Here is a 72089-nt window from a genome sequence, read left to right as displayed (position 1 = left end):
TATGAAGCTTGGTTTAGAGACTTTTAGCTTGAATATGATGATTAACTACTTGGGTTTGCTAGTATTGATTTGAAGATTGTGTTTAAACCTTGTTGATATGAAGATTGTATTGATTTTAAGCTTGGGTTTCACAATAACAACTTGTTAAGCTTCAATTTGCTATTTAAAAAGATGTCTTCATGTTTGTTTATTAAAGATTGAGCCTTAGGTATACTGATCTTGTTTATTTTGCCTTGATACCAAGATTGTTGGGTTTAGCTTGAATTTTTAGCAAAAAACCTTAGTAACACCATAGTTTAATAGCATGAAAAAAATTCTTTGTTTAATAGATTTCAAACTAAACCAGTTTCTTGGATTAGATTAATAAACAAGAATCATAAACCTTAAAATGTATAGAAAATAGTTGCAGAAATCAATTTTCATTCTAATGTTCTTATTATTACTTTTTATTAGATATGGCAAATACATATGTAGTGTATGTTGGATATATACTAGACATCTATACCACTTGGCTAGAAACTTAAAGACAAGTTTATAGTTATAAAAGAGCTATCGATGAATTATTTTCTAGTAAAGTCTAGGCTAAACAAATTTTTTATGTAATTTTGAGAAATGGATAATTATCACAGTGGAGAAATACTAATTGCTAAGGATGTAAGCCACCCAGAAAAGTAGCTAAATGATTAAAGTGAAAATGTTATTCAATATCGATATCTCATTTTTTATTAGTGGCACTTAGTAGTTGTATTTTGTTGGTATTTTTTTTACCATAATTTGTGTAAGTTATGGAAAATAGTTTAATTATAGTTAGAAGTTATATATGTTGTTATTTGAAACAATTTGAACCTTTGTTTAATTTCATGTCATGCTATCTATATGTATGTTTTTATTATATGATATCCAAACTGTCTACTAATGTCTGACTTGTTATTAGTAGTGAAATAACTAAATTATCATAATCTTTTCATGTTAATGAAAGGATATTTTGAAGAACAAATTGTAATGATGGTGATTGATTTTGCTTTTGCTATAAAAATTTATACTCTTATTTTGATGATTAATGTTTTTAGAAGGTTATTATCAAATGTTGAGGAATGATAAAAAGTATAAAAGGTACAATGATAATAGTTATAAGAGACATGTCATTAGGTAATTGAAATTTAGAAGGATATTATTTAATTCTAATTTGACATGAATTGAAAATACTAGAATGGATAGGCCAAGCATTTTGTAAATTATGTAATATGCTTTAAAGCATTGGTAAGTTTGCATCAACTAAAAATATAAATGTTGAAGAAATGGTGGATATATTTTTGTTCATCATTTCTCATCATACAAAGTATAGGATCATAAAAGGAGAATTTGTTATGAGTATTAAGATAATGAGTAAGCAATTTTCTGTGATTTTAAATTATGTGTTGAGATTGTAAACAATTATGTTAAAGAGGTCAGAGCTTGTACTTAATGATTCAACTGATTTTAAATGAAAATAGTTTAAGGTAAGCTATAAACATTTATAAGTCTATAATTAAATATAAAAAATATATAAATTCAACTAAAAACTGATTTTTTTTGTCACTTTTCTATTGGAAACAATAAAATTGTTTTGGTGTTTTAGATTGGATTTATATTAAAGTTAATGTGTTGGACATTGATAAGCTTAGATATAGGACAAGGAAGAATGAAATTGTAACAAATGTCTTAAGGGTCTATTTACAAGATATACAATTCATATAAATCTTGCCTAGCTATGAAGGTTCAGTTATATATTCTAAGGTTATTGGAGATGTAATATTTAGAAGAAATGAATTGAAGGTCCTTAAGGTGTAAAATTATTAACTACATGGTGATTAACATTATATTATAAGCTAAATCTAAAAACTTTTTTTTTTTTTTTGCTATAGGTTTTTACTACTTATGTGATGCTAGGATGCCTCAGTAAACCAATGGAAAAGGATTCTTAACTTCATATAAAGGGCAAAGTATCATTTGAATGAATGAAGACAAAATCACACTCCTCGAACAAAATAAAAGTTGTTTAATTATAGACACTCCAGTGCTAGGAATGTTATAGAGATATTTTGAATTTTTGAATATGAGATGGGCTATACCTAAGGAGAAACTTTAGTATCTAATGAAAACAACATGCATGATTATTTTTGTTTGTGCATTGTTACACAATCACATAAATAGGGAAACGTCTGTTAATCCGTTTGAGATTGAGATGTCATAAGGATTTCTTGATCTGAAGCCCTGTAAATGTAGACATTTTTTGCATACATTACCTAAAGAGATAACTTAGCACAAAAAATGTGAAATGATTGGCTCATTTTTAGAAATGAAAATTAATTTATGTAATTTCTTTTAAATGTGTCTGTGTGCATTATCATATACCTTAAACTCAAAGTTTGATGAATTTAAACTATATTGTTTGTATTATATTGTTTAATTTGTAATGTTATTGTGTATTAATTTTCTTATACATTGTTAGATTATTATATTTTCTTCTATTATTACATTATGTTAACATTTAGATAGAGGGTGAATCATTTCAAAGAATAGGCAAAAGAAGCAAAAGATCCACTCTTTAATGGACCACTACTGAAGATACTGTTTTAATTAATCATAGCATGAAATTTGTCAACTAATGAGGTTGGAATAAAAACAATGGCACCTTTAAGGTAAGTTACTTATAATAGCTAAAAAATGGATGGCTGAATAGATCCCATGTTACCAAATTAAGGGCATTCCACACATCAACTCCAGAATGAGATTATTGAAGTCCCAATATCAAGAAGTGGTTGAGATTTTATGTCATGCAGCCTCTAATTTTTGGTGGGATGATGTCAAGAAATTTTTGACATGTGCCATTGATGTTTGGAATAAATGGGTTAAAGTAATATTGTTATTGAAACTAATTCATTTAATTTTTAATTGATATTTAAAGGTATTTGTCTTGTGTTTTTATGTTATATGTATGCATTTGGAATGTAGAGTCACCAAGTTACTATAGGTTTTAAAAACAAGCCTTTTTTTCATCTTGAAAAATTGGCCATTATCTTTGGAAAGGATAAGGTTATTGGACAATAAGCAGAATCACTTACTGATGCTGTCGAGAACATAAACACAAAGGATGCTGAAACTACATTCAATGCTCTCTCACTTTGATGATGATGAACTTAATCTGGACACCATCCAAAAGTCCATGTCCTGCACTAAAACAAGTAATAGCGAATCATCCACTGGAACTAAAAGACATGCAATGCCAAGTTAGTCTCATGTAGTTACAAAAAGATCTAAAACCAAGAAATGTAAGGGATCAAATGTTGATAACGCTCATGATAAATTCTTTACCAACATGGAAAAACTTGGTGAGATCTATGAAGGTGCTAAAGAAGAGGTTGCTAAGTTGGCCAACAATGTTCAATACATTGTTAATGATGCTATTAGGAAAATGAAAGTGTATGATGTGATATATGGATTGGGAACTATAGATTTGGCTAATAAAAAGCTAGTTAGGGTTGCTTCATTATCTCTAGTGATAATGGAAAAACTAATTACCTTTTCTCAATTCCAGATCATATGAAGAATATTTATGTTAAAGTTTTACTTGGTAGTTCTATTAGAAGCGTTTGGATAATTTGCTAAATTTAAGATTTTATCTTGGATATTTTGGTAGAACATCTTGCTTTAAATTTTATGCTATTATGGTTTGCAAGATTTATTATTATTATTATTATGGATGTAAGATATTATTATTGGTATTTTGATAGAACATCTGCTTTGAATCATCAAAGGAACATAGAAAATTCTAATGTATTTTGATTGAACATCCTGCATCTTGATAGAACACATAATTGTGTTCAAAATAGTATTTTGCCACTGCTTTTCTTGGCATTGATTTGAAAAGATTATGTTATTGTTGTTATATTGACGGTGTTGCATAATATTCAAGGTGTGATAGAAACATCTAGTTGCAGAAAAAAGTATAAGGAAATTGATGGTAATGTTTAATATTTTGATAAAAAAAATTTATTATATTTAAAATTATACAAATTATTGAATTATCATTTAAATATAAATATTATAATTGTAGACACCCAATTGGGTCCGGGCCTAGATCAATTGGGCCTGGCCCAAAGGGGTAAGGCCCATTTCAATCTTGTATTTTTTTTTCTTTTCTTTTTCTTCTTTTGTATTTTATGTATTTTATTATTATTATTATTATGTATATCTTTGTGTATTTATTTTTATTTAGATTAGATTTATATGTATTGTATGTATATAGTTATATATTTATTATTATTATTATTATTATTATTATTTTTGTAATATATTTTTGGGTTTATCTTATGTTATTTTTTTTATTATCTGTTAATTTTATCTGATTTTTTTTTCTGAATTATCTGATATTATTTTTTTATTTTTATACTATCATATCTTTTGATTATCTAGTATTTTTATTTATTTATTTTGATTTTAATTCTGGATGGCTAAGATTCAAAGTTGAAGAATCCCACTCTGGAGGGGAATTCAATCAGAAGAGTCCAGTTGGATTCAAAGACTGAATTCCCGTCCAAGGAGGAATTGGGATTGATCAGGAACTCCTGATCAACCCCTATAAAAGGGATCCCCCTGGAACAGAGAAAAACACAGAAAACAGTGAGCCTGAGCTACTGATTTGAGGGGAAAAGGCGAATAGAAGAGTGTAGAAGGCTAAGAAAAGGTTTAAGAGAGTTCTAGGAATCATCGGGAATTTTTTGGGAATTTTTCGAATTTTTTTTTTCTGGGAATTTCTGGAAATTCCAGATTCCGGTTAATTTTTCCGGCCAAGTTTGAATTTTCCGGCGACAATTCCGGCCAAATTTGAAGTTTCCGGCCACCTGCCCAGTTTCCGGCGAGGAATCCCAGAAACCGGCGAATATTCCCAGAAACCGGCCGACTTCCGGCGAAATTTCCAGATTCCGGCGACTTTCCCAGAATTCGGCACCGGTGTTCTTCATTTTCTAGAGAGAAGGGAGAGAAAAAAAGAAGAAGAGAGAGAGAGGGAGAAGCGTTCTGCCGAAAAAACGAAGGGGATTGCCTTTTATACCCTCCCAAAACGACGTCGTTTTGGCTTTAAGTTAATCAGAGGATCCGCGCGTTTTGCCGTAACCCGACCCGACCCGGGCGTCGACCCGCTTTCTGACCCGCGCGTGCCAGCCCACTCCGAGCCGAGCCGAGCCGAGCCAAGCCGCCAAGCCGCTCCCCCGAGCCGTTTTCTCTTCCTTGAGCCGAGCCGAGCAGAGCCGAGCCGAGCCGCGATCCGAGCCGCTCCAGGTTTTTTTTTTTTTTTTTTTTTATTTCTTTGTTTATTTGTTTATTTTATTTTTTATTTTTTATTTATTAGATTAGGTTTATGTAATATTCTTTTTATTTATTTTTTATTATTTTATTTTCTTTAAATAAAAATAAAAAAAATTCTAAAAAAATATATTTTTAGGGAAAAGTTGAAAGTATCAATTTTCCTTAAAAGAAAAATAAATTTCCAAAAAATATTTTTGGGGAAAAGTTGAAAGTATCAATTTTCCTCAGAAAAAAATTTCAAAAAAATTATTTTTAGGGGAAAGTTGAAAGTATCAATTTTCCTTAAGAATAAATTTCCAAAATATATTTTTAGGGAAAAATTGAAAGTATCAATTTTCCTTAGAAATAAATTTCCAAAAAAAAAATATTTTTGGGGAAAAGTTGAAAGTATCAATTTTCCTTAGAAATAAATTTCCAAAAAAAAATATTTTTAGGGAAAAGTTGAAAGTATCAATTTTCCTTAAAAGAAAAATAAATTTCCAAAAAAAAAGTATTTTTGGGAAAAAGTTGAAAGTATCAATTTTCCTTGAAAATCAAAATTTCAAAAAAAAAAATATTTTTGGGGAAAAGTTGAAAGTATCAATTTTCCTTGAAAATCAAAATTTCCAAAAAATATTTTTGGGGAAAAGTTGAAAGTATCAATTTTCCCTAAAAAAAAATCATTCTTTCCTTCCTTTCTATCTTAATTTTGATTTTGTTTTTTTCTTTAAATAATCCGACGACGGAGCCTCTGTAAGTGAAACAGTAGTTTTTCTTGCATACTCTTGAGGTGAGGGAATTTTCTCAATTTTCTGCTAAAAGTATTAGAGTCAATTGAGAATAATTTTCAATAATTAATTACTTGATAAAATTTTAAGGCTTTTGGATAACACAAATTTAAGCTGGTACCATCTTTTGATGGGCGTTGTGAGGGTGCTATAATCTTCCTTACACGTAACCGAACTCCCGAACCCTGTTCTGGTTAGTAGACCTGAACCTATTCTTTTAGGGGCCCTTAAACTTAGGTGTTCCCTTGAAGGACAGATTACATAGGTGGCCAATCGCACCTAGATAAAAAAGATTGGTGGCGACTTCCTAAAAATCAATGTCTAGCGATAGATCCCCGGATCTAGACGTTACGACAATAATATAAATATTATTATCAAAGTTACTATTTTGGATAAATAACTTGTTTTGATACAAAAAGGCAATTTGAGAAATTTACACTACATTCCCAGTAATGTGATAGTTTACCAAACATTGTAATGTTATATTCCTTACATTTTAATCAGCATTTTACTATGTATGCTAAACGCTGCAATGTTATTTTTCCAGCATTTAATTTCCTACAATCACCTTCCCTGCGTTCACATTCATTGCAATTTAATTAATGATAAAGTATCAAATGCTATCTTAAAGTTACACTATAACAACCTGTTTATACCAATTTTATAATTTAAAAAAATAAAAAAGAATTCAAATTCAATTTTTCATATATATATATATATATATGTATATATATGTTCATGTGATTATCAATGAACCAAAGTTTTAAAATTATATATAAACAAATGTGACTATCAATGAGCCAAAGTTTTAAAATTTTAATAAATATTACTAGAAATGTATAATGATTATTAGCAAGGAGTTTGTTTTTTAATTATACATCAATTGTGAAAATTTTAAATTTTAAATTTTATTAGTAGGGTTAGAATAATTGATATGAGTTCATTTATTAATTAATTAATTTTTTATTATACATAAATAAACCTTATTAAGACACTTGTCAACCTTTTAAGTCTGTAGTCTACCCCATGAGATAATTTTCCATTAGAAAAATCTTAATTTGACATAAGAAAACTATAATAGTAGAAATGTAGAATCCTCCTTTTATAATCAAGTTTTTGTAGCCATCTCTTGGCTTAATCAATAAGATTTCATTTTTAGCATTAAAAAAATACATTTTTGTTTGTACTTAAATTATTTTATCTGTCTATTGGGAGCTGTATTTTCATACCATAGAGACTAATGTATTTTCATAAATGAAATCAAAAGTGCTTCAGACTAAATTAAATCCTTTAATGAAATTTAATCAGAATTTAATTATACATATGTAACAATTTGTTAAATTTGCTAATGAAATTAAAAAATTTTATCATTGATATATGGAGTAATTTTATTTTAATTGGCATAATTAACATCTTCACAATAAGTTGGTGTTAAAAAATTAAGGTTAAAAGGTTAATTCCTAAGCTATAATTAAAAAATCATTTAAGTTTATTTTTTATTATAATTAATCAATCCTGTCAATATTTATTTGCATCCAATTAAATTTTTATTATGATTAAAAAGTTAATATTGTTAATTTTTTGTCAATTAAAATAAAATTTTATGTGAAATCGATAAAATATATTAAAGTATATCATATGGTGTAATTAATATATATATGAAAATTAAATAAAATAAATTTTTTTATCTATTTCGTTTCTTCTCTTTTTAAGCTCCCTTTAAAAGTTTAATTAACTATAATTTAAAAATTAATTAATTAAATTTTATCATGTGAGTAGATTTCATTCATTTAAAAACTTAATTGAATTATAATAAAATATTAAAAATTTTATTAATTATAATAAAAATTTTAATTTTTAATTTTTAAATAATTATTAAATTATAATTTAAATACATTTTTTACCCTTTAACTAAAAATTAACGACTCAGTTCAGGAGCAATTGTCGACATGAAAGGTCAATCGGTTATTAAGCATGTGCTTTGGCCATCTCTTTCCATAATTAAAGTTGAATAATTTAATTTGACCTCAATCATCCATTGCTTCTTAAAATTAAATAATTGCAATTCAGGAAAAAATATATTTTATATATTTATTATGTATAAAATAATAGTAAATGATAATTTTTATATTCATATTATATTTTATACGAATATAATAATTTATATATTTATATTATATAAAATAATAATAAATAATAATTTTTATATTTATATTATATTTTATATAAAAATTAAATATTATAATTTATATCAATATAAAAATATAAATATTTTTTTTTATTTTATTAAGGTTATATATAAAATTTTTATTAAAATTTTAAATTATATTATTTTTATATTTTTTAATATTATTTTTATATTATATTATCGTATAGTATGTTTGATTGTTTGCCCTTTATTAATTTTAAGCCATTGTCTAAACAGTTAAGAGCTTTTCTTACCGGTCACTTCTTTCATCAAGTAATTGGACCTTTCACATTTCTCCCTACCACCGATTAAGGGGCCATTTAAATCATATGAAAACATGAGGGAGATGAGATTTGATCATTTTGTTTTAGGTGTAAACGCAAATGCACGTATAAAATTTCATTACAAATGTGCATATAAATTTTAAAGATTTGAATGTAATTTAAAAAAATTAATTTTGTATGTATATTTTTATATTAAATTAATAAAATTATTTCGTGCATAATTCAAGTCATAATTTAGTGTATATATAAAATAATTTTTTTTGTAATAATAAAAAGAAATGAGAAAAAAGTTTTAAAATTAGTGATTAAAATAATTAATTAAGATGTATAAAATTTTTTTGTATAAATTTATTTTATTTACACATTATCTTTGTTTTTGTCTCTCCTGTTCGGATTTTAAATTATTTTTTTAGCATATAGCATAAGCATAACCCATTAAAAAGAGAAGAGTTTTAGTTTGAAACCAAATCCTCAATTTACTTTTAAAAGCCCCTTGGAGTTGAGGACAGAATTTTGAATAATTAGCTTAAGAATACAGATAAAGAAAACAAATAATATATACTCAATTGTAGGAACAAATTACGGGAAAAAAGACAGCAATAGGCTGCAAAATGTTCACCCCAACAAAGCTGAGGAAAGACAAAGGCAGCAATAGGTTGATGTTGGCCGCAAACGATGTTAGTAGTAGATATTATACATATAAAAAGTGGCAGATCAAATCTTATGTCCTCTGTCGCCCCCCCCCCCCCCCCCCCCCCCAAAAAAAAAAAAAAAAAACTAATTATTTGTGATAAATATTTTTGAATATATAAAGATCATATTTTGTTGTATTCCTAAAATTCTTAATTCATAAATGAAAAATATAAATTGATTTAAAAACAAATCGCATGAATTGAATTTCATTCGTTATAAATTTTCTAATTTCACTGTACTAACTAAAAGAAAAGAATGAGCATTGAACTTTCTCTTGACAATCGAGGAAGTGAAGTTATGAACTGCATTTTGTCAAGGTAATGATGGGAATTCTATCCAAACACTTGGCGAAAGTGCTGACACAAGGGAGGGTTCATGATAAAACGATACGCATGCTAGAGGTTTGCAATAAACTTAAACCCAAAAAATGGAATCTGAAAATGATATGATAAAAAAGTCAAAAGTCTCATTCAAAACAACTTCGAATCAAAATCTGGCCCAACCAGAATAAACTCAAACTCGAACACTTAATATCCTTAGAAGTAGATCAATTGGTATTAAACTCAATGACTAAGGCAAAAACTTTACTGTAAGAAAGCACAACATAGTCCTCATTGGATAAATATAAAAGCATGTGCAAAACTAGACGCACAATATTTAACTTTGGGCAAATGGGGATAAGCCCCCTAAAACAAGTAGGAGTCAGTGATAGAAGCAGAACCCTGGTACCTAGTCCTGTGGGAGGTACAACATTAGTTGCTTATCAATCCCCAGAACATTTTAGCCCAAGAATCTCATATTCATAGTTGCTGCAGAAAACCTGCCCACAAAGGAAAACTAAGACCCCTCCACAGTCATCACCAGGCAATACTTCCGAAGACCTGGAAAATTAGGGAATATAATTGATTGTCAACAGCAGTATATTATAAGATTCAGAACACCTTCCTGGATAACATAAATTGACCTCTCCTGCAAGAGGAATAACATTGTAGAGAAAAATTCAACATTGTTGACTCTCCTGCATTAGACAATCTATTATGCAACTAATTCTTTTACTCCAAAATTCAACATTTATCTACAACCTTTAGCAAAAAAAAAAAAAAGAAAGAAATCCAATCATTGGGTATAAAAACTGATGTGCAGCAAACTTTTCCATAAAAGAAATATAAACAAAAAAAAATTCAAGAAAAGAAATACAAAAGGACATAAAAGATTGCATCTAATGTCAAGGAAGAAAGATTACCACACGCAGTGTTTCCAAAGAATAATCAAGCAATTCTCAATTTCAACAAAAGCTTCAATTATTGATACAAAATTAAGCCAATCATTCAGGAGGTTGCTCAATAAGAACTAAAGAAACTCAAGCTCACAGTTGTTAATCCAAAACCAGGCAGTGCACATAGAACAAGAAACAAAACAAAACCAGGATATAAACAAGGCTTTCCCGGAAGCATCTAGGAAATCAACAAAATTTGACAATGTTTCAGAAATATGAATGGCAAAGTATAAGATAAATAAAGAACCAATGTAATGCACCTTTAGTTGTCTAACGCCTTTGAGTTTTTCCAATGGAGCGTTTCCCAGAAAATAAATGTTTTGGTTTCAATGTAGGAATAACTCTATCAGCCTCTCCACGACGAGCATCTTTGTTCCTCTTCTTAACAGATTTCTTTGCCAGTTTATGTGCCTTTACCTTTTGAGCAGAGTCCTTGAAGCCCTCTCCTGGTACAACTTCACTTGGAGGCCGCGATCGTGACCTTGACCTTGACATTGACAGGGACCTAGACCTCACACGTAGCATCTTATTTGGTCGGTCAACATCCATATCCATAGCCTCACCACCATCATCTCCTCTATCAAATGACCTCTCCCTTTTCCAGCCTCTTGACCTGCTGCGAACACGGTTAATTGCCATAGATGGATCCAGCCCCATATTTGACAGCTGTCTGCCCATTCTCTCTGTTGTAAACTCCCTGTACTTGTCAAACTTTCTTGGTACAGTGGGTCGACTCTCTGCAGTGCTTTTCTTGATCCTATGTTGTTGAATGAGCAAACTTTTCTTTTTACGGATTGCAGCCAGTGCTTCTTGCTCTTCAGGGGACAATTCATTACCATCCATTTCAAATTCAGTATCTTCTTCTTCTGCTTGCCGAAGACCCTCTTCTCTTTCCAAATCTTCAAGCCTTAATAAGATATCAGGATCAATGAAGTCATACACATTATGACCATCAAGAATTTCAGGCAATATATCTTCCTTCCATTCATTATTGGCCAAAATATAGTTCTTCCTCAAATTAGAAGAGTAAACACCAGCACCTCCATTTTCATCCTCCAAATCCTTTTCTGTCTTTCTCTTCTCCTGCTCTGCTGCTTGCTTAGCTTTAGCTTCCAAAACTGCCTGAGGTATGCAAGGTGGCCTCTCCTTCTGGTCACGTGGCTTTGGGATAGCAACATGAAACCTATTGAGGCAGTCATTAATCTTTTTTGATTTCATCTTCAATTCCACCCTCTGATTCAATAACCTCTCACAAGCTGCATTCTTCACAGCAATCACTCCATCCTCAGTCAAAGTGCTCATTGTCAACAGTACTCCCTCTTCATTTGAAGGCTCTCCTCCTTGACCCATCACAGTCTTAATGGCTTCAGCTTTCATTTCCATTACAAGCTTCATGTCTTCCTCAGATAACCTATCAAGAGGCTGCAAATCAGTCTTGTTGCAGACAATGATCAATGGTTTATTCATAAAAAGAGACTTGATGCTGTGAAAAAGAGCAGCCTGTTGGGCAATGCTATAGCCACATGAGCCTGAGATGTCCAAGAAGAACAACACTGCAGCTCGTAGGTGGGCTAGAGCGGTAATACTACACATCTCAATAATGTTACGATCTTCAAACGGCCTGTCCAAAATCCCCGGTGTATCAATCACCTGGTACCTGAGGTACTTATAATCTGTATGACCCACAAAAAGTGACTTCGTGGTGAATGCATAAGGTTGGACATCCACATCCGCCCTGGTGATCTTGTTCATAAATGAGCTTTTACCAACATTAGGATAGCCACAAATCAAGATTGTCCGAGTATTTGGGTCAATTGAAGGCAGCCTTGCCATGTGTTGTCTGATCTGCTCTAGATAAGCCAAACTTGGACCAATCCTTTTTATCACGGTACACATGCGACCTAAAGCAGCAACCTTCAAAGACTTACACCGATATAATGAGTCACCATACTTCAACAGCTTCACATAATCTTTAGCAATCTTACTAATAAGGTTCCTAGCTGTATTTATTTGGCCAAGAGCAAGCTTGTAATGGTCCTTGTTGTACAGCACATGAAGAAGGTCCCCGTAGAAAGGGTGGATATCATCCAGACGAGGGAACTCATCAATAATGGCTGTGAGCTTCTCGTGAAAATTCTGCTGTGTGTACTTCACTTTACGCATATAAAACTGGCGGAGACGGGAAATGGCATAGCCCTTGTGGACAACAGTTGGTGTTTGCCTTTGGGTGCGAGACAGAATGATATCAATAAAATCCTTCCCATTTGGTACAACAGTTATCTTCTTAAAGCTATATTGCACCATCTCTCTATATCACTCTGCAAAAAAAAACAAATATGGATTCAGCTAAATTCCAACTAACAAACAGCTAAAATTTTCAACAGATTTTCATTCTCAAAAATTCTGTCAGGTCATATTCTTCTGAAACATATGCCAAACATCCCGTCCATTTTATTTCGAATGAATCAATATAAAGAGAACGAAAAAATTCTTCAGAGTAACAAAATTTTTTCAATTAAACAGTGGAAAATACGAAGAGGGATTTAAATTAAAAAAAAAATCGAAAAGCAACTTTAGTAAACAATTTGACTCCAAAGAAATTTGTTCAGTCACAGATGACAGGGAACCCTAACTAAGCTAATCTCAAGTTGTATAGAAAATAATAAAATGAAAAACATTAATTCAAAAAAAATTGAAAACTCACAAAGGATTATAGTACATAATTCTCTAGCTACAAAAGGGAAAAGCTTAAGGAATCAAAACCTGGAAATTATGATTAACATGAATCCAGACTCGAAAATGAAAATGAAAATAAAAGAAATATACGATTCATTATAATCATAAAAGAATTTAAAAGTTCTCGATGATTTATCAAAATTATTAAGAATTAGAGCAATAATAATTTAATTTGAAGTATAGGGGCGTACCTTCGATATTTTGGCACAGAGAAGATAAATGGCAGAGGAGCTGCTAGGGTTTGGGGGCTTATAATTTTAACAGAGCTAAGGATTTCGGGTCGGATTTATTGTGGATCGGTTTAAGCTCCAACCGGATAACTTCAGTTGGGTTCGGTTACCCTAACCATTGTACTCGTGCTTTATTTTAGGTGCTGTTTTAAAAATTGAATAAATAGAAAATTAATAAAATTTAAGTATTAAATTTTTAATTTGAAAATTTTAAGTATTAAAATTATGATATAAAAATTGTTTAGTATGCTACTAAAATTAAATGATTAATAGAATTTTTATTAATTTTATATAAAAGATATAATTTTATAATTATCTTGAATTAATAAAAGTTAAAAGATAATAATAAATAATTAAAAGGAAAAAATATGAAACTAAATGACTGATATAATTAGATAACATTCTTTTTTAAAATAAAATTGACTTAATATATTAAGTAGGTTTTAACTACTTAGCATTTTAATTTTTTATTAAAAACCTATCACTAAGTGGTTTTTAAAAATAATTTATCAAACGCATTAAAAATATTAAATCAATGAAATTTTTAATTTTTAATGATTTAAAATTTTTCAATAATTTATCAAACATATTTTGAAGACATTTGCATTTATTTTTAAAGTATAATAATTATAAATGATATTTTTTTAATTTTATATTTTAAAAATATTATTATTTTTTATTATATTTAAATACATTTTTAATTTTTAATTTGAGTCATTTTAAGTTTGAGTTGGGATTATATCTTAAAATCAAACACGAAACTTCATTTGTTGTATATATAATCTGTGATTTGTTATAAAAAAGAAATTATAATTTATAATAATTGTGTTTTGCTCATATGAACAATGCCAACGATGCATTGAGATTGAAAGCCAAACATCATCATGAGACCATGATATGTAAGTGTTAGGTTTGATTTAATTATTTTAATTAATGTATAATATTATAAATTTAAAATTTTGATTTAAAATTAAATTTTTAAAAAAAAAATTAATTTAATTTAAATTTTTTAAATTTTTTGGTATTATTTAATATAATTTTTAATATATTTAAATAAATTTAAATATAAAATAATTATTTTTGTTAGCATTGAATTGATTTTTATTTTGAAATGATAAAATATTAAACTAAATAAGCTTGATTAAGATTTGAAAAAGATTTATTTAGCATATATTAGTAAGTTCTATATTTTGATATTAAATAAATAATATGATTTTTATGATTTAAATAAATATTTTTTTATATTTTCTTATTTCTCAAATTAAAACTATCTTTAAATATTATTTATTTGAGTCTAAATGAAAGTCTAATTATTGTTTTTAGAGTGAACTTATTCATTTTAGACTTAATATAATTTTGATAATATTAGTTTTGAAAATAAATTAACTTAAAAAAAGTTATTTTATAAGAATAAAATTTTTTAACCTATATTAATTCACAAAGCTTTAATATTTGAATTTTATATGGTTGAAAAGCTTTTTGAGTCTACTTTATAATGGATCAAACAAAATTCAAATCCAAATTTTTTTAAAAAAGATTTTGAATTTTTACTAGACATTTTATAATTGTCTAAAAATTATACAAAATGTAGTTTTGAAAATTCACTATAATTCGTGTACAATGAATTAAGTGATGAATTTTATATGGATGAAAGCCCTTTAAGTCTAGTTTCTAAATCTTTAAACAATTTTTTATTTGGATTTGTATAACTCAAGATATGATCAAATTAGTAAGTAGAATGCAAAATAAGAGACAACCATCTAACTTTGACAACATTAATCCCCTCAACAAAAGGATCGATTGATTTTTTACCTAGCATATTTGTGCCTTTGGTTAAAGAAGGGATCAATCATCCTATGTAGGGGATTGATCACCCCCTTGAACCAATCAATCCCCTCACGGAAGGGATCGATTGGGTCGTGCATTTTCAAGCTGAGAAATGATTTCAAAACTTGAAACAATCGATCTCCTCATGGAAGGGATCGATCGGGAATAAATTGAAACAACTTCAACAGCTACTTTATCAAGCTTCAATGGCTATTTTCTTCTCCCATGCATTTTCAATGGCCATTTCCTTAATTCTTCTATAAATTGGATACTTTAACACACCAAGGAGATTGATAAATCAAGAGAGCAAAATTCAACAAGTTATATTTTCATTATCTCAAATAATCAAGAGTTGTTAGAACTTAAAATTCATATCTTTTTTATTTATTGTATCCAAGCTATATTGTTGTTCATTCATCAAATTTCTTAAAAAGACTAAGGATAAAAAAAAACTCTATATTGGTGGAACTAAAGGCTTCAAGAGCTAGCTGAAACAGGGTTTTTTTTTTTTTTTGTAGGAGAATAATAGAAAGAAAGTAGGAGATAAGTCTACCTTAACAAATGCAAAGTTATGCTATTTATAAAGGGACTAACCCGTGTTAGGTTAATTATACAGCATTGTTTAACTAGGGCTATTTGTTACTGTTGTTTGCTTTTATTTGCTACAATGGCTATTTTTGTCTACTATAGTGACTGCTACAATGGTCACTGTCGGTTGATAAGACAGATGTCTGGTGAATGTTGGGCTTACCAGCAGTTTTGTTTTTTTTATTGGTAAGTGTTATAGGCTTATTCCTGATTAGAATAACTTATCCTTCTTGGATGTTATCCAGATTAAATGCTTCTTCATATTCTGGATTAAAAGACTATGGAGTATTTATTCTGAATTTATTCCATATTTGCCATCGTTCTTGATATTGATATAAAAAATGTTGAGGATGGTCAATTGTTTCCATTTCAAAGAGCTGTTGGATTAAACTGAATGCTTCAGGTTTTGTTGGAACGGATTGTAAATCATTCTCTGAATATAATAATCTTGTCCAAATTTTTCTGCCTGTTGGGCTAAAAGCCTCCAATCCAATCACACCAGCGGAAGCGAAATCAAACAATAAATCAAACACACAAGAGACAACAATTTAACGTGGTTCGGTCCAACTGACCTACATCCACAGATGAGAAATAAGATCCACTAGTTGTAGAGAATTACAAACATGCATCATATCATCAACCTCACTCAGCAATCAATACTCATAAGACACTCTCATTCTCCTCTAGTCCTATGGAGTATTCTCAACCCAAACAAATACAAACTCAAACCCTTGTGCACCCTTTCAACACAACCAAACACATACACATATGTTCTCATACATCATACCTATGTGGACCCTCTCAGTCTCCTCTAGTCCACTCACAAACAAACATACAAACCCATAAAATGTAGAGCCTCAATACTCCTATGGGGTGTCTATCCCACAAAACCCTACAACTCTCTTACATCTTTTTCTCATACCTAACCCTGTAGAGACTTCACCTATTTATAACCATACAAACTTGCCCATTAAGAATCTCTCTCCTCTTAGAATTCTTTTCTTGTAAGTCAAACTTACCTATTAAGAATCTTCTTTCTCTTAGAATTCTTATTTTGTAAGTCTTCTTGTCCATCAAGCAATATTTGAAAAATCTCAAACAAATCTCTTATGGGATTTGAGTCAATATTCCCAACACTGCCATCTATTTGAAGAGAATATTTTGGGAAAGAGGGGCAAATGTTTTTTGCAGAATATTTTTATAGTATTCCATAACATTTATTTCTATTTGGAAGTGGTATGAAGAAGTATTGGAATACTTTTGAATGGCTTGGTTTAAGAGGTCGGAATTTTCTATGGCATCCACTAGTTGTTCAGTAGGAAGGCCTGAAACAAATTTCTCAACTTTCTAAATTTGATAAGATTGATAGAATATTTCTCGAATGAAAGATCCTAAGAAACTGGTTATTTTAAAATGGATATAGAAAAAGAAACGATCATTTTTTACATATCGTTGGAATTGTGATTTAATAAACGCAGGGAAGTTAAAAATATGATGGAAAGAGCAAATTTTGGACGATGATTTTTCCAACCAGTCCTAATTTAATGCTTTTTACATCAAAAGTATCATGGTCTAATTTAAATTTTATTTTTGGAAGTTTTTCTCCCAAAACTGAGGTTTCTAAATATAAAGAGAAATAATATTCAGAAAAATATTCTTGCAACAAATTTTTGAAATATTTCTTTAGGAAGTAAAATCAAAGCTTTTTCAAATAATAAAATCTTTTTTAGTTTTATTATTTGAGGGGAAGACTTATAAGAGAATTATTCAAAAAGTTTTAAAAAATGACTTATTTCTTGAACTGAGTATTGTTTTTCAATAGCAAATAAGTCATAATCTTGTTGTTTTAACATATATGAAGAACAAAGATTATTGAAAATTAATTTGTCAAATTGTTGTCTTTCTTTAGTTTGTTTAACTATGAATTCAACGAGTTTGGTCATCCCTTTTCGAAATGCAGATTTATTTTTAGAGAGATGGGATTTCTTAATATGATTGATCAATCCATATGTCCCTGGGTTAAGACCAGGATTGTAAAAGTCTTTAAGTTCAAAACTTTGTTTAAGTTCTTATGTTTGTTTCAAAATTTTAGAATAAGAAATAGGGGTCCATTGGTTTAGATATTAAGCAAATTGAGATTGAACTTGTTTTACTGGTTGTAAAGGAGCTTGAGATTGAAAGACATGGATTAGTCTTTGTGAAAGTATATGTGGTAAATATCCACAAGGAGGATTGAAAAGGTATAAATCCTGAGTTAGGATTTTGAAAAGATGATGAAGATATAAAAGAAGAAGTAACCTTTTTGGTTTGTTTCTTTTGAATTGTTCTCCATCCTTCCTACTGTTGTAAAGGTTTTTTACCTCTATCCATTTGGTATGCTTAGAAAATCTACAAGAAAATTTTTGTTACCATTAATAAATTTAATAACAAAATTATATTGGCATAAAAATTTATACCATCATATTCTTCTAGGGTTATCAGATAATTTTCTGTTTTTAAGAAAATCTCTAACAGATTGATTATCTATTCTTATTATAAAATTTTTAGGAGCAAGAAAAATATGTAATTTAGTTACTGCATTTTTTATAGCAATTAACTCTTTTTCAAAAATAATATACTTGATTTCATTTGGCTTAAACTTGCCAGAATTATAACCACAAATTAATTTATCTTTTTATGAAGATTTCTAGCTTTTAAAATACACCTCCAATGTTCATCAGAGGCATCTGTTTCTAAAATAAGTAGATCCCCTTATTTGGGTAGATAAACTTTAGGAATATGAGTAAGATCATATTTTATTTGTTTAATAATATTTGAATTAGAAGAAGACCAAGTAAATTCGATATCTTTTTTTAGTTTTTCTTATAAAATTTTCTCTATTTTTGAAAAATTTTTGAAGAATCATAATTGAGGAGTCCTAAAAATTATTGTAGATGTTTTGTATTTTTCAGTTATTCTGGAAAATCTTTAATTTTTGAAATAATATGATCTTGAAGAGTAAAACCATTGGAAGAAAGATTTAATCCTAAGAATTCTATTTCTGTTTTTTCTAACTCAATCGTTTTTGGACTGAGGATAATGCCATGTTTTATAAATTCTTGAGAAATACGATTTAGGTGTTTCCTATGATCATCTTAATTTTAAAAAAAAAAACAAGTATATCATCTATATATACACAACAATAACCTTTATGCTTAAAAAATAAAGTATCCATCCAACGTTGGAAGATTTGTGAAGCGTTACAAAAACTAAAAAGCATAACAGTCCATTGATAATGGCTTATTGGTGCACTAAAAACAGTCAATGATTTTGACTTTGTTGAAAGCATAATTTGCTAGAAACCTAATTTACAATCAAATTTAGAAAAATAATTAGCATATTTTGCTAAATTAATTAAAACATATTTTTTTGAAATAAAATATCCATCAAAAACTAGATTTTAATTTAACCACTTATATTTTATTACCATTCCAGGTTTTCCATGTTTTTTCTTTGTATGATTTCTTACCAAAAAAGTAGGACTAGAATGTGGACTAGTAGTGGGTTCTATTAGTCCTTTAGAAAGAAGATCAGAGATTTGAATTTCAAATTCATCTATATCTTGTTTAGTATAGATCATACGTTTGACTCTGATTATTTTGTTGAATCTATTTTTTTAGTTCACAAAAATGAGGACTTTTAAACCATAATTTAGTGGTTCTTCACTAAAATTTTCTTTTAGGATGGAATATAACTAATGTTTTTCATTGATTATTTTTATTTTAGCTTGATTAGCTTCGGGTTGAAAATTTTTATCGCAAATATATTTATGTCTTTTAAAAGGGGAATTTTTATAGACTCGTTGTTTATGGTTAACCAAATAATTTCTGAATATATTGAAAAAGGTAAATAATTATAAAGAAAACTGTTTCCTAAAAACTTGTCTCCATGCATATCTGGAAAACACATAATTTTTGGAATTATAAATTTAGTATTGTTAAAATAATCAGGAATATTTTTTGCTTTAAAACCAATGATGGTTTCTTTACCATAAATTCTTACAATTATTATTGGGGTTTTCATTAGTTCCCATTTATTTAATGGTAATGCATTGCTTCTACAACTAGAAATTGTTACTCCAGTATCGAGAAGTATATTTAAGGAATACAGTTTGAATTTTTGAAAATCAAATTTTCCTTCAACATAAGTATAAAATCGTTTTGATTTATTTGAAAACTTTATATATTTTGTTTTTTGTAAATAATAATTGGATAAAACATAAGAAGATTTATTTTCTTCAATTCTAGTTTTTCTAAAAGAAGTAGTGGAGTTTAAAACAAAATTAATAGAATGGTAATAAGAAGGTTGAGATTGATTATCTCCTAAAAATATAAGAATTTGATTGGGAAATTAAATATCGGTTGTACTTTGAAATCCTAAAAAGGAATTTTTATATGGAGTAGCAAATGATTGATTGCCACTTATACTTTCTATATCATCATTTTTTGGGTTAGATAATGTTGGTAAAACTAATTCTGGATTAGAATTATTAGTTGAAGTAGGATTTTTAAAATAAAGATTTTTTCCTGAAGAAAAGAATTTTAAAGGATTGACTTTACTTGTTAAAGGTCTTCCTTCAGAGCTGTTTTGTAAAAGCCTACCTATAAGGATTGACAAGTCACGTAAATCTACTAATTTAGGTTTTATTTTTTATTCAAATGCTTGTGGTTCAAAATTTTCAATAATATTAAGGTCTATTTGTTTAATAGATGTATTAGTAACATTTGTAAATTCATAAATAGCAGTCCAATTAATAGAAAGATCATGAGCTTGAAAATCAATATCAAAATCTTTGATTTTGATTATGAGCAAAGGTATTTTTCTATTAATGGATCATGAATAGAATTAAAATAATTCAATTTGACTTTAAAATAAAAATACTCCAGCAACTAAATTGGATTGGATTCCTCTAATTATAGCATTAACTAGGTTTGAAAAATGATTATCCATTAATACAACACGAATGGGCATATCCTTGCCTGTAATAAAAAGGGGTTTTATAGTTATCATAATAACTCCTAAATGGATATATTTTATTTTTGGATATTTTTTAAGAAAATATACAAATTTTTGTTTTGAAAATGAGGGAATTTCTATTGATCTTTGTTTAAAATCATTAGCTATCGTATCACCACATACTTTTTTTATATGGTGCTTATACCAAGGTTGAAAGGCTTTGAAAAAACTAGTTTCATAAACTTCATCTTTTTTGATGAGTTGAAGATTTTTCAAAATTTTTTCAGAAATGGTATGAGTTTTTCTCATAACATTTTTTAAAGAAGTAATTGGTTCTTTTGATACCTGAGTAGTAGTAGTAGAACTTTCAGATACTAAAACTGTGTTAGATACTGTATCATTCATGAAAATATAATCTATTTCACTATCAAAATTATCAGTGTCAGTTTCTAAAAATATTTCATATAAAATTTCATTATATGATAATTCATCAGTAAAACAGATTTAAAGATCCTTTTGATCAAGGGTTTTGATCAATTTGCTTGCATTTTTTCCTTTTTTATGACAATTTGATGCTACATGACCTTTTTCATCACATAAAACATTTACATTTTTACGATCTAGAAGTTTTTCTTCTAACTAAAAAGTTTTCTTTTTTAGGAATTTTGTTTTTATTAGGTTTCCATGTTTTCATAAAATACCATTTCTTTTTAAAATGATATTTAGGATTCTTAATTGTTTTGTTACAACCAAAATTGAACTCATTATCAAGTATCTTAGTTCATTATTTATGACTAAGCTTACTTTTAATTTGTTTAGATGCCTGTTTTTCAGATAATATTCTGTAACTTGAGTTTGTACATATCTTATACAACTGCCTAGTGTATTGTATAAGTTTATACTAGGATTTGCTAGGTTTGATTTTTTCAAACCTAGCTTTTGAGAGGTGTTCTAAGTTTGCATTTTTATTAAGTAATTTTGTAATCAATAGGTGAGGTATCATCTTGAATGTATGGGATTGAGAGGTTGCTAATTAGCCTAGAAGTAGAGAGTGTAAGGTTTTTATCTTAAGCCTTAGAGAGAAAAAGATAGGGTTATATTTTTAATTCAAGATTAGTAGATTAAAGCCACGGTGTGGACAACCAAGAAAAGAGAACGTAGGTGCCTTATGAAGAAGGATCGAAGCCCTATAAATCATTGTGTTTGATTTCTCTATCCCTATCTCCTTACATCTATTGTTTTTTATATTTGATTCTAGGTTTATTAATTGTTATTGCTTGCATTATATTCTCATCAAAAGTGCTTATTATTTTAATTCCTCATTTAATTACTTTGAAATTATTGTTTGGGAAGAACTTAGATCACCATCTTATCTAAAAGGCTAACAATTGGTATCAGAGCTTTGGTCTCTTTATATAGGTTTAACCATCTTGAGTAAAAATCCTATGGTTAAATTTAGATTCCAAGATGGTAAGGAGGTCCTCAAAGCTCCCATGTTCGATAAATATGAATTTTATGAATGAAAAATAAGGATAAAGGTGTTCATAATGGCTTATGATTTTAAAATTTAGAATGTGCTAAAGAAAGGGCTTGGAATTCATTTAAATGATGCAAACTATATGAGGCAAGTGATGAATGATGCAAAGGTCAAGTGTTTACTCTATGAAGCTCTTGACTCTCACAATTTTAACTTGGTCTCAAATTGTTCTACTTCAAATGAGATATGAAAGAAGTTGGATGAGCTACATAAAAGATAAATTTTCAATCAACATGTATCATGTCTCATGGCTATTAAGAAATTGAAGGTAACCTCTAACTCTTATGATTTAAATTATTGTACTTTTAATGAGTTACAAGATGCTTATAATGATTTAGTAATTGAGTTTGAAAATATGCACTTAAAATATAAGAAAATGATTTCAAAATTAAAAGTTGAAAATACATTTTTAATGAATGCAAAGAATGATTTAGAAAAACAAAAGAAAAGTTGAAAATGAATTTAGAAACCTCTCAAAGTAGAAATACATTTTTAGAAAAAAAAATTGATTTGAAAAAGAAATTTGATGAGTTGATGAATGAAAAATAAAAGTTTTCAAAGAGTTCATTAAGTACTAAAATAATTAAATGTCATTTTTGTCATTTTCATGGTCATACTATAAATACTTGTCCTATTAGAAAAAAAGTTTCATTTAGAATTAGACAAGTATGGGTTCCTAAAAAAATAAGAGACTTGACCCAAAGTAATTTGGGTACCAAAAATCAAATGAGATTATCTCTTGTATGCGTGCTAGAGTAAGGAGTTACAATATGATTTTGAGGAATGAAACTCTAGACATACAATGAAGATAGATAACCTCTAAATTTTTATTTTAAGAGTATTTGAAATTGGTTGTTTATTTTTGGTTGAATGTTGAAGTGCTTAATTGCTATATGCTTTATTAATATATCTTGATTGATTTTAAATTGTTTTGAAGAAAATATGTGCCCACATATACTACGTTGATATTGCAAATTTGATTAAAATTAATTATATGTTATAATTTGAATGACTTTGAAAAATATGAGCTTGATTGTGTATGTATTTATTTTTGCTCTTGAATGTATAACTTTAATAATTTCTCATGCTTGTTATTGTGTTTAATGCTTATTTGCTTGAGATATATCTTTAAAAGAATTCATGTATGCTTTAATAAATTTATGGAATTATATTTGAATGCTTTTGGTATTAGAATTGCATAAATGATCTTGATATTTGGATATTATTTGTGAAACTATTATTGGTGCTTGATATGATTAATTGTGTGCTAAATTACTTTTATATTTATGCATAAACTTAGGGGGAGCACTCAAAACTTAATGATTTTGAGACTTTAAGTTTTACTTTGAAAATGATTTTTGCTAAAATCAAGCTTTATAATATGAAATATTATTATAGCAAGTTTTTAATTGTAAAATGAATTTGAATATCTTGAATTCAATAATTTAAACTTGTTTAAACAAACTTGATAACTTGCAATGGTTTAAAATTTTCGTAAGTGTTACATGCAAGTTTTAAATGATTTTAGAGTTTAAAAGATCAAATCTTATTTTTGAACATTTATGGACATAAAAACCATTTGGACTTTTTCAAAGTGTGATATAAAACTTTTCTAAATGGTTTGAAGAACTTAAATATGTGTTTAAATATATTTGCCCATTTTAATAACCTTTTTCATTGAAATATGGGATTAAGAGTTGACTTTTTGATTTTCTTGTTTCTAATGCCAAATGATTACTTGAACAACTTTGTTTTGTCATTTGAAATTTGTTGGAATGGTTCAAGTTAGTTAAAAATGAGCTTGACTAGTTTTGAGATTTATTAAGGTATTTTTCAAGCAAAAAATGAGTTTTAAAGTGCAAAAATCAAAATCCTAGACATATTAAGCTTTGAATGGATTATCTTATTGTATTTTTGCATAAATATATTTGTTTGAATGATTTTAGCTTGATGAATATGTTTCATATTTTTCTTTATGCACTTTATATGGTATACATTGATTTGTGATTATTTAAAATGCCTATATGACCATGTTGTTTAAAATTTCTTAACTTGTTTATAATGCTTGGATCTTATGAAATATTTTTTTAAACTTGATTGTTATATTCTAAATTGTTATAACTCTTGATTTGTAAATTGATGAACATCTAGTGCTTAAGTGATATATATTGATTCATTGTTCATCTATGTTTTTGGTCAAGATATGTGCTCATATGATCATTAATTCAACTTGACCTTAATGCTTATGATTTGAAAATACTTAATTTTTTTTTATTTTAAAAATATTTTTAAATATACTTGCTCCTGTGCTAAATTGATTCATTAATTTTGTGAAATATTTTGAAACTTGTCTTAATTCACTTATCTTTTGGTTTGGGATTAAGTTTTGATGAACTAATTATGTTTAATGATATGTGTTGTTAGTTCATTTATTTTTGTCAAGTGTGTGCATATATGATAAATATGATTTTTCTTGGCTTGACATGGTTACAACATGACTTAAGTAAATGATTTTTTTATGATGCTTATTTTTAGCTTAAGTCATTGTTGATTATGACCTATAATTTGTATAGACATATTTATGCTTTTGTGCTAAAATTTTCTTAAATATATTTTTTATGATAAATATGCCTTCCTTGAGTTTTTAGTTTTCATATGGCCTAAAATTTATTTTGACATATTTTTTGGTGATTTTTTGAATATATATGAATATTGAATATGTCTATTTTGTGTTCATGAATGATCTAAAAAGTTTGATTTTTACACATTGCATGAGAACTTTTATTTTAGTGTCATTCTTGTGCTATTTGATGTTTAAATTGATATATGACCTCTAGCTTAAGTATATATCTCCATTGCAATTAGCATGCACATTACATGAGAACTTTTACTTTAGTGCCATTCTTATGCTATTTGATGTTTAAATTGATATATGACATCTAGCTTAAGTGTATATCTCTTTTGCAATTAGCAACTTATGCTTAGTGAATAAATTTTCTTTTACCTATAATGACTTAGAATATGGAATTTTTTTCTAACAATTGGTATAATTTTTATCAATTGATTTTTTTGATGCTTTTAATGAAAATCCTTTGTCAAGAATTTTTTTTAAGTCTATACTAGGAGAACTTGAAATGAGCATGAACAAACTAACATTTTTGGAATTTTAAGTATAGTAAGCAAAACATGTCATCCTCATCAATTAAGCCTAGTTTTGCTCAAATGAAGTGGATTGAAGAATTCAAAGCCAAATCAGTACAACAATAAGCTTGGCATGGATAGAGGTAAATGTATCAGCTTTATGATATGATATATGAGTTTGGATATATATACATGTTTGCTTTGATATGTGCAAATATATGATTTTGTGGTTGAACATATGAACACATTGTATAAATTAGTCACTAAGCTATTTGATAAAAATTGTCTTAATACTTTTTAAAGCTTGGATTGATTAATTCACCTTCATTAATATTCATGCCTAATTCTTGATTGCTTTGATTAAAAGTTATAATGCATAAATATTTGGTCAATGCATGAATTCTTGAATATGGATATGAGTTAAATTAATTGATTTCTTTGAACATGTTTATTGATTAAGAATATTGAAATAGCATATACCATATTATGTCTAAATGTTTGTATTTTTATTGGTATATTGCTATGTGATTTGAAATGTTTTTGCATATGCTTGTTGATTTTGATTGAAATATATATTTAGATATTTGCATATGTTTAGATTAAGTTCATTGCTATGCATTGAAATAATTTGAAATATATTTGGATAATTATACTTTTATTATTTTTTTGTTATAGCTTATGTGTTCATCATATTTGAAAAATGCTTGAATAATCTTTGTTATGATATAATGATAATTGAACTTTATTGCTCATTAGTATTCATGCTTTATTAAATTCATATGAGCTTTTGGTTTTTGTTTGGATATGATAGCTTATGAAATATTACTATTATCATTTATGAAATATTACTATTATCATTTATGCATTTATTGAATGAATCTTTTATATGCTTGAAGTATGTGTGCTCTATGAAAGTTGTTGAATAAAATTGCTAACAATTGGTAACAATTGGTATCAAAATTGCTAAAGAATTTTTTAACTTTCATGGATACTTTTTTATGTGCCTATCCTTGATATAGCTTATACCTTTAATGCAAATTTAAGTGTGCTTTAAATTGATTAATCCTTATTTTGAAAAGGAGAAGAAATTTTAGAATACAATTTTGTTTGATTTGTTTTGTAATAACAATTGCTATGCTTTATGATAACATATCTTTAACAATTGGTATCCATAACAATTGGTATGAGCTTGTATGTATGTGCTTGAATTTATGCTTAATTGTTATTGATGTTTTAGGTTTTAAGCACATTTTAGCCTAACATGATTTATGAGTAGATTGTATATTATTCATTATCCTTTGCTCATAAATTTCACATAGTGAATTTGATAACTTATGCTAAAATGCTAAAATTGAATACAGTTATGCTTTGTATTTGAATACATGTATTTGAACTTTATTGTGCATATTATACTTAATTACATGTATTTAAAATACTTTTGATATTATTGGTATCAAGCATCTTGTCCCATACCTTGAATTGATCTTTCTTTTTTTTAAGATGACAAAATAGGGGAGAGAGTTTAGAGATATTTCTTCTTGTATGCTTACGGTAATTGATATAGGAGCTTAAACATTTGGTATAAAGAGCATAAACAAAAAGGAGAAGAAATGTTTCATGAATATATTTGTTAATGATGTCTCTTTGTGTTTATTTGCTCATTAATATGCCCATGCCTTTTTGTTATGACAAAAAGAGGGAGAAATATCATTTGGACAATTTTGCTTATGCTTGACACGCATATGTTTGATTGTGCTTATTTAATATATTTGACTAACATATATTTATTGAGTTATATTGGATTAGGATGCATTAATTGAGGGGGAGTTTTGCCATACATTGTTTAAGGAAAAATTTTTCAAATATTTTTCAAAATCTTAAATGTCTTAAAGAATTTTTTTTATCAAGCAAATTTATCTTTAAATTTTATCATATTAAAAAAGGGGAGATTGTTAGTCTTGAATTAATCCTTATATTGAAATGACAAAACATTAAGCTAAATAAGCTTGATCAAGATTTTAAAAAAGATTTATTTAATACATGTTCTTAAGTTCTATATTTTGGTACTAAATAAATAATATGATTTTCAAAATTTGAACAAAACTTTCTTTATATTTTCTTATTTCTCAAATCAAAATTATTTTTAAACATTATTTATTTGAGTTTAAATGAAAGTTAAATTGTTGTTTTTAAAGTGAATTTATTCATTTTGGACTTAATATAATTTTGATAATATTAGTTTTGAGAATAGATTAACTTAAGAAAGTTGTTTTACAAGAACAAAGTTTTTTAACATTAAACTTGTTTTATTTTTCTGTATTAATTCATAAAACTTTAATATTTGAATTTTATATAGTTGAAAAGCTCTTTGTATCTACTTTATAATAGATCAAACAAAATTCAAATTCAAATTTTTTAAGAAAAGATTTTAAATTTTTACTAGACATTTTGTAGTTGTTTAAAAACTACACAATAGGTAGTTTTGAAAATTAACTGTAATTCATGTACAATAAATTATGTGATGAATTTTATATGAATAGAAAACCCTTTAAGTTTAATTTCTAAATCTTCAAACAATTTTTGATTTAAATTTGTATAATTCAAGATATGATCAAATTAATAAGTGTAAAATAAGATACAACTATCCAGCTTTGACAGGATCAATCGGCTCAAGGAAGGGATTGATTGATTTTTTACTCAGCATGTTTGTGCTCCTAGTTAAAGAAGGGATCGATCACCCCTTCAATCAATCGATCCTCTTATGGAAGGGATTGATCAGGATATGCACTGAAACAACTCCAACGGCTAGTTTATCAAGTTGCAAAGGTTATTTTCTTCTCCCTAGCATTTCTAATGGTCATTTCCTCAATTCCTCTATAAATTGGGCACTCCAACACATCAAAAAAATTGATGAATCAAGAGAATAAAATCTAACAAGCTATATTTTTCATTCTCTCAAAGAATCAAAAGTTGTTAACGTTTAAAATTTATATCTTTTGTATTTATTGTATCGAAGCTATATTGTTATTCATTCATCATTTTTTTTTTTGTACTTCATTAGGCAAACACTTAACCTTTGAAATGTGTTCTAAGTTTGTATTTTTATTAAGTGATTTTATAATTAAAAAATGAGGTATCATCTTAAATTTATAAGATTAAGAGGTTTTTATTTAGCCTAAAAAGTAGAGAGTATAATGTTTCTATCTTTAGCCTTAGAGAAAAAGATATGATTATATTTTCAATTCAAGATTAGTAGATTGAAGTCTTGATATGAACAACCAAGAAAAGAGTTGCCTTGTGGAGAACTGAACCTCTATATATCATTATGTTCAATTTCTCTATCCCTATCTTTTTACATATATTTTGTTTATGTTAGATTCTAAATTCATTAATTGTTATTACTTGCATTATATTTTTATTAAAAAGTATTTATTGTTTGGATTTTTCATTTAATTATTTTAAAATCATTATTTAAGAAGAATTTAGAAAAATTTAATTCATCGTCTCTTGGATTACTATCTCACTTATAAAATTAATATTTTTTATTTATAAAATTTTAAAATAGATAAAATTAATGAAATTTAAATTTAATTCTATTATAATATTTTTAACTTTTTATTTAAAAATATTTTCAAACCTAATATAAATATTTAGTATCTAAATTTAAACTGAATCACGTAAAAACCGATACAATCCTGACTGAAGCTTCATTTTCTCTATATTTTTTCTCTTATCTAATGACACATCATCCAGGAGCATTTTAACGCGCCATAGGCGAAACCGCACCTAATTGAAAACTAAAACCGCCCCAGTCCCAAGTCCCAGACTAGCAGGAAAGAGGATAAACCTCTCTCAGCGCCTCTTAAGTTAACTGCCAAACCTCACATTCCGATTTTTTTTTTTTTTTCCACTGTCAACACTCAACAGCTTGAAAGAAGAAAAAATGTCATGCTTTGCTGTTACCCAGCTCCTCTTTGGTAAATCCCTCACTCTTCCTTCTGCCAGCCCCATATTCTATTCTCTTCCTCTTCCTCTTCACTCAATTCGCTCAAATATCTCTCCTCCATTGCTTCTCCCCGTTCCCACCCTCCCTTCCCTCCATCTCTGCCGCTGCACGTCCTCCCCTTCTCCACCTCCTCACCAAGACGAATTCCAAGATTTTCTGGACGAAGAAGAAGAAGAAGAAGAAGAAGAAGAAGAAGAATCTTATGAGGATTTTGTCTTGGACGTGGACGCCCTTGAATCCGAAGCAAAGGAAGCCGTTCGCCGCTATTCCTCTTCCTTGTCTCGCCAATTAACCATTGGTAATTTCCTCTCATTACTCCTTTCTTTTTGCTCTTATTTATTCTTTCTCATTTGCTTTTTTTTTTTGTTTTTTAATTTCCAGAAGTTGCTTAAAATAAGGTTTTATGTTTGATTAAAAATAAGTCAATAGTTAAATTATAACAAGTGTTCCTACATAAGTATGTTCGACTTTTTTTTATTCAAAAAATTTTGTTTTTTTATTTTTAAAATTTTTTAATAAAAACAAGTAGAAAAAGTAACAACTAAATTCTATCTGAATAATTTAAATTTAATTTGCTCAAGTTGCATCCTCTTGGGTAGAAAAGTTTTTATCTTTATCAGCTTTTTATTCTGATCAATTTTGCTACTTGTTATAAAAAACTAAAAGCAAATGGTAGAGTTTAAAAAAAATAAAACCATAATTGATTAGAAATGAATGAATAACTAAAATGGATGGAACACTAATATTTTTTTTAAAAAAAATTGTTCTAAGTAAAATTAAAATCTAGCATTTTCTTCTCCAAAAATTATTCATATTTTTAAAATTTCAAAAATATTGTTGCTTTCTCTATACAAATTCCCTTTTTGACAGCAAAAATGGTGCCTAAATTGGTTATCTCTTATCTTGTTCCTTGATTTGGATACGAGTTTTTGTATTGGTTGTACTTAAGCAAAATGTAATAACATTATTTACTGAGGCTCGTTGTCTCAGAGGACGATACAGATGATCTTAAGAGGTTGAGCGGAAAGCAGAAGAGACGTAAAAGTGCAACTAAAATTGTAAGTAAAACATATTTTTTCAAGGTATTGTTGTCACTTAATTAATCTAATAACCAGTCTAAATAGCTTTCCTTGTTTCTTAAAGGGGTGACTTGAAAACTTTTGCAGCTGCTGACTATAAAACCATATACATAGTTGTGACTTGCAAGAGTGAATTAATTTTCTGCGCATCATTTTCTTTTTTCATTCCATTTTGTCACCTTGGATTGCTTCTTCATTTCTAATTAGTGGATTGTTTTAAAGCTTTTGGAAATTCACTGCTTAAGAGAAAAAAATCCGCAGCCTCGCAAAATTTATGTTCTAGGTCGGAATTATATTTAATGATGCTGTACATATTGTCAAGGGCTTAAGGCTAATACTGGTGCTAGAGTTCTATTGATTTGTTTCTGGTTTAACATAGTTACTGCCAAGCATGATGTTCTATTAGTATGTTGTTTTCACTTGTTTTCACAAGCCAAGATATTTCATGGGTGTTCTAAGCTGCTTTATATCATCTAAGTGCCTTATTCCAGTTTCATGTTCTTGAGTGCCATATGATGCTGTGCCTCTAAATTTTGAAATATTGGAACAATGTATGATGGAAACATATTGAAAAGTTGAGAGTGTAGGCATATGAACTTATGTTTCATTTCTGAAATGTCTGCTAAATTTGCAAATAACTTTTTGAACCAATGATTACTATGATATAGTGCAATTAATATATTTTATGATGTAAACTAGGGACTCTCTTATAAAGATATAAAAATTTCTTTGCTACTTAGTGACAATTTTAAAATCCTTTTGCAGATCCCTGACCATCTTCTTCCAAGGGTTACAATAGTTGGAAGGCCAAATGTTGGTAAATCAGCATTATTTAATCGCCTTGTGGGGGTATTTGATCACTAATTTTTTCTTTAATTCTTATGCATAATTCCAAATTTATTTTGAACATCTAGTAACCAAATGATTGACTACATGTAGCTAGATGTATGTTTTTAGATTGTCGACAATGTCAAACTTTTTCATGAAATTTGTTACAGGGCAACAGGGCCATTGTGGTGGATGAACCTGGGGTTACCCGGGATCGTTTGTATGGTAGATCCTTCTGGGGAGATCATGAATTTGTGATGGTTGATACTGGAGGGGTTCTAAATGTGTCAAAGTCACAGGCTAAAGTCATGGAAGACTTAGCTATTACAACAACTGTTGGTATGGATGGCATCTCATTACTCTCCAGAGAGGCAGCTGTTGCAAGGATGCCTTCTATGATTGAACGACAAGCTACTGCAGCTGTTGAAGAAGCATCTGTTATTATATTCCTTGTAGATGGGCAGGTATACTTCCTTCTTGCATTGGTTGTATCATTGTTTTATTTTGAAACTTTGACACAAATTAACTAAAGAAGTCAAGCAAAATGATCTAGCACATTTGAATCATGTTTCTCATTTGAAATTTGAATGATTTAGGATTTATAAAAAAAAAAAAAGATTTAGGATCTTATTTACGTTGAATAGGAAAAGAAATGATAATATTTTATTCTTAAATTTATTAAAAAGTGCAATCTAATAAAGAAATAAATGCAATAATCATTGAATGAAAATTCTAGGTTTATAGTAATTGAGTGACTATAAATAATTAATTTACAGCTTTTTAAAAGTAAACATGACAAAGAATAAACATTTAAGTTGCATCAAGTGCTGCCTTGAGTGCGTTTGGATGAGGCATTTCAAGTAGGGACTCATTTGTAGAGAGACTTTTAAAATTTTAAATAGAATTATTTTGTTTGGCAAAATAAAAATTGGAATTGTCAAAAATTTTGGAATTTGAACGAGGGATTTTGGATAGCACAAATTCTCTATTCAAATTCCTTGTTTTTATGTTAAGAAATCAACGTTTACTATGTTTTCTTTTTTATGCAACTTTTGTTTTGTTTTTGTTTTTTTTTTTTCCAATTTTAACTACAAAATCTCAGTATAAAATTTATTTTCTTAATTTTTATATTGCTAGTAATGTCTGCACATTTTTACAAATCTAATGACATTCATATTACATATATATTTTTAGTACTTTGCTTTTTCTATCTCTAATATCATTAGTTATCTATTATAATTATTTTTTTTCTCATCAAATTCCAATATTTAAAATTCCTTTCTAAAAAATAATTATGCTAACAATGCAATTACAAATTTTGTTATTTTGAATTGATGCATTTCAAATTTATAGCATTTCAAAATTCTTCAAAATTTCAAAAATTCCCATCCAAATGCACCCTAAAGGCAACTGACTTGTTGAAGACTCTCTTCCTTGGGGATTTAAAGTTTGTTAAGTATTGTTTTTCCATATCAGTTTAGAGTTTTTCCCAGCCCTGTATTCAAGTTGGGCTTTCTACTAATTGCCAATTGGTTTTAATTGGATGATTAACAAAGGCATTATTGCTTAATTTTTCCTTGCCAAATAATTGTAAACAGTTACTTGATTGCTCCATCTCTTCTGACCTAGGCAAACAACTGACATGAGTGCCTTTGACTACTTTGTTTATATATATATATATATATATATTTATATAGCAAAAACAAAAGAACATTTTGAATGAAAATTTTAAAGAAGCTATTAAGGAATCAGTCTTGAGAGTTGGCTGGTGTATACCTTAGGATTAGATGCTCTTAGAAGGGGAAAACTTGTGCATCATCAAGGTGTGAGATATTGAAGTGGAAGGAAAGTTTGTACATTACTAACATTGAAAAATTCCTATTCTCTCTCAACCAGTTCTTGGTGCTTTAAGAATCTGGTTTGAAGTTGTGAAGGATGAGATTTTTGTTGACAGGATAAGGTGAGACTTGTCCCTGGGATAATCTGCATAATTCTTTGGGGGTTTGATTGTCTACTTTGCCAGTTCTTTATCTTGGTGGCAATCTCATTTGGTTATATGAAACCCAACAATATATTCTTCTGTTTCTTTTGAAGAGTTATCAACTTGCCAAGTGATTGTTTGTATGATATTGAACAGGCTGGTCTAACAGCAGCTGATATGGAGATTGCAGAATGGCTTCGAAAGAGCTACTCAAGTAAATATATTGTCCTTGCAGTGAACAAGTGTGAATCTCCTCGTAAAGGAATCATGCAAGCGTTAGAGTTTTGGTCATTGGGGTAATTCTTAATTTTTGTTTCTCTGAAAATCTTTGGTTTTCAGTACTCAATGCTTATTGGCAATGCCTCGAGTTATTGATAATGTAGCTTATGGTTTGGAATGGCATTAAAACTTGCTCTGAAGTTATTGGACTAACTCTCTCTCTTGCCAACCTCTTTCCACTTCCACTTCCAGTTTTCCTTTTTTCTTTTCTTCTTCTTCTTTTGCCACTGAGGAAAAACATTATGCTTGTGACTTGTGCTTTTTATCTAGAGATGTTTGTAATTTCAAGTTATCTTTTTGTAATTTGGTGGTCCTAGGAAAGTTGTTCTTTTCTTTCCCTTCTGCTTAACTTTGGATTAACTCTTTCAACTGCACAACCAGGTTCTCTCCCATTCCTATTTCTGCTTTATCGGGGACTGGAACTGGGGAGCTTCTTGATCTCGTTTGTTCAGGGCTGAAAAAGATTGAGGTAATTTGGCTTTATTGTTTGTCTTTTTTAACAATTTCGTTTCATTTGCTGTCCTCAACTTTTCTGTTTCCCTTGTGAAACTGTCCTTATTTATGTTTTAAAAATTTTCTGGCATTTTGCATCTTTGATGAATTCCATCTTAATTTTTTTTCTTAATAATAAACTTATTTTCTTTCTCTGCTAAGTATATGGCTTCTTGATTAATTGCAGGATGTAGAAAATATGGATGAGGAAGAAAATTATGTCCCCTCAATTGCAATTGTTGGTCGACCAAATGTTGGTAAAAGTAGCATTTTAAATGCTTTGCTTGGGGAGGATAGAACAATTGTGAGCCCTATCAGTGGCACCACTCGTGATGCAATTGATACAGAATTTATTGGACCTGATGGCCAGGTTTCTATAGTTCAGATACCAGTATTACAGCAGCTAGTCTATTTGTCTTGGTTCTGCTTCCTTGAGTTGGAGATCAAACTTTTTACGCTTGAAAGGATCAGTGATAAAGAATGAGAAAAGAAAACATAATGTTATCCTGAGTGTTGTTTGCTTTTGTATTCCAGTTGTTTTTAGAAGCTTAATACCGGGGCACTCATTTTGCAGAAGTTCCGGCTTATTGATACTGCTGGAATCAGAAGAAGGGCGTCCATAGCTTCATCAGGTACTACCATCGAGTCTTTATCGGTGAACAGAGCATTTCGTGCCATCCGTCGTTCTGATGTCATTGCTCTGGTCATTGAGGCAATGGCTTGCATAACTGAACAGGTACTTTGTCAATGATTTCCTGACAAGCCATGTTACTAATATTATGGTTTTAACTTGCTTGAAATATCCTCCCTGATCGGTATATAGTGCTAGCCATATTGCACAATGTTAAGTAGTGCATGAAAACAGAATGGAAATACCATGACAGAATATTTCGTGTTCAAGTAAATCAAGTTATATGAGTTCATTTAGATATAACAGTTTGATATTGAGGATCTAATCAACATTGTAGAGATCTTATCAAATTCTTGGAAAAATCTATGTCTATCCATTTAATGATAATGATTGCTAAATCAAAGCAATAATAGGATGCATGAGCTTGGATTTACTCAGTAAATGGTTCATGTATAAGCAAGATCAAATTGGTCCAATAATCTACAACTTTTACTTAGAAGAAAGTGGAAATAACAAGTCAGCTATATATGTACCAAAAAGAATATTCTTGTTGATGTTGTTGCTACCATTACTTTTCTTTTTGAAATAGAAACTGCGTGGTAAAAAATGTATAGTGATTTGTATCCCATGAATCCTTGGTGCAAATGGGATGTTGCCACTAGTTTGCTATTGCCGGTTCTCAATTTTCAGCAAATGGTCCTAGGAAGATCAGGGAATAAACTCTGTTTTTCTATATGTGTGATCTGTGTGTGTTCTCTCTTTTGGTACGACCAGGATAAGAGATTCCTGGTTACTCCCTCCATATCTGGAATACTATCCTAGCTAGCTCAATTTAAAGATTGATATTTGCTTTTGATCTTTCTCAAGGGTGATGGATTCTTGCCGATGGTTTACAGAAGAAAAAAAAAAAAGAAAAATACGGCATATGGGGCTGTGGATTTGAAAATCTTGCCCCCTTTTTGGATGCTTTTTCCATTGTTTATCTTAAAACCTTTCTGTAAATAAATTGAATTGTTCACTTTTTAGTTGATTGAAGATAGTATATGACTTAGTAAGTTCAGTAACTAAGTAAACTTTACCGGTAACCAAACTTTGAGCTATTTTTTTTAATATTATCTTACTGATATTTCTGTAATATAACAATGGCTGTGTCTTGGCCTGTTAATCTGAAGAGTTGTTTGTCCTTAGTTTTCCTTTTGATTATTTCCTTAACTGTTATGTGTTGTTTTGTATTGATGTCCTAGGATAATAGAATTGCTGAGAGGATAGAGAAAGAAGGAAAGGCTTGTCTGATTGTTGTAAACAAATGGGACACAATACCAAATAAAAACCAGCAAACTGCAACATACTACGAGCAAGATGTTAGGGAGAAAATGCGCATGCTTGATTGGGCCCCAATTGTTTATTCAACTGCAATAGCTGGTCAGAGTGTTGAAAAGTATGTGTTTGACCTGCCATATCTTGTCATTTTATTGTTACAACTGAATTCATGATCATATGATCCTTTACCTTTTAAGATGTTCTAAGATTATAATAATAACCATTATCATATTGTCCTGTAGTATACCAAATGATAGACAGGATGGTTTCCTACTTTCCTTTTCTCTCCTCATTCTTTTTATGCTATATTTTCTGGTGTTTGGTATACCATACATGGCCCTAGTATCCCCAGTATATTTTCAATGCTTGTGTAACTTGTCTTACCTCTCTTTTGCATTCATTTTTGTTTTGGATTCAGGATAATTGTTGCAGCCAGTACAGTTGAGAAAGAGCGATTGAGAAGACTTAGTACTGCAATATTGAATCAAGTGGTACGGGAAGCAATAGCGTTTAAACCCCCTCCTAGGACACGAGGTGGCAGGAGAGGACGCGTTTATTATTGCACACAGGTATTTTTGTTACTTGGCAAAATAATCAATATCATGGTGCTATATTTGGGATTGTTTCGTTATCTGTATATGTTTATAAAAACAGATTCACTTTCCTCACAAAATTTAGCTGTTTTGCAGTTCATTCGTTACTTTTCTTTTTTTTTTTTCTTTATAGTTTTAATTTCTTCTTCAGCTAGCTGCATCATCTATAAACCAATTCCGTTTCCTTAATCTTCTCTTTGTCTGTCACCATTCCTCACCAGAAACTTCCACTTTGCGAGGCATTCTTCTTGATGCCAACAACTGAAACTGCTTTTTTCAGTCTACGTCAGACTAAACTATTCCTTTAACCATAATGCCATGGGATTTTCTGTTGTCAAGTGTTTGAAACCAACTTCTAGCAGCTATAAGTATAAATATTTAGCCCATTTCTAAGCTAGGGAGTACCCAGCATATGAGATACATTATTACTTGTTTGTGCAATGCACCTTTTAAAGTTTCAAGAGACTTAAATCTTCACTCTTGGAAAGGAGCTTAGTGTTGTTTTGGCTGATATCAGTGGTTTGCAAGGACTACACCCCGTTTGTGTATCACAATAAGTAGCGTAATATATGAGTGCTATCATCATTTGTACACTACTATTGTGGAAGTGATCTTTTAATAATGTACTTCCCTGCCAAATTCTAGTTCTTATTTATTTAAAAAATTAAATACAAGAAAGGGACATAGATGGAGATGCACTTGCTGAATTACTCTTTTTGTTTGGTGCATAACAATTAATCACCCAAAGCACATCCTAGTGACACTTTCTGAGCCCAGGACTTCATTTCATGTACTTGACCTTTCTTGATCGAGCATGTTCTTTTCTTCTGCAGATCTTAATCTTTAACTTGTCCAATGTGGTTTCTGGTGGCATTTTATATCCAATGATATCTACTTTTGCAGGCAGCTATTAGGCCGCCTACATTTGTTTTCTTTGTTAATGATGCAAAACTATTTCCGGAGACCTACCGGCGTTACATGGAGAAGCAGCTTCGATCAGATGCTGGATTTGTTGGTACTCCTATTCGACTTCTTTGGCGAAGCAGAAGAAAATTGGAAAAGGATGAAGGTCAGTGCAATTTATCTTATCATTCCAGAAGGTGATGATTTGTATGGTTATGCTTAACTAAATGATTTATCAACATCGGTTTCTAAATTACTTTTTTGCACAATCAATCTCTATTCATGTTTTCACATGGCTGTTCCTACAATGCATAGCTGTGTACTTGTTTGACCATCGTCCGATGGCACAGTAGTAGCTGCCAGTATAATATGTAATGCATTTGCTCATATCCTTGCGCTATTTTATCACCTCTGCTTTTAGATAGCATGCCTAGCCTACAAAGAAATAAAAAACGAACGTCATTTAAAGTTTACTGGTTTCTTGTAAGGACTAAACTTAAAGACTTGTTGCATTCTTCCATTATAATTTCATTAGAAAATATTGTCAAATCTTTATTTTATTATTTATTTTTGAGCCAATGGTATAATATTTTCCCACTTCATATTTTTGCAAATATAATTGTTTCGTACTTAATATAAATAATGCTGTTTATGTGCTGTTTTTATCATCTTTTAGATGTAAACTAGGTACATTTGAAAGGCAAACAACCTTAATTTTTGGAGACGCAAACATGTTTTTTTCAAGGCTAAATTCCCCAATCTGGTTTCACTGTGAAAACTTTTAATACTGGATAAAATATTCAGCTAATCCTGCTTTTAGTACATATAACAGAGTGGATTACTATATCCTCATCAGGTTCATCATGAAACTAACAGATTCAACTTTCCTTGAGTGGTTTTCAGGCAGGGCTGCAACAAGAACAAGATCAAATCTTGATCTAAGTGAAGGAAAAGTAGCATTAACTACATGAACAGATATTCTTCTTCTTAAACATAGATGGGATTTTTTTCAATCTACTCTAGAGCTTTGTTCAAAGAAGTTATAGGAGGACGTCTAATCCTTTTGCCTCCAACAAGGCTGGTTAGTTGTATGGCAGCAATAAGAGAGACCCTCAGCTTCCCATGAGTCTGAATGCAGTGCTGAATACACACAGATATTGCATCCAGATATTGTTGTAAATCTTATATAAACAAAATCTTAAAAGCAACTCTTGGTAAGCACTTGTTTTGGGAAATACACCTTGAAAGAGATAGGTTGACAGTTCATATATGCATAGTTAAACTGTGATCAAGAGATTGTGGTGGAGGGTGTTGTTATTTGTGAGAGTGAGCTTTGTTGCTATAGTTATTCACCATTTTAGATATGTTTCTTTAAGAAAGAATGCGACAGCTGGTAGTGGTATGATACACATTTAAAACCCTTATCTTTTTAAGCTGCGGAAGATGTCTGCTTCTTATTGTATATTTCAAATCAAATGTCAAGGTTGATCGGAATGGGCTCGATACTTTGGTAATCATTTCTGAACTGATCTGTTCGAATAGTGAAATCTTGAGTAGGTTCTGTCAGATTACTTTGGACCAAAATCTTGAGTTTAATGCATGCAGTGTACGGGCGACTCGTTGATTGGAGGTTTGGTACCTTAAAGATTTTTGAATGCTATCTGATTTGCCCGCAACAATTAGAGTTTATATCGAGTCAGGATGATAAAATTTTGTGTTATTAAATTTGAATTTGATTAAATTTAATTTTTTTTTTGTTTTTTTATATTCGAATTTGAGTCGATATTATATAAATCGTATTCATTCAATCTGAAATTAATAAAATATTATTTTTTAAATATAAAATATTATTTTATAAATATAAATATTTAAAAATATTATTATATAAATATATATAAATAAATAAATAATTAATTAAAATATAATTTTTTATATAATATCATATTGGGTCGGATTTGTTTAAAATTCGAACTCGATTCGATTTTATTTGTTTTTTAATTTTACTCGATCCGATCCGAAACTCGAATTTAAAAAAAAAATGATCTCATAAAATCGGATCGGATTAGAATTCGTCCGAAAGAAATTGGATTGTCGTTCATAACAACAATTATTGGCTGGAGGATGACGTGGTAGGTATGAAAAATATTTAATATGTTCGTGAATTTTAAAAATATGATATTTAAATCATGAATATATTAATTAATATAATATTTAAAAAATAATTTATTAATTATGTTAACTGTATATATCACAATAATTAAAAAGTTTACAATTTAGATAAATTTTTAAAATTTAAGAATTATATTAAATATTTTATTATAGTTTTAAGTGTTGTACAAGACATTACTTTTTTTGGAAGAAGCACAGATTCTTAAGACCTTCTAAAGCATAAAGTGAATTAATATGAAAGATTGCAAGTATCTAAAAGGAAGAAAATAAGTGATTGTCATATTAGTAGCCACACATCCAGCCATAAGATGGAGATTCCAAGTTGGAAAGCCTTCCTTCTATGGCTATTAAAAGCATGAAAAATATGGCATAACAAGAGAGTGATTGGAGCTTCACTAACTATAAACATTTAAACTAGATTGAAGAATAAATTTTTTGAGACTTAAAAGAGTAATTTTACACTTTAATTTATTTTTCTCTGATCTGTTACATAATAGGTAATAGTTCGTGTCATTCGGGCCTCCAAACACCACGACCGCAGTTTTATTTTCGCTAATGAATTAGGAATTTTTAAGCAACTTTGAATAATTGTCATTCAGCGAATAGCACGTTCAATCCAATTGCAAATTAATGGTGAAATATGGGATGCCACAATGCTACAACCAGTGAAATGGTTTTCCCAAAAATTTATCTTCAATCACAATCTTTTAATTTTTTGAAAGTCAAATCATAACATTTTTGTTAGAAAATTTTAGAAAATATAATAAAAAATATATTAAATGAGTGAATTAAAATATGAGATGTCCTAAAAATAGTAAAAAATCTTGGATATCTCATTTTTTAGAAATTATATTGTTTTTCAGAATTTAAAATTTAGCAAAATATATTTTAAAGAATAGAGGGAACAAATGCCCCAACCTTTTTTATTCAAATCTATGGAAGGCATAACTTAATTATTGACAGCGAGTGCATTAAATGTAAACTTAAATTATATTAGTTTTATAGTTTGAATATATTTCAAAAGATTAAAAAAGTAAAAAAAAAAAAAAATAGAAATTGTTTTACACTGGAAGCATCCTTCTACATTGTCCAATTAAGGTGCATGACTTTCATGTGTTTCCTTTAAAAAAAAAAAAAAAAAAAAAACGCTGCGGCATTCTCCGGAGCAAAACGCGGCAGCCACTACGCACCGTTTCAACGTTCAAAAGGCGTAAAAAACCGAGGGAACATTTCCCGCCAATTCTCTCTCTAAAACGCCCTCCTCCTTCCCCATCTATTCTCAGCAAAACCCTAGCGAAAATCCCACCATTTTCACCGTCCGTAAAAGCATCTATGGCAGCTGAAACCCCAAAGAAACAACTATCCCCCAGAAAGCCCAAAAAATCCCCCAATAATCTCAAATTACAATCCTCTCCTCCTCCAATTTCGTTCTCCCCTCAAACCCCTCAATCCCTTTTACCTTCCCAACCTCCTCTTCGCAGATCCTCGCGCCGAGCCTCGTTATCTTTCACTTCAAAAGCCACAGATGAAAAATCAGATACAAAGACGCCTCTAAAGGCTGTCGAAGATATTGGGAAATGTTTGGGGAAAAGCCGAAAGGGATCGCGTAAGGAGGAGGGTGTAAAGACGCCGAAATGTAAGAGCAATGAGGAGAATAGGAAAATCCCAAAGTTCGGTAAATTGGATGAGGGAACGGTTGAGGTTCAGGTTACGTTTTCTCCAATGTCACTGGAGACTAAGAAGAGGAAAAGGGGGGAAGAGAAAAGTGCGGTGACGAGAGCTATGGAGACAAGGAGTTCCAAGAAGAAGGAGAAGGAGAAGAAGAGGGTTTATTATAAGAAAGTGGTGTATGATGAGGGTGAGTTTGAAGTGGGAGATGATGTCTATGTGAAGAGGAGAGAGGATGCGAGCTCGGACGATGAGGTTCCTGAAATGGAGGAGTGCAGAGTGTGCTTCAAGGCAGGGAGGAATGTGATGATTGAGTGTGATGATTGTCTAGGTGGATTTCACTTGAAATGCTTGAAGCCAGCATTGAAAGAGGTTCCCGAGGGGGATTGGGTTTGTGGGTTTTGCCAGGCTCGGAAATTGGGGAAAGATGTTGAGTTTCCAAAGCCTCCAGTGGGGAAGAAGTGGGTTAGGACTTTAAGAGAGAAGCTCCTTGCAAGTGATTTGTGGGCTGCCCGTATTCAGAGGTTTGGTTAAAAACAGATTGCAATTTTGTCTTCATGGTTAATCATGTATGTCCATAAAAACAAGATGATCTTTTTTTGTTTGTTGATTTGTGCAGTTTGTGGAAAGAGGTAGATGGTAGCTATTGGTTCCGAGGGCGTTGGTATATCATACCAGAAGAGACTGCAAGTGGAAGACAACCTCATAACTTGAGAAGGGAGCTTTATTGGACAAATGATTTTGCTGACATAGAGGTTATGGATAATAACTGTTTGCATTGTTAATCTATTATTAGAGGAGAAATAATCATCTATGACTGTATATGTGGGAAGATGTGAATGGTTTGATGTTTTTAGGGAATTTTCTTTTACTGGTTGATTATATGATAGGTGAAATGATCACCACTTTTTTTGTTTGTTCTTGAATAAATTTCTTACTTGAGTACAATTTTATAGTTGCATTTGTGTTTTTAATTAATATAATGCCTCTTATAAACTTATGTTGGTTACTGATAAGGTTTAGATGCTGTTACTCCAAAGCAGATCAGAAGCATATATGTAGATATCCACAATAGAGGGGTCATCTTCTGCAGCCTATTGTAATGTTGTGCGTTCTTACCAACCTCTATAGTAAAACTAGATATTTGACAACCCAACGAATCATCCTTCCAAAATCAAGTCTGAAATTCTCTGCTTATATTTGATAGGATAACTTCATCTTTGCAGTTTAGTAAGTTGAGGCTAGGGCTTAGGTGAGTTGAGTCTATGACTAAGCTAGACACATATAATTCAACCCAGCTTCTAGATATATCTCTCACACTAAATTGCCTCAATGGATGAGATGGCAGCAGCCATAAGAATTAGTTTTGGTCATCTGTCAAGTAAATAGTCTAATAAGATACCAGTAAGGTTTTAAAAATTAAACAGTTGGTTAAAATAAGAAAGAGACTGCCATCAAATTTAGGGGAACATATAAACAAAGTGTTGAAGAGATTTATCATCGCAAGCTTCTACATAGTAATTAATTCAAAGAGGTCATTCTATTCACATTCTTCTTTCTAGAATAATTATTTTCAGCTGACTGAAACTGAATGAATCTTAAAGCATTACTTAAGATTTCTAACTATTGGCACTACAGATGGAATCTATCATCAAGCATTGTAATGTCATGAGCCCCAAAGAATATGCCAAGGCCAATGATGAAGGGGATGATATTTTTCTATGCGAATATGAATATGATATTCACTGGCACTGTTTCAAGCATCTAGCTGAGATTGATAATGATGAAGCAGTAAGCAGTCAGAAAACTGAATTTCCATTTAAGCGGTTTTACATTACTAAATAGGGCTATTATTGTGTTGAAATTAATTGGTATATTTTCCTGTTTGTAGGATGGTGAATTTGCTAGCAGCGATGAAGACTGGAATTCTTGCAAGGAAGCTGATTCTGATACAGATGAAGATATGGAATATGAAGAGGAAAACACAAGGAATGCACAAGCCAGACCGTCCACAACTCATCAATTGGCTGCGGTAGGGATATATCACATTCTTAATTTTGTGCTTGGCAGCTGCCAAGAGTCTTAGACAGCTATTTAATTGATGCAGAACTCTCAGAAGGGCCGTTTCTTTGGTCTTCAAAAAATAGGTGCCAAAAAAATCCCAGAGCATGTGAGATGCCACAAGCAGACTGAGCTGGAAAGGGCAAAAGCAACGCTTTTGTTGGCAACATTGCCAAAGTCTTTACCTTGTAGGAATAAGTATGTGAGACTTGATAGCATTCTTGTTCTATTTTTACTTTCCTTATGAGACATTGAACGCAAAATATGCATGCTGCAGAGAAATGGAAGAGATAACGACATTTATAAAAGGTGCCATCTGTGATGATCAATGTCTTGGACGTTGTCTTTATATTCATGGTGTTCCTGGAACGGGCAAAGTATAGTCCGTTGCCTTTGCTCAGCAAAATTTACTTCTTATTCCAAATTTGCTGATATTATCTGTTATTGAGGATGATTTGAATGTAAAAGGAGACTTACTTTTTTGGTCTATTTATTTCACATGAAATCGCAGACGATGAGTGTCCTGGCGGTAATGAGGAACTTGAAGTCTGAAGTTGATGCAGGAAGCATAAGACCTTACTGTTTTGTGCAGGTTAATGGTCTAAAGTTGGCATCACCTGAGAATATTTACAGGGTAATATAGAATAAACTAACTACAAGTTTGATATAGTTCACCTTTCTACAAATGTGTCTCTGGTTGCCTTTTGATATTTATATGCTATATTCTTATAGGTTATCTATGAAGCATTAACTGGACATAGGGTTAGTTGGAAAAAGGCTCTTCAATTACTGAATGATCGGTTTTCAGATGGAAAGAAAATTGGCAAGGAGGATGACCGACCTTGTATTCTACTCATTGATGAACTTGATCTTCTTGTAACCAGAAACCAGTCGGTAACTTGTGCATATTATGATACAAACTAGCTGTTCTTTCTGTTTATTCATTTTAATTGAAAGAGATTGCAGCTTCCATAACCATGCCTTTCTTTCAATTACAGGTCCTATACAACATTCTTGACTGGCCTACTAAGCCATATTCCAAGTTAATTGTTATAGGTATACTTGTTGTTTTTTCTTGATAGGGCATTTTGAAACACTGGGGCCAGTGGTAATTGACAGTGGTGATGACAAGAATAACAATTCTATATGAATTCTTTCTCTTTAAATTTAGGAATAGCAAATACAATGGATCTTCCAGAGAAGTTACTTCCTCGCATTTCAAGCCGAATGGGTATTCAAAGACTCTGCTTTGGTCCCTATAATTATCAGCAACTTCAGGAAATCATATCAAGTCGTTTGAAAGGAATTGATGCGTTTGAGAAGCAAGCAGTGGAATTTGCTTCAAGGAAGGTTAGTATGTGTGCTATATTTTTATGTGAAATTTAGGTTTCATCTACTAAAATTGATGTATTCTTAAATTTTTACAAGGTTGTACTACCATCCATTTGATGTTAAAGTATGTCATATGCATATTTCAGGTAGCAGCTATTTCAGGGGATGCACGCCGTGCTCTAGAGATATGCAGGCGAGCAGCAGAAATATCTGATTATCATATCAAGAATCAAATTGCAACTGTGAATTCTTCTACAGGTAAATAAGCTTTCTAGAATGATTAGAACTGTAATGTAAGGCCATTACTGTGGTGTTGGACACTTGTTACACATGCATACAGAGAAATGCCATTTGTGGTGCGTTACAACAGATGATGCCTAAAGTGCTGTAAGTTTACTTATAGGAGTCATAGATGGAGATGGTACTTTTACCTTTAAATGTCAATATTTGCATATGCCAATGTATACACTCATATTCTTAACCCATGATATATGTAAATTGTGGAGGTCAGTCAAACTGTCAGTTACTGTTTAGTAGGTGTTTGGTATCTTACCATTGTATTAGAGGACCCTCAATAATCTAGGCATCACCTGATCATAAGGGTGGTAGATGCTAAGTTTCCTTGATATAACATGACAAATCATAACTTAAATGCATCTGCATGGTCATTTGATAAGGACTGGAGAGAAGTACAATTGCTAAAGCCTTTGCAAGCCTGTTCTTATTATCTCTTCTAATGTTGCCAGAAAAATCCAAGTTTTAGAAAGTTAAGATGCATTATTATAATGTATTTGCCCATTTCTATTTAATTATTTAGGCACCACATTAAGTCAATATTTGTGATTGGTAGATTAAGCCAATCAGAAACATTTAGTTGTTTTTATTTATTACTTTCGTTCATTTAAGTGGGGGCTATCATGTAAGGACCTTGGTCTCTGGAGCTAAGTAAATGGAGTAAGACAAATAAAAAAATTCATAATGTCATATTGCTTGGATAAAGGGTATCTAGATGCTTGTATTTGTTTGAGAACCCAAAGAAACAACTGGTTTTTTTTCTTTTCTTTTCTTTGTAGGGAAAAATGTAAATCCTTGAGAGTATGTATCAATTTGTATATAATGGGAACTTAAAACTTATATCCTTTGTGAACTGCATAAATGTTTGATACTTATGTTACTCTTAAACAGATTGTGCCTACCATGTTTCTGACTTGCTATTCTATTGATAGTCCATATATATGGTTGGCCCTAGTCTCTTTTAATCCTAATATATGTAAACTAAAAGTTCAGTCCACTTATATGATTTATTATTGTGCACTTTCATTACAATTTCTGTATTTTTTTGGAAATGTTATGTTATAAAGGTTGTGAAAGCTTGAGTTTATTCTATTTTTTTAATTTTCAAATACTTTAGATTTTTTTTAAATAAAATTTATTTTAGTTATACTGATAAAAAATCAAACACTTTCAGCACTAGACTGTATGATTTTGTTTTTATTAATTAAAAGATAGATTATGGACAGAATTGTTTTGGTCCCACCAGAAAATTTAGAGTGATGAATTTGTTCTTTATCTCTGGATTTTACAAATGGGCATAATCTCATAAAGCTATTGTGTTAGTGAGGGTTGAGACCTTGATATTCATCTTGGTGTAAAAGATTTGTTAGCACAATTTCAATTACTGTGTTTTCAGATTCTAATATACATGAAAAGATATAGTTTAGCTTGCTAGGTTTAGGGGACCACACATAAACATCTTATGGAAATTTCATTTACCATTGGCATCATAGTTCTTTTACTGCTGGATATTTCTATGGATTCTTCTGCTTTTTGATTGCATACTCTGCTGCTCTTTCTGCTGCACAATTTTTGTTCTAGATGAATAACTAATGTTAACCTTAGCTTACATGTCAGTTCATAAGTAGCATTCTCACAGTTCTCAGCAGTGGTTCTGATTACTAAATAAATATTTTTTTTACCATTCTCCTGTGAAAGGTATTGTTACTATGGCTGAGGTTGATGCGGCCATTCAGGAAATGTTCCAGGCACCTCATGTCCAAGTAAGTTGAAGATCATATCAGCAAATTGCTATTTTAGTTATAATTTTGTCTCTTGTCCACTTCCAAGGCAGGTGATTAGCAATGGTTCTGAACGTTGTCTAGTGAATCCCTGTGATTCATGTTTTCATTCTTACTGTGATGTTTATCTTCTAACTGTATCCCTAGAAGTCTTTGTAGACCGGAAGAGATGCAGACAATCTATTTCCTCAAAGTAGCATTTAGAAATGGAAATAATATATTTAGTCATGGAAGGCTAGGACTTTTGTCAAAGGAAACACAATCTTACTCTGTTATGATGTTATGGTGAGGTTATATTGGAACATTTCATTAGTATAGATTTCTTAAAATATCTTCTTGCCATTGCACCTTAGCAAAGTTAAATTTATGACAGGGGAAAAAGGAAATCATCTTAATCATCTGGGCATACTTTGAAGTTTATAGTGCTGTTGAAACTTCTAGAAAGTTTATGCAGATTTAGAAGCAATATATCTACCATTTGGGCCTTTGGAAACTTAGTTAATGAGGAATCAAGTTACCAGGAAAACGGTTGTGGACTATGAGGGAACACAAGTATCACATGATGAAACAAGCCTAGCAAAACTATCTCCGAACATTATCTTTGAGGAACTTTTGATGCTGGTTGTGTGGCTTTTTCTCCCCCATTATTTTGAATAGTGTTTAGATATTATAAGTTCTATATTCATGGATGAGAAAAGGACTTGTAATTGCATCACTGATTTTATATCATTATGAAATAACTTAATGCATATTTTTTGCAGGTAATGAAAAGTTGTTCTAAACTGAGTAAAATATTCTTAACTGCAATGGTTTATGAGCTCTATAAAACAGGGATGGGGGAAACTACATTTGAAAAGGTCAACACCTTATGCTTATTTCTTCTCTGATATTTTCTTCCTGTGCTGGTAATATTATGAGTTCTATAGTTTTATGCCTTTTGATGCTAGAATCTTTAGGTGTCATTCCCTCAAGTATAGCAAGTATTATTATTTTTACCCCTCCAGCATATCTAACCATTTGTATATTTAGGTGGTTTAACATCAACTTTGTTTTGCCCTTCTCAAAGATGAAAAACTCTTGTCATCAGTTTTAGATTAGCAGCTTTTCTCCAAACATTAGCAATAAGTGAAAAACATAGTCTAGGTAAAACTGGATATGGTACATAACAGGATCCCTAATTCCATAACACATATCTACAAGAAACGAATCTAGCCAGGTTTTTTATGTATTGGTGCTCTTTTTATGCCCTGTCGCTGTTCTTAGTTGATCAATGGTTAACTTCTACGTGTGCATATTTTCTAAAAGATTTTTTCAATGTTGCAGTTGGCAATGACTGTTTCATGTCTCTGCACAAGCAATGGAGAAGCATTTCCTGGTTGGGACACACTTCTGAAAGTTGGGTAAGCATCTTCTATTGACTTGTTAAGGGACATCCATAAAATGGTAGTTTTACATGTAACTTTTGGGACTAGCCTGACAACATTTGTGCTTTCATGTTCATTTGTGGGATCCTTGAAGTTTTATGCATTGATGGTGCAAATCCCATTGTAAGCTGCGGCTTTTTAAAGCTTTGTTTAGGAATGTTGATGTTACTATTGAATTTTATAGTTAGCTGCACTATGTTTGGCATTGGCAAAGAACTTCACATTTTAGTCAATATAAAGCCAATAGGAGCCTGTTTTAAGCGCTAATACTTCCAAGTACTGAGAAAAAGTTACTCCACTTTGCTTTCATTATCATAATTTTGTTTCTCTTGCAACCATTAAGTAAAAATACAATCAAGTTTATTGATGAATGGATGAATGCATGTACCAATTGTTTTGTGAACTTGTATGCTCTTTAAGTAAATCAAACCAACAGGAGTTTATATAGGTCAGATAATGGATGTCTTAAAGGGTGTGGAAAAAACTCATATGTAATTGTTTTTTTATCCCTTTTTCTTTATGTCAGCTGCAATCTTGGAGAATGCAGAATTATTCTATGTGAACCAGGAGATAGGCACAGGTTGCAGAAGTTGCAGCTCAATTTTCCCAGGTTAGTTCTCTAGCAAACTTTCAGCAAAAGGCAATTAGGGCATGTTCCTGATAACAAATATCATTGAAAATTGTTTGTATTACATAAATGTCTTTCTACAATGTGAACCTGCAACTCAGCATTATTTGATGGTGGGCAATTATTTACTTGAGCATTAAGCCGTGGGCACAAATGGGACTGTTAAAACAAATCACTAGTAATTTTCTTTTAGATATTAGAATGGCTGTTCTTACAATCATAAGGATCTATTCGCATCAAATTCATTGGTCATTTTAATTCTTTACTTTGGAGTTCTGTATTAGGGGGCCAATGAATTTTTTTTTTTTGGATTAATGTCATGAATGGCTTATAAATTATAGTAAAATGTATTTGAACTTTCAAAATCTCTAATGTGGTATTTAAATTATGATTTTGTAAACCTATAATCCCTAACGAGGCTAGCTTCAAAATTACATAATTCAAGTAATCTGTTAACTAATGTACCATGTGTCAAATGATGACAAAATCCAAATGAATTAGTCAAAATTCATATATTATATTAGTTAACAGATTCATAATTCGAGAATCACATAAGAGATTTTTAAAGTTCAAGTGTCATGTTAAATATTTCACTATAAATGACACTATCCCTTTTTTTTTTATTATTTTTGAGTTCTAAAGAGTTTCCAGAGATTTCAGACATACAGGGGTGCTTGCCTTCATTCAAAGTCTCCTTGACTAATTATTCAAACTGAATTACCTAGGTCATTGTCGCTAATTAGTTTGCATCTTTTGTTATCCTTGTAATTGATGCAATATCTTCCTGTTTCATCGGTTAAATGTATCATTGGGTTCCATGTATCAAAGTATTACTGGCATTGCATAACCAAATTACATAAAAATTTGGGAAATGTTTGAGCAGCCTGCATCTAACCCAATTCATTTTGCTCTGTGGCAGTGATGATGTGGCTTTTGCCCTGAAAGATTGCAAGGATCTGCCATGGTTGGCCAAGTATCTATGATTCAAGAAGCCTGCAATTACATTGAATTCTTAATTTATAGCTACTGTTTTGACTTAGTTCTCATTTTAAGATCCTCGTTTCTTTTCACACATATTTTAATCACAATCATGCTGTCATTGCAATATTTTAGGTATGATATTTGGAAGAGAAAATTGTTTCAATTCAAGGCATTGCTACATTTTTCAATATGAAAAATGCTGAGATGAATTGTTTTTCTGAGTTTTTTATTATTGTAATAAAATGGAATCGGGAGAATTCAGAAAATAATAGGGTATCTTATGCTATTGGCTCTATCTGTCACTATTACCATTTTTGTTAAGTGGCTTGACTATGTTACTAGTTCCTACAATTGTATGTTTTTCCATATTTATCTTTGCCTTTTGATGGGATGACAAGGGCTAATTGCTATGGCTTGGGGCTGTCAAATAATGATGCCTCAAGTTCCATTAAAGATTCTTAGAAACCAGGTGTTTTCTGCAATCAATATATACATTTACATATATTCAAGAGGTAAGACTTCCCACCAAACAGTTGCTTCCATGATTATTTTCTTAAAAATAAAACACGTTCCTTTCATTACTTGAAATACAGTGAGGAAAGCAGACCCTCTCACTGCAACTCCTTGGCATGAGATGAGCTCTTTTTTGGGTCGTTGTGGATTATGCTTCAATTCATGCCTTTCATAAGATAGTTTTTTTAGAAACTTGAAAAAAAAAAAAGAAGACATTTTTTGGATGGATTAAATTGGCGTTATGGACAGTATTTTTGTGAGGTATTTCAGTTTTTTTTTTTGTTCATTTTTACTATCAAGTTGAAACACTTCGTATAAGCACCTTGAATCTTTAACCACGAAAAACTTGACAATGTCAAACCAACTTGAGTTTCAATCTCCTATCCAGGTAAGATTAGCATATTTACACGAGAAAACATACAGGTACCAACTCTGGAATAATGTTAAACAAATAGAAAAAAGCTACAATCAATTATGTGTCAATATTCATCCTAAGGGCATTCCAGGGCTTTACAATTGTGCCAATCTGAGTAGAAAACATCAGGCTTCCGAAATCCTTCTCATTTCTATTCATCTCCTGTGGGGAGATTCCATCAACTAAGTGCGAGAATGATGATCACCATAAATCAGAGACAGGTAAGTAGAGGATCAAGGTTGTGGCGAAATGAAGGAGGTTCTTCGCCATAAGGGCCGGCCTAATATGGCACTTCCATGAACAGAGAGGTAGGTTGCATTTAACCTAACAATAACAACCACAGACATGATTAATTATCCAAGAAACAATTAACCCACAATTTATTACAGAACCAGAGGAGAGAAACTTTTTACTTATCAACATCAGGTGTCGCCAATGGATCATATGATTCCTCCCTTTGTTCTACAGCCGGGACAGCACCTGCCATAGCTGCCATTTCTAGAGAACCTTCAATCTGCAAATCAATCACAAGTCTAGTAGTTAATTTTAGGCAGTTGGAGGTTTCATGCAAACTACCATAACCTTCCTAATGGCATTCAGAATAGCCAGTCATGAAATTTTTTAAGTATCATGCAGCCAGCTAAAGAAAGTTCCTCACTTTCTTTAGTGCATTCAGATCGGTAACTGCCTGTCACATTATATACTCCAAACCTTTTCGGTGGCTACATTGCATATGTGGGCCTTTCCAAAGTCAGTGATGTAAATGTGGGGAAGGTTCTCTTGATTCTATAAAAAATCCTAAATGATACTATATCAATAATATAGCAGTGTGAACAAACGTTTGGTTTAATGAAGTGCTTCCTCCTCCTGCATTATTTTCATTTTCAACATGGTCAAATTTGGAAAATGATGACTGCAAGTGTAGTAACCTAAGGTGCAAAATTATTCCTAAATATCTACACAAATATAACATTTTATGAGACAACATTAACAGCAGTAATTTTATATGCACTGCTAATATGTCAAAATCTTTTGCCTGTTGGGGATATTGTGCATAGCCAGCATATGCACCATATGCATACAGAGAGGGATCCTGGGTAGCCCCATAAGCATAAACATCATAGCCTTGTCCATAACCATAGTATGCACTCCACTGACTTGGATCAACTTGTGTACCCCAGCTACCAGGTAGGTCCTAAAATAAGTAATGCCAAATTTTGTCAAGCAAAGTAGCATAACTAGCTATCTACATAAAGAAGGTTCACCACAGAAATTGTATTCATCTAAATCTATAACCACATATAGTGAAATAGCAGTTTGCACAAATAAATATATGACAATAATATTCAAATATATATATATATATATGACAACAAATGAGCTTTTACCGTATAAATTCGTCTAGTCCATTTCATCCTATTTTTGACAAAAAAATAAAAGCTTTTCTTTTCCCTATTTTTAGAAGGGGGAGTTTTCCAAAGAAACAAAATAAAACATAAATCAATGCTATGGGGCATCAAAATGCTAAAAACATTTTGCCATATAACTAAATCAAAGTGTGAATTTGATATATGCGAAATATCACCTGTTTTGTTGTTGGGCTCCTACCCCAAGAAATGCGGACAACTTGTTGACCAATCATTTGCCCCTGCATCCTCTGTATAGCTTCTTCAGCAGATGTCCTGCAGACAAAAATAGTAGAAGGCAAATTATTAGGCATCAGATCAGATAAAGAGAAGACAATGATAACGCTTGACTAACATACAAAAGAGGATTAAGAGGCACTAGGGTAGTACCACCTGACTATTTCTAATGCTCAATCATTCATTTCCCTCCATTAATTTTTATGCAACTCTTGACTAATGGGAAAGAAAATTGTAATAGATCATCTAAATAATAAGTTAAAAACAAAAAGAGGTAATGAACTAAAATCTGGCTCATAAATGATTTCGTAAACATACACCCACCCCTCAAAACCATTAAGGTAGCATTTGGTATCATTTTCAAGATCACCATGGTCATTTAGTCACCAAGATGATATTATTACTAAGGTGATCTTATCACTCCTAATTTGGAATTAATTTGTTTGGTCAACAATCTTTAATTCTTAGAAATTAAAGATCAATATATTTGATATTACTAAAAGTCACATATCATTTTGTTTGAAAATACCAAAATAACCATGTATATTGTAATAGTTACACAAGTTAATGATTTCAATATTGTTTAAAGATAATAATTTATAAAAATATTAGTAATATTTTATTTATTTCATAATAAAATATTATTAAATTAAAAAATATATATTCATACATAAACTAGTTTTTATAATATAAATAATGTAAAAAATATTTGAATTAGAAAATAAAACTAATTATTAAAATAATAACAAAAAAAAAAATTATATTATATATAAAATATTAAAAAATTAAAAAAAAAAAACACATTATTTTTGTACTTGTTATAATGAAAGTTTAAAAATAAAAAATTTTATAATATAAAATAATACAATTTTGAGAGAAAACAAGTTTTAATTCATCACATATCAAATGGGTAACATTGATTATTTTTAATTTTACATATTACTTCACCTTGGTGATAAAAGTTTTTCACCCTTGTTTATGAGAATTAGATCACCTTCCAAGGCAGTGATATGATCACTCTTTGTTCATTGAATGCTTACAAACACGGTGATCTAATCACCATGGGTAAATCACCATGATTTTTGGGGAAATCACCCCATAGCAAACACCACCCAAGTGGAGAACACTTCCAGAAGTTACTGGTAATCATGGTTTCGCTTGATCTTTACCTAGTTGCAAACTGTATGAAACCACATCCTTTGGCTGCAGGAATCTTGACATACATGATCTCCCCTAATGGCAAGAAGAAGTGCTTCAGTTCCTCTTCTGTGACATTTGGATCCAAGTTGCCAACAAAAATCTGCAAAAGATAGGATTGTTAGTCAAAGCGATAGAGATAATCTCAGAAACAACTTGCGTATGCCTCACTTACTGTGGTATTAGTGTTATCATTATCAGGTGGAAGCACCTGCAAAGGTGTTGTGTAAGCAGGAGCTGGATATACAGCTGCAGAAAACCATGGGTAAATGCATTTTAGAATTTCTTGCCTTCATATCTGCATGTAAGTCTACACAAATACATGTATGCAATATCTGATGTGGATACAGTATCAAAGAGCAATGTACTCGCAGATATAGGCACAGGTACTCAATTCCCTAGCCCACCCACCCCAAACAAGTCTGCATGTTGATATAGATCATGTTCATGTCTCAACTAAAACAACAAACCAGGTGAATATAAATAAATAACTTTAAATTGCCAAGGAACCGGACAAAAAGTTGCACGCAGAGTCAGAATTATAAACAAGTATGACATTTATTTTATTGATAAAAAATATTTAATGAATATATATGGTCAGACAATATTCTCAATGCAACAAATCAGGGGTGTGATCTTCAAGGTGTATAAAATAATATTAATTTCTTTGCTTTACTGCTTCATCAAACCACCATAAAGAGAAAAAAACAAAAAGAAAAAAAAGAAAAACTGCATTTCAGATGTTGGAGTAGATTTGAGATTTAATACGAATACCTAAAAGTCAATTGTAAATTTATCAAGTGATGCCTCTTTCTTGCCATGCACCTTCATATTCAAAATGCAACAATGGATAGCACAATCAAATTGAGGGCAACCATATCACGGCAATGGACAAAACAGAAGCACAACACAAATTTGGAGAACAGAAAATGAATAAATTAATTTGGCTATGGTTTTCCTTTGGTCAAAGTTAATGAAAGGAATATGACCTTTTGCCACGGCATATTGCTGCTGAAAACCAGTGGTCTTCTTTTGTGTTGCTGCACTAATTCGCATGGCTCTAGTTGAGCAATAGACACCATTCATCTCGGTCATAGCACGATTTCTCTCAGTCTCATCTGAAAATTTAACAAATCCATATCCCTTTGAGCGTCCAGTATTTGGATCAGTCACAACCTTGGCACCTCTAACAGATGGATAGTGAGCTCGAAATGTCTCTTGCAATAGATAATCTGTAACGTCAGGAGCCAAATCACCAACGAAAATAGAATGCTCAGGCCCGGGATCAGTACGTCTTTCTCCAATGCCAAAAGAAGCCCAATTTAACCTGAACATTTGATCAGTTCCAGGCATTGCTGTCCCATTGTAAGCCTGCAGTATCCTTTCTGCAGCTGCATGAGAAACAAACTCCACAAATCCATAACCCTCGGGCTGGCCAGTGATCTTGTTGCGTATAATTTTTATTGAGACTAGCTGCAAAGAGTGGAAATAATGGTTCATTTCAAAGGCAACATCTACTAAAAAAAAATACAACGATTGAGATAGAAAAAGAAACAAATACATTATAAAACTTTAGCATATGACGACATCTGATACAACCCGGCCTTTAAATTTACCAAATTATTGTGAATATTTGCAAACAATGCTTGGAAACTTACCAGAGGCCAGAGCTTCACAAGTTTGAAGATTGCATAAATCAATGATGTGAATGCACAACTAGTGAGGTTTGAGCAACCTAATTTAATAAAACAAAATGTAGAAGCCAAGACAGATTATTTCTTGCATCGTATTTTTAATCAATATTAATTCAACAGGTCTTACACTTGACAATCTAGTACAGCTCTTCTCTTTGCTCTAAACAGCTAAGCACTACTCAGATTCTTAACCCGGCTCTGTCTTTGTGCTCGTGCTCATTGAAAAGCTCTCTGTTATCCCTCCTAGGTTTTGCAATAGCAGCCAAATTGCTTTCACACACTAAAATCCCTATTCAATTCATGTCACATTCCTTTGCAGATGTCTATTTAAAAAAAAAAAAATAGGACATGCTCCTCCTACGCCATGTGTTACTAAAATATTTTCAAGTGATAGCTTTGAGGCATAAATGGTGATTTTTTGCTTCTTGAATCAATAAGTGATTTGTTAGTAATTTGATAGAATTCGAATAGAACTTATGTATTGATAGGATATTCTTTCAATTTATAATTTTTCTATTACAAAAATGAGAAAAGATAATTTTAAGAACACAATAAAACTTAATACATTTTACCAACATCCCTGTTTATAGATTGAAAATTATAGAAAAAGAGCGTAGAAAAATTCCCACAACAACCAAAATTTATTCCAATACCCAAAAGAACAAAACCCAGAGATCTTTTGGAGGGATACACAAATTGTGTGTGTGTGTGTGTGTGTGTGTGTGTCTATATATATATATATAGAGAGAGAGAGAGAGAGAGAGAGAGAGAGAGAGAGAGAGAGGGCAAGTATGGGAACCTCGCCAGTGTGAGCAAAGCAAGAGTTGAGGTAGGACTCATCGACCCAAAACTGGAGGTCTCCTATCCAAAGCGTACGGACTTCCTCTAGCGATGTTGGATGGTGGTGGTGTTGTGTTGCGGCTGCTATGGTCGCCATTCTTGAAGATGCTCTTTCTGCTTCTGCTTTCCCGAATTCCACAAAAACAAAGGCTCTGGGTCGAAAGGTCCATAAGTGAATCGCGGGCTGGGCCTTTGTCTACTTCTTGGTTTTCTTTTTCCAATCTTTCTCTGATTAAATTTTTCCTCTTATTATTTTATAAGTATCGAAAGCGAATGGTTATAGGATTTTCTTACGTTCATTTAATAATTAATTTATATATATAAATATATATATATTCTAATGAAATATGTGTTCATCTTCTAATTTTATTTGTAAAATTAAGAACTCTACCACCTTTTTATTACAATAATTTTTCTTCTTATTCTTCAAAAATGTGAAGATTAAAATATACTCAGTAATTTTTTGCGTGTTGTTGCAATTTTTTATTTGTCCAACTTTATCAGCTTCATCTCACCCATCACTTTCTATAATTCCTGCAAGGCCTCAACTTCTCTCATCATCATTTGGAATTCAAGCAAATCAAAACTTTTCTTATCCGACACTGACATGGCAGTCATATCATGGAATCGGCTAATAAGAAGACATGGACTTAGAAGTTAGACACTTTTTTCTTATTTTGAGATTCGAATCAAATTATTTAAAATTAAATTAAATTAATTATAATATATTATTTTTATTAATTAAATTAAAATTTTAATTTTAAAAATTAGTCAATTGACATTAATTTAATTGGTTTAATAATTTTTTAATTAATCAAATAATAAATATATTAAATTATATTTTATTTTTATATTTTATTTTTTTATAAACGAAACAAATTAGATAAAATTGTCAAACATAATATTTAGTCATCAAAATTTTAAATTAAAAATTTTAATAACTTAAAATAAAATAAATAATTTCATAAATTTTTAGTTATATATATAAATTTTATTATATTTTAATTAAAATTTTAGTTAATTTAATTTTTAAATCAAATTAATAGAAAAGTAAAATTTTTTAAAATTATTTTTAATGAACCAATCAAAATTAATTTAATTATCAATTAATTAATTAAATTAAATTTATTCCATCGATTAATTTGATTGAAATTAAAATTTTAAATAAGCAAAACCAATTTTTTTAGAATCTAAAATGTGGAGCATGGATCTGGAACCTAGAGATGTTGAAAAACAGAAAAAAAAAGGTTAGCAATGGAAAACGTGTACAAAAGTTGATAAGTTTTCATCGAACAAAGACATGAATATTAACGAAAATTCTATAGTTCCCAAATTAATTAACAGGGCTTTACTTCAAATTATCACTGTCAAATATTTTTATTTTTATTTTTAAGTCTTTAATTTAATTATTAAAGACGTTCGAAAAAATATTAAGAGTGATTTTAAATCATGTTTTTTTTTTTATTTGTATTAAAATTTTATTTTTTTAATGTAATAAAAAAAATATATCTATACTCTTAAGGTGTGCTTTTGTTGAGGCAAAGCTTGGGCATTTTCCAAAGCATAGAAGTACATGTAATTTTATCAAAATGTCACCATTGGAACATATCACTTATATTTTTTTATTATAATACAATAATTAATCAATCAAAATAAAAAAATATTTTTTTATTATAATACAATAATTGATCAATTATAATAAAAAATTATATAAAAATTTATCATTTAAAAAGTATAAATTTTATATAAACTTTTTATAAATCTGATATAATATTAAATTATAATTAATTAATTAAACTATAATAACTAAAAAATGATAAGCTATTATCGGCAAAGGTCAAGCCCTAAAAAATCAAACAATAAATAACATGCATTAAATTAGATATATGGAATTCTAAAAAAAAAAAAAATAAATCAATGAACCAAAAATTCAATCGATAGAAAAATTCAAAAGAATAGATTGCTAAGGTTTCATCAAACAACACCTAGTGCCCATCGCTGCCGTCCAATCTCACTGTTGCCGCAACTGAACTCGATGAGAATAGAGAAGGCGCCAGGCTGTCAGCCGTGAAGGTCAAAATTTCAACGTATAAATTACTTTGTTAGTAACTAATCAATGAATGAATTAAGCAAAATAGTAAAGAAAAAACTTGATACTTGAAGGGCATGCCTTTCTGGCTCCTTCACCTTTTTGTCTCCCCCTTCTGGTGTACAAAGGTAAATAGAAAAACTTTGAAATCACAGCACAAATTGTAAGACATAACTACAAAATCTAGAATCCCCTTTTACCAGCATAATGTAATACAGGATCCAGTACCTACATATGAAATTCCAAGAATTTACTTTATCATCTAACAGACACCACATTTACAGCACCAAATGAACAAATGTTCATTTTCAACACATTTATGCACTAAAGAAGAACACCAGCAGTCACCTCCGGAACTTAAAATAGAACGCAAATACAAAACTAAAAACATACTGATTGCAAAGAAAGGGATAGGTGCGTTATTTTCAAGTATCTTTAAAAAAAAAAAAAAAGTTTACATGAATTGGGAGGCAAGGATCCAGCAGATAAGCTTTCGTACAAGCAACAATAAAATCCACTTCCCTCCGTCTTTTCTCATACCCACTGATAAAATCCCTGTTTTCAATTTTTCCAAATATCCTTTTGAGTTGTTTTTTAAAGGGATCGATAAGAAGCAGATAGCTTTTGTTAGGGTAATGGGGGAGAGGAAAGTTAGGAAATTTTTTTTTATGATGTTTCGTACAAAATCTTTCAGATTATTTTAAATTTTCATAAGAATGTTTTGAAAGCTAAAAACTTTTCTAGCAAAATGAATAAGAAGGATAAAAAGGGGTTTTAAATCAATTTGTCATCGAGTGGGCTTTAAGAGTCTATGAATGGTGAAATTAAAAATTGGAATAGATTTAAAATTAGTTATTATAGTTATAATTAAAATTAATAACAAAAATATATATTTGTACGTAAATGCCGCAATAAATATAAGATAAATTATAATAAAAAATAATTTTTAAAAATATAAAAATAAAAATTATATGTAATAAAAAATTTTAATTATTTAATACTTATAAAATTAATAAATTATTAAAAAAATAAATTATTTTTTGTCAAATAATAATTTATTACTAAATAAATAAAAATTAATAAAAGTAGTAATATATTAGATAATTTTTTATTATAGTAAATTAATAAAATTATTTTAAAATTTTTAAATGAAAAAAAAAGGTTGAAATGTAAGGATAGTTTTATTTTTATAATATAATTGTTAAGGATAAAAAGGTAAAAAAAGAAAAGAAAAAGAATAGTGCATTTACTGACTGGACATATGAGGCTCCAGTTGGTCACTGGAGGTCCTACATGTTTAAAACCCTCTCCACTGTGCTATCTTTGTTAGCCAAACACATATATGACACGATTGGAGGTACCAATCACGTCAAATCGGAGTAATCATTGTTCCAAATGAGCCAGAAGTGTGAGAGATGAATTAACATTGTTTTTGAAAAAATTAAGAAATTGAACCCGATGATCAGAGGATAAGGAAGTAAAAAAGATCTAAGCATTTTAAGAATAATGGAAAGAACTTATGTCATATGGTGATTATCTTTTTTCCGTAAATTCGGCTTATTGGGGTGTGTATTGTTAGTGCTCATAGGTTCAACTATTTTTCTTTTTTAATTTGATGCGAGATTAAAGCATCTTATTTATCTTTTTAGGGTGCTTGACGTGATATTATTTTTCACTCAATTTTATAACGCTTTTATCATTATTGTTATCTTATATCTTTTTTATAAAATGTTTTGACATGATCATACTCTATCGTTTAATTTATTTTAATATTTTGTTAAGTAATTAAATTGATTTATTTTGTTTATTTAATAAAATTGAATTAAAAATAAATTTTGATATTATTTATCACGTAATTATTATAATTTTATTATAAAACTGACTTATTATATGTACAACGTTAATATTTATATACTCAACAATCTTTTTTTATCGATATAAAATTAATATATCTTGCCTACTCCATTGGAACCCTTAACGTGAACATTACTCTAGTGCTTTTATTAAGATTCAATGAATTTTTTGGATATTTAAAAAAAAAAAATTTTGAAACCGTAATAAATGAGGATGGAAGAATAAAAGGGGTGGCAAGATCAAGTGTTTGCTGTGATTTTAGCTTTCTGAAGGTGCCATGTGTCAATAATTTAGAGACTATAGGGTGTATTTACATTAGATTTTATGTTGTGCATGAATTATTATTGATCCTCAGATCTTTGAATTCCATTAACAAGTTTATATAATAGTGACGTATTTCCTGATAAAACTGTAACTATGTCTGAAGGAATATTTGATTTTGAAGCTCCGATTTCCCTAGCTTAATGTAATAAAAGAGGCCATTGTAGCACAGAAATCCCATAGTTTAATGGCAAACGATAACTTTTACTAATAATGTAAAACAAAGTTGGTAAGAAAAGTTGTCATATTGATCATTTTCAAGAGGGAAAATTAATTGCCAATATTCGATGAAGAGCCTCAAAACTCTGGGTTAGGTGTTTTCTTAATTATAACATCCGTCTCAATGGACCAAACAACTGATAGGAATCAAAACATTAAAAAATTCATATAAAAAAAGAATACATGTAATTGGTAATGAACGAGAGAGAGATGAAAATGATAATTTGCTTGATGCAGGTACATGTATAACCATAGGCAAATGTATGTGTAGCCAATAGACTAAATGAGTAATTGGAGAAATTCAGCATGAGATACTTCATTGAGGTGGAAGATAGAGTCCAAGGGAATTTTTTTAAAAAATAGAAATTATATTTGAAAATTTCAAATTTAAAAAAAGATATGTCCAAATTGTTAAAAAATCCAAAACGTAACTAAATTATATATTTTTTAAATTAAAAAAAAAAGATATATCTAGATTATTAGAAATTCCATTTTTTCAAAGAGAAATATTTGAATTATAGGCTTTGTCTTGTGTTATTAAGGAGATATCCTCATAATTGTTCATGTAAGTAGATTTTATTAGGTTTTGTCTTACGTGTCATTAAGAGAAAATGTCCACATAAACGTTCATATAAGCTACCTTATTAGATAACCTTGTATTCTATAATATAATATAATTAGGTTTTTTTAACCCATGCCATGTAAAGGATTCTTTTATAATATTTTTTGTAATTTTATTTTTAATAAACTGTGATTTTTTATATTACCTTAATAAAAGAATATGTAAACTTTTATTGATATATTATATGTGTGTGTATATATATATATATATATATATATATATATATATATAAAATAGTATATTCATAAATGCTAATGTACAACTAAATGACATTTTTATCTTAAAAAAAAAAAAAAACTAGATGACAAGTTACACATATTGAAATACTCATTCAAAGCATAAGCTTTTGTAAAATTTTAAAAAATTATAAATTTTTTTCATCAAAAAATTTATTTTCTTCAATTCATTTGCTAAACACTGAAAATTTTGCTATCGCTTCTTTCTTGTTCTATCAAAAACAAGGTTCAATCTTTAAATGATCAAGATTAATAATTGTTTTTAGGATAATGTTGATATGAATATGTAAAAAATATATAATTTGATTAAATTGTGAAAGACATTTATATTAGTAGAATATTTTTAAATTATTGAATCTTATAAAAATAAATAAAAAATCAAATAATAATAATAATAATTTATATATATATATATATATATTTGATTGAACAACAAAACATAAATTTTCATAACCATTTACCTTTTATTAGTTCTTATTTTTAACACGCTTTTAGCATATATATAGTTGCTTTCTATTAATTAGAACATAAACTAAATATATGTTGAAATTACATATACACTTGAGATCTCTTGAACTTATGCTTAACAAATATTCAACTTAATTAAATATATGTAAAAAATATATAAACCAAATATTTTTTAGAATAAATCAAATCTAAATGTATGTTTGTGTATATATATATATATCATATAATAGAAATAAGATAAAATAAAAGATTTGAAGATACAAATAAATAGAGGAAATAAAAATTTAAAATCAAAAATAAAATAAAAAAAGGTAATGAACCATACCTATTATCTAATTGAAACTAATCTAAATGTGTGCTCAATTTCCTTCCATTATAAAATCTGAAAACAAAAAATCAATATCATTAACAAAAAATTATAAAATAAAAACAATCCAACACCATCAGATATTTTCGCAACTAAAAAATTAAAATAAATAAAGGAGTATTTAAAGGCAGGATTTGACTTACTTATGATTGTGACGTGGTTTACTCATCTTTCTAGCTTTTGCACATTTCGGTCAAATCAAGAAATCATAACTAAGAAAAAAAAAAGCTTTTATTCTTCAAATTTAAATTTAATAATAACAAATAAAATAATTTTTGCTATAGACAACACTCTTAGTTTACGAGTTTATTATTTTCATTCTAAGATTTTAATTTTAATAGATATATAGACACTTTAATTTAAATTTAGATCAATTAGATTTGATTCAAATGGGTAAATTAATTTTAATTTATTTTATTTTATTTTTTATTCTGTATTTTGTATTTTATATTTTTTTATATTTTATTTATTTATTTATTATTACTATTTATTAATATATATATTTTATTATTACTTATCTGTTAATATATCTATTATTATTATTATTATTATGTATATATTATTATTATTATCTATTAATTAATATATTTTATTTATTTATTTATTTCTTTTTTCTTTTTTTTCTTTTTTTTCTTTTTCTTCCTTCCTTTTTCTGCTTATCGATTGGAATTAGGATTAGGATAAAAACTAGAGTTCTACCATGAATTTAGGATTCAATCAGAGTCCAGATTGAATTCAAAGTTGAATCTCAATCCAAGAGGGAATTAGGATTTATCAGAAACTCTTCTGATCAATCCCTATAAATAGGTACTAAAATAGAACAGAAAAGGGGACATACAGAGAAGAAACAGAAGCTAAAAAAAAGTTTTGGTGAGTTAGAACAGCTCTAAAAATCGGTGGAAAGTTTTTTTAAAATTTTAGGTGATTTTTTTCTGAAAATTTCTGAAAAATTTTTAGATTCCAATTGAATTTTTCTGTCAAGTTTGAATTTTTTGGTGAATTTTTTCGCACCGATTGAATTTTTCGGCCAGCTATCTAGTTTTCGGTAACTATTTCCAGAAATCGACCAATTTTTCGATAAACTTTTGATGAAAAACCTAGATTTCGATCACATTTTTCAGAATTCGACGAGATTCAACTAAAGTTCTTCGTCTGTTTAGAGAGAAGAAAGAGGAAAGAAAGGGAAGAGGAAAGGAAGGGAAGAGAGAGGGAAGGAAGGAGTGATTTGCTGAAAAATCAAGGTTATAACCTTTTATACTTGCTGAAAATAACGTGGTTTTGGCGTTACTGTTCTCAGAGGATCCGCGTGTTTTGAAATCGGGCAACCCTACCGATCGTTAACCCGCGTGTGACTCAAGTGCTAACCGACCCCTGGAGCCGAGCCGAGTCGAGCCGACCCCTCCGAGCTGCTTCTTCGAGCCGTCTTTTTTGTCTCAAGTTGAGCCGAGTCGAGCTGCTAAGCCGAGCCGTTCCATAATTTTTTTATTTCTTTATTATTATTATATTATTATTATTATTATTTATTGATTAGATTAGAATTATTTAGTATTTTTTATTTTATTTTATTTTATTTTATTTTATTTTATTTTATTATTTTCTTTAAATAAAATTTCAAAAAAAATATTTCTAAGGAAAAGTTGAAAGTATCAATTTTCCTTGAAAATAAGTCTTAACAAAAATATTTTTAAGGAAAAGTTGAAAGTATCAATTTTTCTTGAAAATAAGTTTTTCTAAAAAATATTTTTGAAGAAAAGTTGAAAGTATTAATTTTCCTTGAAAATAAGTTTTTTTTTAAAAAAATATTTTTGAGGAAAAATTGAAAGTATCAATTTTCTTTGAAAATAATTTTTTAAGGAAAAGGTTTTTTTTGAGAAAAGTTAAAAATATCAATTTTTCTTGTACAAAAGCAATGAATTTTTGAAGAGAAAAGGATTTATATCTAAAGCTAAATCATTTTTTTATTTTTTTATTTCTTTTTTTTTATTTTCTTGAATTTTTTTAATGTTAAATAATCCGACGATAGAGCCTCTACAAGTGAAACAGTTGTCTCTTTGCATACTCTTGAGGTAAGGGAATTTTTTTAATTTTTTGCTAAAAGTATTAAAGTCAATTGAGAATAATTTCTAATAGTTAATTACTTGATAAATTTTTAAGGCTTATTGGATAACACAAAATTAAGCTGGTACCATCTTTCAATGGGCATTGTGAGGGTGTTATAACCTTCCTCACACGTAACCGAACTTTCGAACCATGTTCTGGTCAACAGACTTGAACATATTCTTTCACGAACCCTTAAGCTTAGGTGTTCCTTGAAAGGATAGATTCTTTAGGTGGTCAATCACAACTAGCTAAAAAAAAAGATTGGTGGCGACTCCTTAAGTCAATGTCTAGCGATAGATCACCGGATCTAGATGTTATGACAGCTTGGTGACTCCGCTGGGGATGTCTGAGAGTCAGGCCAGTAAATAAATTTGTGTTATCCAAAAGCCTAATAAAATTGAACCTTTTGTATAGATTTTTTTATTCATTCATGTTTATTTACTTTATTAATTATGTCATTCGTATGCATATGCATAACATAAGCTCTATACCCAAGCTCCGTCCCTCTAGGAGGGAGTAAAGTACTTATTACTTTCGTGAGGTTTAATGCCTCCGTAATGGCTAACGAAATACTCCCACTCAAATATCTTTTTCGCTTGTAGCCTGTAATGGGTAAGGATTAGGGTGCCTTACTAGTCTGTGATGGATAATAATGTAAGGAGCAATTTGGGAACCTTTAGACTTTAACCTCAAACCACATATAGTGAACCTTAAGACTGCCTAATTTATAGATAGAGCCATCAATCTTCCCTTTTAGAATTAACCAGAAGCATAGGGTTCATTCTTTTTATTCTGTGTGATGTTTTAATTTACTTGGTTTTTTATTTATTCATTTTTTTTCTTGGGCATACTAACCTTTTCTTTCATTCTTTTGCATTGGTTCACGCTCATATCATAAAGTTACATAAAATACATTTGCTTGAAAGATGGTCTTCAACAAAAATTTTTTATGGACTCCACAGAACGACTAGTTTATCTTTCATCTATATTAGCACCTTGTGAGTCACCCAACGAAGTAAGGGTCTAATAAAAAAAAATTCAACTAAAGATGAGGGATTGCTTGCCAATCAGACATGATTCTATCCTATCTCAAGAAACATCTATCCTCTTTAAATAAAATAATCTAAAGGATTTGGTTAATATATGAAAGAAGATGAGTCCGTCAAGATAAGAGCAATTTTGCCAGAGACATGGGCATATAGCACATCTTCTTATAGTAGTTATCAACGATCAACTAATCAGAGCTGTAGCGTAATTCTGGGATCCTGCATACAAGTGTTTCATCTTTAATGAAGTTGATATGACTCCAACCATCGAAGAATATTTGATTTTATTAGGTTTGCACCTCAAAGCTCTTGATAAGATATATGTCAAAAAACACAAGTCAAGATTTCGTAAGGGTTTGGCTCAACTCATGGGGATAGACAAAGAAGTTGTGGATTCTCATACAAAGAAGAAACAAGAATAGGTTTGCCTACCTTGAAAGATCTTTTATAAGTTTCTAGTGCAATATGCCAACGATTACCTTAGCTATATATGGAATGGTGATATTTTTAAAAGTTTTAGGTTATATTGAGATAGCAGTGGTTAACTTTTTCGAGAGTGTGATCAATGACTGTAACCCTTCAATAATAATATTAACAAAGACTATCAGATCTTTGAGTTACTGTGTCAGAATGGAAGGCACTTTATAGGTTGCATACAGTTATTATACTTATGGATGAAAAGTCATTTCGAATAAAGAAAAGGTGCTTTCTCGAAGCTTTATGTCCATAATCGAGCTCCGATCAAAGAATTTTATGAAAGTGGGTGGTCAGAACAAAAGTCTAAAAGGAATGGATAACTTTCCTACAAAAATTGACCAGTGTCGAAGTAAGATGGTTGGCCCCGTGGATGAATCGTGAACCTATGTTGTATCAGTGTGGGGATAATACAGTGGTCTCACTTTTGGGTTTATGGGGAGCAACAAATTATACACCACTTCTAGTGAGAAGGCAGTTTGAGGCAGAACAGTTCATTTCTATGACGTATGGGCTTCATCAGTTTAATTTCTCTTACAGTGAGCCAAAAGCATTTCAGAGGATGAATAAGATGATTAAAGCATGGAAAAATCCTCGAATAGTGAGTCTTAGACCGTTTACTAATAAAGTCACTCTAGGGTATTTGCTTTGGAAAGCAAAAAGAAAACAGAAAATGGTATTCACTTATGAAAGCTTTCAACCACCAACAGAAGGAAAGCTTGAAGAGACACTATCAGAATTAGAGCTTGTGACAAAAGATTTCAAGTCTGAAAAGGATAAGTTAAAGTAAGAAATCTAGAAGCTTCGAGAAGAAAAAGACCAGTGGAAAGATAGAGCCAAAAGTCATGAAGCTAGAGTTTACAAGATTACTAGAGAATGTGATACAATCATTAAAGACTTAGTAAAGCTACACCAAAAATATAAAAGGTTATGTATGAGAGAAAGGGCCAAAGAGATAACCATTATTTAGCTGACTGAAGAGAATGCAAGATTGAAACAAGAATATGCTAAATTGGAAGAAAAAAGTACCTAAGTACAGACAGAGAATAACATGCTAAATAGTTATCTAAACATGCTAAGATAAAAGTTAAATGAACAAAAAGACCATATTACTGCATTGGTTAGAGAGCATAGAGAGTTATCATACCAAGTTTGGTGTGGTAAAAGAAAAAACTTAAGAAGACAGAAATACATTGAGCACCTAACGACCCAAATTTGTAAAAGGGTATGCAAGGCGAGAAAGATAGTGGAAGAGGCATAGGCATTGAAACAAGTGGTGACCCTAGTAGGAGAGCATGGGTAGTGTCTATTAAATTTCATCGAAGAAGCCAAGGCCCAGTATAAACAAATCAAGTAAATTTATGGTTATAATTCAAGGATGATAAACTCAATATAAATAAAAGTTTTTTGGAATAAATGAAATCTTTTAGTTAAATATCGTCTTAAGGCAAATGTTTTTTGTATACTTGCATTTTCATTTATTACATTATCACTCATTACACTTAACAAAGTAACCATGAGATAGTCATATAAATTTACTAATTCTAAGATATGATATTCAAGGTTCAAGGATAGCTCCATCTAGTGAGAACTCTATCCATTGATATAACACAAGAGCCAAAGCCAGACAGATGGAGTAAGAAAATTTTCACAGATTTAAAAAGTTACAAAAGCACAGGAAAAGATTAAGAATGAGTTGAGCAAGATTCTAGATGCTCTCAATAAACTGAACAAGGAAAAATGAATAGAAAAAAACATAAGCCAACAAGGCCCCCCATCACAATAAGTGGCTGACCCTTTGTATCCTCTAGGTTTTGGTCCATTTCAAGCCCAGTTTACACAAGAGGTTCCACCACAACACTTCACATATCCTATATATCCTGGAATGCCATCAGCCTTCAATCCAGGGTATTGCCATAGCTATGTAAATCCTGTCTTTACTGAAAATATAGTAGAATCGATTCTTGATCTAGATGACTTGAAAAATAAGGAGAAAAAAAAAGTAAAAGTGGCGGAGTCTCAAAAAGATCCAAAGATTAGTATGCTTGAACAAGGGTTACAGGCTGTAGAAAAGATTGGATTTTATAGTTCTGTTGATGCTACTAGGCTGTGCTTAGTTCTGGATATAGTCATTCCACTAAAGTTTAAAGTACCAAAATTTGAGAAATCTAATGGTACGAAATGCCCCAAAACTCATATCACCATGTATTACCGAAAGATGGCAGCCCATGCCCATAATGAAAAACTATTAATGCATGTTCTTCAAGATAGCCTTACAGGCTCTGTTGCTAGGTGGTATGTCAGTTGGACAGAACCCGCATTCGTTCTTGAAGGATATAGCTTATGACTTCATCAGTCAATATCAACATATTATTGATCTAGCTCCTGATCGTTTATCTTTACAGAACCTAGAGAAAAAGGTAAATGAGTCTTTTAAAGAATATACCTAGAGATGGAGAGATGCAGCTTCTCATGTACAACCTCTTCTGACTAAAAAAAAAACTACAGTGCTGTTTGTTAGCACTTTGAAACCTCTCTATTATAAAAAGATGATAGGGAATGCAACTAAAAATTTTATTGATATGGTAATTTCGAGAGAAATTATCGAGAGTGCCATTAAGAATGGTAAGTTAAAAGGAGTAGAGCATCCAACAAAAAAGACCCGAAGAAGAAAGAGACTGAAGCTTAAGCTATGAGCTTTGATAGATAACAATTTGAGGGTTATCAACCCTACTCACCGTAAGGATACCTTTCATATTACCCTGCTGTAAATAACACTTCCTCTTACCCATACCAACCATTTGTATAGTCATCTTATCCCCAAACATAGCAACCTCCCCTTAGGCCTCAGAATACCAAATATAGTCCTAGCACTCAGCCTACCCCAAGACCTCAAACTCGTCTAGCTAGCCTAATGGGTGGTTCACGAGAGCAACGAACTACTCACAAAAAACCTGTATTTGACCTAATCCCAATGACTTATACAGAATTATATCGTGAGTTTTATAACAGTCATCTGATTGCTCTTAGTAAATTAGAACCCCTCAAGCCATCTTACCCTAAGTGGTATGATCTTATAGCCCATTGTGACTATCACTATAGGATTGCTGTCACTCCACTAAAAATTGCATCACCTTGAAATACAAAGTGCAACGGTTGATTAAGGATGGAATGATTAGCTTTGATACAAGAGGGGTGACCATACCAAATATTAGTGGCAATCTTTTGCCTAATCATAATGTGAATGTTTTGAGTGAAAAACAGGAGTGCCATTTAAAGAAAAAAATGGTGGACATTAAGACACCTCTCAATCAACTGTTTGATGTTTTATGGAAAGCTAACATGATACAACCAGTGAGTCCACACAGCTATCATGGAGTATATTTAATCGGTACTATTGTAAATATCATAGTGGGGCAATGGGTCACTCTATCAAAACTTGTGAGTAGTTTCACCAAAAGGTACAAAAGTTCTTAAATTCATACCAGATAAAGGTTTACGAAAAAGAAAAAGACTTAAAAAGTGTTAAAGTGTCCATGACTGATAAGCCTACAAAGCTATTTCCAAAGCCGATGATAATTCATTGTAGGAATAAGCCAAAGTCAATTATAGACAAACTCATTCCCAGGTCAATAACTTTTAAAGTTCTAAGTCCTTTTCCATATAAGGATGATAAAATTGTACCATGAAAATATGGTTACGATACAATAGTCCAAAGGTATAAAAGGGATGTCTCTAAAGCTTACGCCTCTAATATAACTGGTGTAGGAGGTATTACCCGAAGTGAAAAGTGCTACACTTTAAAAATATTGGAAAAGGCTAGAAGAGAGAAAGCCAAGGAAGAAGAAGGATGAAATAACCCTGAAGTAGAACCTGAGAAAGATCGTCCGAAGTAAGTGTAAGAAAAAGAAGCTTGTGAATTTTTGAAATTGGTAAAACATAGAGAGTATTTAGTTGTTGAACAGTTGAACAAAATGTAAGCACAAATCTCATTACTATCACTACTATTAAATTCAGAGCCACACCAAAATGCCCTGCTGAAAGTATTGAACCAGGCATATGTGGCATATAATGTATATGTTGAATATATGAACCACCTGGCTAAAAATCTAGTCATACCAAATTATATTTCATTCAACGATGATGAGATTTCCTCAGAAAGAAAGAGAAATGCTAAGGCTTTTCATATCACGGTCAAGTGCCAGAGTCATATCATAGTCAAGGTCTTTATTGATAATTGCTCTGCTATCAATGTCATGCCTATGTCAACTTTGGCAAAGTTACCCATTGATTACTCTCATGTGAAAGACAGTCAGATGATTGTGAGAGCTTTTGATGAAACCAAAAGAGAAGTCTTGGGAGATATCGAGATGCCCTTACAAATTAGGTCATGCACTTTTAATGTGAAGTTTCAAGTGATGGATATCTCTCCCTCTTACAGTTGTCTACTGGGAAGGCCATAGATTCACATGGCAGGTGCGTGCCCTCTACCTTGCACCAAAAGATCAAGTTTAATGTAGAAGGTCAATTGGTAGTGATAATTAGAGAGGAAGACATGCTGGTGACCCAACTGTTGAATGCTCCATATGTAAAAGCTACCAAAGAAGTAGTAGAATACTCCTATCGATCTTTTAAATTAGTAAATTCTGTAGATGAAAGACTTAAAAATCAATCTTTTTTAAGAATAGTGATGAGCCAAGTCATCAATAAGGGCTGGTATCTAGGATTAGGGCTGGGCAATAACTTACAAAGAATAAGGGAACCCCCGATAGTGGTAGACAATAGTGAAAGGTTAGGCCTAGGCTATGAAGTAACATAATGGGAGATCAAGAAAAAGCCAGCAGGTAAAACAGTAATACTAATGGTCATCCCACACCTATACGAGACTTTCAAACCTGGATAATTCATGTACTCAAATACAAAAAAAAACATGAAAAGAGCTTTTGCCCAGTTAACTATTCATGTTATTGAAGATGAAGTGGGGCTTAATCAAGAAAGGTGGGTTCACCTTTGTCTGCCAGATTATGAGCTAAACAATTAGAGTGCCATTGAAGTGCCTTTGACTTTTGAAACTAATGCAATGTAATTGTAACATTTCAATAGCTATTGCCCAATGCATTGGGGTGATCTTTTTTGTTTGGGTCATTTATCTTTTTTATTATTATTTTAATAAAGATTAAGAAGGATGCATTTTCATTCATTTCTTCTTGTGTATTCATTATTGCCATATTTCCAAACACATCTTGCCAACCTATCCCATTTCATTCAATTTCAGGTCCTTAAATAAATATGAAGATAATTATGATAACAATAAAGAGGTTAGTTTTGAGAATTCAATTAACACTATAAACTTGACATTGAAAAATATTCTGAGGAATATGTTATGCCTTTAGACCTAATGAGATTGATTGAACATGAAAATAAGTTAATTGAGCCTCATCAGAAGATAGTTAACTTAGTGAATTTGAGAGATGAAGAGAATAAGAAAGATGTCAGAATTGGCACTTCACTTTCATTAGGAGATAGACAACGTTCGATAGATCTACTTCAAAAATTTATAGATATGTTTGCTTGGTCTTACCAGAATATGCCAAGGTTGAGCATGGAGATAGTAGAACATAGATTGCCCTTAAAGCCAGATGTAAGCTAGTTTAGCAAAAATTGAGACGAATGAAGCCTGAAATGCTACTAAAGATTAAAGAAGAGGTGAAGAAACAGTTTGATGTAGGTTTTCTACAAGTGGCTAAGTATCTAGAGTGGGTAGCCAATATAGTACTAGTTTTTAAAAAAGATAAAAATATACGAATGTGTGTAGACTATCGTGATTTGAATAGGACTAATCCAAAGGATAACTTTTTTTACCTCATATCGACACACTGGTAGATAACACGACTAGGCATTTAATTTTCTCTTTTATGGATGGTTTCTCAAGG

The 72089-nt window shown here is 30.3% G+C and overlaps 4 protein-coding genes and 1 non-coding gene across 7 annotated transcripts; 3 read left to right on the top strand and 2 right to left on the bottom strand.

Annotated features, from left to right (window-relative positions):
• Positions 1-9706: 9706 nt before the first annotated feature.
• Positions 9707-13523, bottom strand: LOC111301846 (nucleolar GTP-binding protein 1-like). Of its 2 annotated transcripts, none has more exons than XM_089744629.1 (3): positions 13482-13523; positions 10815-12872; positions 9707-10247 (listed from the first exon to the last, which is right to left on the bottom strand). In XM_089744629.1, the coding sequence occupies exon 2, from the start codon at positions 12856-12858 to the stop codon at positions 10825-10827; it is 2034 nt and encodes a 677-aa protein (XP_089600755.1). In that variant the 5' UTR covers positions 12859-12872; positions 13482-13523; the 3' UTR covers positions 9707-10247; positions 10815-10824. The 2 variants fall into 2 exon arrangements, with proteins under 2 accessions (XP_089600755.1, XP_022753588.2); XM_022897853.2 differs by having other exon boundaries at positions 9707-10159.
• Positions 13524-29431: 15908 nt separating this feature from the next.
• Positions 29432-39214, top strand: EMB2738 (GTP-binding family protein). The gene is made up of 12 exons (XM_022897852.2): positions 29432-29912; positions 30605-30672; positions 31459-31542; positions 31692-31985; positions 33659-33798; positions 34163-34250; positions 34461-34643; positions 34848-35009; positions 36149-36342; positions 36643-36793; positions 37721-37886; positions 38624-39214. Exons 1-12 carry the CDS (start codon positions 29552-29554, stop codon positions 38689-38691), a joined length of 1959 nt encoding a protein of 652 aa, XP_022753587.2. The 5' UTR covers positions 29432-29551; the 3' UTR covers positions 38692-39214.
• Positions 39215-41006: 1792 nt separating this feature from the next.
• LOC111301843 (origin of replication complex subunit 1B-like) lies at positions 41007-50344 on the top strand. The gene is made up of 16 exons (XM_022897851.2): positions 41007-42081; positions 42177-42312; positions 43196-43348; positions 43449-43589; positions 43665-43816; positions 43896-43995; positions 44130-44252; positions 44351-44512; positions 44617-44674; positions 44790-44968; positions 45097-45208; positions 46943-47007; positions 47787-47882; positions 48349-48425; positions 48976-49059; positions 49997-50344. The coding sequence occupies exons 1-16, from the start codon at positions 41222-41224 to the stop codon at positions 50058-50060; spliced, it is 2562 nt and encodes an 853-aa protein (XP_022753586.2). The 5' UTR covers positions 41007-41221; the 3' UTR covers positions 50061-50344.
• On the top strand, positions 43256-43333 carry LOC149514722 (small nucleolar RNA snoR28). Its single transcript, XR_016328432.1, has one exon. It is a non-coding gene; the product is annotated as a small nucleolar RNA snoR28 (small nucleolar RNA).
• Positions 50345-50936: 592 nt separating the features above from the next.
• LOC111301842 (polyadenylate-binding protein RBP47B'-like) lies at positions 50937-56585 on the bottom strand. Of its 2 annotated transcripts, XM_022897849.2 has the most exons (8): positions 56320-56585; positions 54816-55299; positions 54002-54075; positions 53799-53929; positions 52572-52668; positions 52023-52181; positions 51400-51500; positions 50937-51310 (listed from the first exon to the last, which is right to left on the bottom strand). In XM_022897849.2, exons 1-8 carry the CDS (start codon positions 56455-56457, stop codon positions 51220-51222), a joined length of 1275 nt encoding a protein of 424 aa, XP_022753584.1. In that variant the 5' UTR covers positions 56458-56585; the 3' UTR covers positions 50937-51219. The 2 variants fall into 2 exon arrangements, with proteins under 2 accessions (XP_022753584.1, XP_022753585.1); XM_022897850.2 differs by lacking the exon at positions 52023-52181 and having other exon boundaries at positions 56320-56564.
• Between the last annotated feature and the right edge of the window lie 15504 nt (positions 56586-72089).

Source organism: Durio zibethinus, chromosome 15, assembly GCF_047325235.1.
Source record: "Durio zibethinus cultivar Kanyao isolate XHJ-2024 chromosome 15, ASM4732523v1, whole genome shotgun sequence".
In the NCBI taxonomy this organism is placed as follows: Eukaryota; Viridiplantae; Streptophyta; class Magnoliopsida; order Malvales; family Malvaceae; genus Durio; species Durio zibethinus.
The sequence above is the reverse complement of the archived record's forward strand: the minus strand, read 5'-3'. Positions and strand labels throughout refer to the sequence as shown.

Excerpts from the sequence above, each read along its gene's own strand:
- EMB2738 (XM_022897852.2), top strand. The coding sequence starts at position 29,552 with ATGTCATGCTTTGCTGTTACCCAGCTCCTCTTTGGTAAATCCCTCACT. Across the intron at positions 29,913-30,604 it reads GTCTCGCCAATTAACCATTG|AGGACGATACAGATGATCTT; the intron begins GTAATTTCCTCT and ends TCGTTGTCTCAG. Across the intron at positions 34,251-34,460 it reads CAGGGCTGAAAAAGATTGAG|GATGTAGAAAATATGGATGA; the intron begins GTAATTTGGCTT and ends GATTAATTGCAG.
- LOC111301842 (XM_022897849.2), bottom strand. The coding sequence starts at position 56,457 with ATGGCGACCATAGCAGCCGCAACACAACACCACCACCATCCAACATCG. Across the intron at positions 55,300-56,319 it reads GCTTTGCTCACACTGGCGAG|CTAGTCTCAATAAAAATTAT; the intron begins GTTCCCATACTT and ends CACTCTTTGCAG. Across the intron at positions 51,501-52,022 it reads ATGCACAATATCCCCAACAG|ATTGAAGGTTCTCTAGAAAT; the intron begins GCAAAAGATTTT and ends ATTGATTTGCAG.
- LOC111301846 (XM_089744629.1), bottom strand. The coding sequence starts at position 12,858 with ATGGTGCAATATAGCTTTAAGAAGATAACTGTTGTACCAAATGGGAAG.
- LOC111301843 (XM_022897851.2), top strand. The coding sequence starts at position 41,222 with ATGGCAGCTGAAACCCCAAAGAAACAACTATCCCCCAGAAAGCCCAAA. Across the intron at positions 43,817-43,895 it reads TCTTTACCTTGTAGGAATAA|AGAAATGGAAGAGATAACGA; the intron begins GTATGTGAGACT and ends TGCATGCTGCAG. Across the intron at positions 45,209-46,942 it reads AACTGTGAATTCTTCTACAG|GTATTGTTACTATGGCTGAG; the intron begins GTAAATAAGCTT and ends CTCCTGTGAAAG.